Genomic DNA, 72,089 nt, shown 5'->3' on the forward strand with positions numbered 1-72,089 from the left:
TTACTGTTGTTCAGAGGAAGTTGAAAATTCCCACCTGAGTCACCATAACATGTCATTTTTGAATCAACTTTTCTGCTGAGAAAGAATAAACAGTACAGAGCTATGGATTTATAAGGATATTTTTTCCAAAAAAACAAAAATCCTAGAACTCCTTACAACACTGCAGGATAGATCAATATTATCCCCTTACAGTTCACAACAGGGATGATGGGAGGGCATGAAAGCATAGGACATTTCTGTTGGAGGCAAGAATTTGCACAGGTGGTTTCCCGAGTCCTAATCCCCCTCTTTAATACTTGTCCATTAATAAGGATGATCATTTTACTCCTGTTTCCGGCATGGGCTACCAGTTCCATCATAAGTTAAGGTCAAACTGTTGTTCTTGGTATTTTCTAACTCAAGAATCTCATTTCTTCCTATACCTCTGCTTGTTGGTATATAGCAGGGGTCTTCAAACTTGGCCCTTTTATGACTTGTGGACTTCAACTCCCAGAATTCCTCAGCCAGACACGCTGGCTGAGGAATTCTGGGAGTTGAAGTCCACAAGTCATAAAAGGGCCAAGTTTGAAGACCCCTGGTATATAGAGTACTTGCTCATTTACTTCCTTTCCGGTTTGCTGTGTTTCATGATTAAGATGCCTCTGTTTTCATCTTCTGGAAAACTGCTGCCAGATATAGGACCATTAACTTGCACAGATCTCTATTAAGGCAACTTAAAATTGAAACAGTTCTACCTGAAGAACTATCCCATTTATCTGAACATAAAGGTGTCAGAACACTGGGCTTCACTTTCACTAGATCTACACCCTACCCCATTTTATAAGGCCCCGCCCACAGCTTCTCAAAGGAAATGAACATTAGTCTTGTAAAAGCAAAGTCAAGGGGAGCGTGGAACCAAAACTTAAAACAAAGCCACTGGTAAATAAAAGGGAGCTAAGAACATGCAAAGGAAAATGCAATGGTTTGTACAAAACTTCTTGAACACAGATTATCTGGGACCAAAAAGCCCATTAAAGAGTCTTGTGAAAGCAAATAATGTCCCATAGCTATAGAAAGTTCAATCAGATAGAAAGGGAAGTCAGAAAACTGGGCTTGGTGAGGGTGGATATACTGTAGAATGGCAAAAACAAATGAGGCCCTAAAAAGGAGCACTCCTACTAAAAGGTGAAAATATGTTTAAAAGTTTTCTTCAGGTCCTCCTCATTACTGTGTCAGCTAAGTGGCTGTAACTAACTGACCCGGAAAGCTAGGTAGATTAAACCTGGTTAATATTTGCATGGAAGACCATCATAAAGGACAGGATTGTGCACTAGACTGGGAAATCTCCCAGAAGATAATGGCAAAGCATCTTTGTACTGGAGGGGTATTTTACCTTTATTTCATTGCTCTACGGAGGCAAAGCAACATCAGGCAAAGAACTTTGAGGTTATGTCCAAAAAGTGATGTATCAACTCCACTCCCACTTTCTAAAATGCAATTTTTTGCTTAGCAGAGCAAATTATTAATGTAATTAATTTGAGGGAATGTTCCTACATGACATATTACAATTTTCTTCTGGGGAATTTTTTCTCAGGCTTAGAGGTAAAATGAAGATCACTTAGGACAGACTTCATCCCAAGTGGTGTGCAGTATCTCAACTTGAGGTATGGGTAGGCTGGGAAATTCAGGTACTTAGCTCTTGAGCCAATCACTTTGTACATAAGGAAAAAAGGAAGAAATACTGTAAAAGCTGATACTTGCCTTCATGACCTCAGGGACAGCAACTATCAGAGCAAGGTCTTACCAAAATATTAAACCAGTACCTTAGCATCTGGTGCTATAATCCCTGGGCTTTTTAAAACAAAACCAAAATGTTTAAATATTTGCATCAATAAAACAGACACGTAAAACTAAATCTGAACTGGGAGAAAACGTCTCTTTTTTAAAAAAAAAGTAAAGAAAACCCATGAAGACAAGACATAGCAACACACAGTACAAAAAGAGTAATTACACCCCCCCCCAAAAAAAACCAAAAGGGAAAAAAAAGCTTTACCACAATTTTGGAACACTTTACCTGTAACAGAAAATGGGCTTAAAAAGAAACAGGACCAGATTTTCTACAAACCAGCAGATGGATACAAACATTTGTTTTTAGCAACTCAAGACAAGAAACCTTTGATACAAGTATTCATGAACAATAAAATTTCTTTAAAAAACAAAACAAAAAAGGTTTGTAGGTGGAGGAGGAATCACAGGAGTCAAGAATAAAAAAAACAAAGCAAGGAAACGAGGTACCAGAAGAACAAAGCTCCCATGATATCTAAACAATTAACTATTGTTCTTGGATAACTAATTCCAAGTAAAGAATCTCAATGGTTCCTGAAAGCTGATAATGGCTGCCTCCACCCTATCCCTGTCTTCTAGAAAGTGTATCCTGGAGTAGTTCCTTCATCAGCACTTTTAAGAAGCTGCCATTTTGACAAGTTATATTCACTTGTTTCTTTCTTTCCCCCCCCAATTCATGTACAACTGCTACCAAGACAGAGCAATCTTCTTATCATGGCTGGATGGTAAATGCAGAAATGTCAATAGGGTCGGAAGGACTGATTTTGTTTCAAGTCTTTCAACAAAAATTCCACTGATGCTTCCATTCATGGGATTCGTTTTGCCATGGCCAACTGATTTTCCCCATTCCCCGGTTCATTCCCCAGACAAAGGAGAATGCTCTCTTTGCTCCAAGTATATCAATTTCTTCTTCTGTGCTGTCAGATGAAGAAGCCTCTTGTCTTTTTTCACTTTAAATTCTATTTAAAATTGTGGAATCAGATTCCTGGCCAATCCTTAAGTTTTTGACTCAGCCAGTCAAAGGAAAACACACAGACAATACAGCAACAGAAGGCTGAACAGTCCCTCTTTACCCAAAATCTGTCCCTTCCCCATTTGCCCCAAAGTTGACTTGATGCTGTTTTTCTTTTGCTTAAAAGTCTGCATGTCCCAAAGCACTCTTCCTCCTAACCCAGCCACAACAAAGTAAAAAGCTCCACAGTTTGCATTGTCTATTTGGTGGTCAATTTTGGAGAAACAACTGTTTCTGTTGCTACTTCATTAAAAAGGGAGAGAGTGACAGGGTTGTGCAGTGGGGGAGCCATCCTTAAGATTGCTTCAGCCGTTTGCGTGGAGGTCCCAGAAAGGGGCACTGTGCAGAGGCCAGTGAACGATATGCCTCTGCCACCAAATGAGGGTGAGATACTACCATTGACTTCCAGCCTGAAGTCTCCATGACATCAGAAGCATGGCTGAAAACAATAATCAGGAATTCAGGGTTAACAGATTGAAAAAAAAGTTCATGAAAATCAACAGTGACATAGCACAGCAAAGGAAAGTCTCAAACTTTGATACTTATTTTTTATATCTCAATTAATATTACCTATTTGACAATGTCCATAGGGACAAGAAGCTGGATATTTTTCACTACGTATCTCTGGACATTATTCTTTTAATAAAGATGCCTCTATCCCCATAGGGAAGGTGGGGAAGCGAGTAGAAAATGCAAGTAGAAAAATAGGGACCACTACGGTGGGAAGGTAACAGCGTTCCGTGCGCCTTTGGCGTCTAGTCATGCCGGCCACATGACCACGGACATGTCCTCGGACAAGCGCTGGCTCTTCAGCTTTGAAATGGAGATGAGCACCGGCCCATAGAGTCGGAAACAACTAGCACGCATGTGTGCAGGGGAACCTTTACCTTTACCTTTTTTATCCCCATAGGACTATTTTGAGGCTTATTGATTGATTGATTTGATTGCTGCCCAACTCAGGTATTGTGACTCTGGGCTGCATACAATAAAACAAGGTAAACAAAAAAGGCAAATAATCCCAGTTAAAATTGGACAAAGGAGAATTAGCTACCATCCTCCTTGGCAAAAACAGTTGAATAATGTTGCCTTTCCAAAAAGGAGCTTCATCTATATGTGCAGTAGAGCTGTTGGCTGATAAATCCTGAGAGCTGCAGCTCTAACACAACTGTACAAAACTATCTTGGGGAATGCTGTGATAAGAATCTATCTATTCATCAGTAAAGCAAACAATGGAGCAGCTGCTGGCTATTTTCCATCTCTCCAGAGTTGATGGCAACATTTTAAGGTAGGAAGAAACATTTCTAAGGAGTTGGGACCTTTGAGAGAAGTTTAGCTATACTTAGACACAACCCTCTCACCCTGGTATCCTGCAGAGGATCTGAACTGCAAATTTTATTATCCCCAACCAACTTTGCTATTCTGGGAAGAATGATAAGAGGAGAATTCTAGGGTATCTGGAGGGTGCCAGACTTTGGAAAGACAGCAATAGGACTTAGATTTATATACTGCTTCATAGTGCTTTACAACCCTCTCTAAGCGGTTTACAGTCAGCATATTGCCCCCAACAATCTGAGTCCTCATTTTACCAACCTCAGAAGGATGGAAGGCTGAGTCAACCTTGAGCTAATCAGAATCGAACTCCTTAGATATCCTAGCTTACGTAAAATGGCAAAACTTAGCTTTGAAGATTGCCCTTGCTAGATTTAGTTAACTAGAGAGTCAAATAAAAAAGCCACTTACTAGTTTATGAAGTCAACTGCCTGAGATTTTAGCTGGTCAGCACTGTGTAGATCAGCCAATATTAGGATCTCTGCTGCATTCTCCACAGACAGATTGCTGCACAATGCATCCTCACACATCACTTTCAAGCGTTCCAAAGCATACTGAAAAATATACCCCCCAAAATTGGACTGTTTAAACATAGATGCCAAGTTCTTCATAACTTTCCAGCAACATGAAACAACATCAGAACAAAGCCCACAGAGCATAGTGAGCTGGATAGTCATGCTTAACAATATAACTAATGTAAATATCTAATGTAATTTAAATGGGTCTGCAGTAAACATCCATTTTGGATCTAATACAATCCCACATTATATAATGGGAATCTTTTTGAGCTAAACTTTCACAATCATGCATGGATGATGGGTACCTGTCAATGTTGCTCACAAAGAAAGGGAAACCCTATTGCTTAAAGAAATGTCAATAAATTAGAAACAGAAATAGTGCTACACTTCCTCCTTCACACTGCTGTTGCTTTTTAGCCAAAAATATTGAAATTAGGGCCAACCTTGGATCACAGAACTGAAATTAAAAGTATACTAATTAATTTGCAGAATTTATTTTCTTTGCTGAACTTTGAAGCTCTGAGCATAGGGAATATACAAGCACAATAAAACAGCTTGCATATAAACCTGGACCAAACTTAACCATATATGTTAGTTCTTCAGGCATCACAGCATCTCTTCCCAATCTTCCTCAAAAATATTGGAAAGACAAAAATAAACTCACTAATCACATCTTCACCCAAGAGCCCAATGGCAGTTCTCCACGGTTTCAGAGAGGCGTTGCACTTTGTTTTTTTTTTATTGAAAAGTTTTAAAATACATTTTATCTTTAACAATCCCCCCTCCCCCCCCTACCTATCCCTCCCTACCCCTCCCCCCCTTTTCCCCCCTCCCCCCCCCCGACTTCCCAGAGCTAAGTACAGGGTATAAAACGTTGCACTTTGTTTATAGTAAAATTATGTATTTTTCCCAAGAGACTGGAAGAAGACAGAACAAGCTGTTCCCTAACCTCTTGGGCAAGTATTAAGAGGTTTTATGTGCTGCCATAAAATGTTTTGGTTCTGTTTTTCTGTTTTTGATTGTTCACTGGATAAAAGCTACACAAATAATTCACATTTCTAAAAAACCCATCCTCCTCAGCCATGTCCCCACCCCCAACACTCTATCCCTGCTTCTAATTCCTACAGCAGGAGTGTCAAACTGCCGGCCCATGGGCCGGTTTCATCATACCAAAGTTGCGCCCACCCCATTGCCGGCAATGCAAAAAGAGTTGCGATACATCGTGACACGTCACGTGACATGGCAAGTTTGACACCCGTGCCCTACAGTCTGGCTACTTCCTGGTGTGTTGGGACAAAATTAAGTATAGACGCTGGAAATTCAGGGAGAATATTAGATTGGAGGCAGCTGGCCAGTGTGGAGCTTGATTGGAACGATTTTAAGTTACTTGCTGAAGTGTGTACAAAGAGAAACATAATGAACCTAAAAACTTGATTTCACTGATATCCATGTATTTTATCCTTAACATCAGAATATTATATACATATTATATACGCTCGTGACCTCCCGGTTAGACTACTGCAACGCTCTCTACATGGGGCTGCCCTTGAGGACCACTCGGAGGCTTCAGCTGGTGCAGAATGCAGCCACGCGAGTTGTGATGGGGGTTTCCCGATACTCCCATGTAACACCTCTACTCCGCGAGCTGCATTGGCTTCCAGTTGCCCTCCGGGTGAGATTCAAGGTGCTGGTGATGACCTATAAAGCCCTAAATGGCTTGGGTCCGGGATATTTGAGGGAACACCTGCTGCCGGCATCAAGTTCCCTTTGTCCTGTGTGCTCCCACAGGGAGGGCCTTCTCAGGGTGCCGCCGGTAAGACTGACGGCGGATAACACCCAGGGGGAGGGCCTTCTCTGTGGGTGTGCCTGCCCTTTGGAACCAGCTGCCCGTGGAGCTTAGGACTGCCCCCGACCTTTGCTCATTTCGCCGGGACCTGAAGACCTGGTTCTTTGAGCTTTCCGGCCCAGGCTGAGAGTTTTAATTGGGGTTTTATATTTCTACTTTAGGGACTGAATTTAATTATTTTTAATTGTTTTTTAATTTTTGTATTGATGTTTTAAACACCCTGTAAACCGCCCTGAGTCCTACGGGAAAAGGGCGGTATATAAATCTAATAAAATCTAAATCTAAAATCTAAATTATATGTGAATCAAAGGTAGGTGGTTGCAGACCAGCACAGATGGATTTGTGGGTTAGAATGTGGTGTGGTGGAAATTTTTCATGCTCTTTAGCCTGACTGCTCTTATTTGCCTATCCTGTCCTCTTTGGCAAGAGGCTTATAAAAAGGTTTGCTACAGTTCTATTCCAATAGAGCTCAGCTTCTAATATTGGGAAGCTGACCTGTTTATACACAAGTATTCCCAGTGTTGTATATGTCAATTTTATGCTGGTGCCAAATATTAATAATCAGATAGTTGTCCACTCCTGTCCCAACTCCAAGCCATAAGGTATGGATGGTGAATTTATGGTTATCGATGACATATTCCAGAACTACCTTCTGTCAAATACCCTATTGGGAAACATAAGATGCACTGGTGCTTATCACCCTGGATGGGCAGCACTTTTACCATCCTGAAAGGTGATAGAATTGCCAGATAAGATTGGCAAATGTTTCAGAATCTAATACAGAAGTGAACCCAAAGGTTGCCATTCCTTACTCTGCAGTACTCTTTACTTTTCCATGCTACAAATTCCACTAAATATTAGGAAGTAAACATATAGGTTCTAAAAAGCAAAAGCTTAAGACATACCTACTTATGAATGTGAGGAGGTAAAAAAAAACAGTTACGGGGGGGGGGGGGAATTATTTGATCCCTTGCTGATTTTGTTCATTTGCCCACTGACAAATGATCAGTCTATAATTTTAATGGTAGGTTTATTTTAACAGTAAGAGACAGAATAACAACAAAAAATCCAGAAAAACAGATTTCAAAAAAGTTATAAATTGATTTGCATTTTAATGAGCAAAATAAGTATTTGATCCCCTATTAATCAGCAAGATTTCTGGCTCCCAGGTGTCTTTTATACAGGTAATGAGCTGAGATTAGGAACAGTCTCTTAAAGGGAGTGCTCCTAATCTCAGCTTGTTACCTGTATAAAAGACACCTGTCCACAGAACCAATCAATCAATCAGATTCCAAACTCACCACCATGGCCAAGACCAAAGAGCTGTCCAAGGATGTCAGGGACAAGATTGTAGACCTACACAAGGCTGGAATGGGCTACAAGACTATCACCAAGCAGCTTGGTGAGAAGGTGACAACAGTTGGTGCGATTATTCACAAATGGAAGAAACACAAAATAATGTCAATCTTCCTCGGTCTGGGGCTCCATGTAAGATCTCGCCTCGTGGAGTTTCAATAAACATGAGAATGGTGAGGAATGAGCCCAGAACTTCACAGAAGGATCTTGTCAATGATCTCAAGACAGCTAAGACCACAGTCACCAAGAAAACAATTGGGAACACACTACGCTGTGAAGGACTGAAATCCTGCAGCGCCTGCAAGGTCCCCCTGGTCAAGGAAGCACATGTACAGGCCTGTCTGAAGTTTGCCAATGAACATCTGAATGATTCAGAGGAGAACTGGGAGGGACAAAATCCCTCCCGAAATGTGTGCAAACCTGGTGGCCAACTACAAGAAACGTCTGACCACTGTGATTGGCAACAAGGGTTTTGCCACCAACTACTAAGTCATGTTTTGCGAAGGGGTCAAATACTTATTTCACTCATTAAAATGCAAAATAATTTATAACTTTTTTGAAATGTGTTTTTTGTGTATTTTTTGTTATTCTGTCTCTTACTGTTAAAATAAACCTACCATTAAGATTATAGACTGTTAATTTCTTTGTCAGTGAGCAAATGTACAAAATCAGCAGGGGATCAAATACATTTTTCCCTCACTGTAAGATGGGTAATACAAAAATGCTCCAAATATGTTGGCATCAGTCTCTGTTCCAGCTTTCCCCAATTTTTGTTTTTCTACAAGGCTGTTTCCCTTGTACCTTGTCAGCAGCTGCAAGCAGATCATCAGCCATTTTGTCAAGGTTAGGTGCCTTCCCAGTGTAAATGAAGCACATCATTTCTTTAAAAACTTCAGGTTCCACATCATTGATTTCAACTCGATTCTGCACCAGAGGGGAGAGGAACATTATTCTTCTGAGGCAACAGAAAGCCTAAATTTGTCTTTTTGAAGGAATCCTCTCTGTAAGCAGGGGTGCAAACCTGCTTTTTATATATTAATATTGCTGCTCACCTAATTACTCTGCACATCTCAAACCTTTCAGGTTGAAGGCTACATCTGGCTTTTTAAGTGAATGGAAAAGATTGCCCTTCAAAAAGATAAGCTAAGGCTAAGGAAAAAGTTTAAATTTGATTTTTATTTACATTTTATTAAAAGTAAATTAATTACTGTTAGTTTCAGTGTAAACAAATGTAATAATTTTCACATTATATCACTTAAAAAATTATTTCGATTGCAAATTCTGGAATACTTCTGTGTGCCAGACCCAAGGCTTAAGGCCCTGTCTTTACAGGGCCTGCTGTAAAGTATATGCAAACATAGGTTAAGTGTCATGTATTCTTCTAGCACTGCAAGAAGACAAAGTACAACTTCCCCCTTTATCTGGTTTTTCTACCTGTAATAGAAGAAATCACTAGCAATGAATGTTTTAGAATTGTTTTAAGCAGAACAGCTTCTCCAATGTGTTATATTTTATTTTATACTTTATTACTATTTTAAAGAATTGCTTAATTTTTTCTTCCTTTTCTTAACAGTTCACACCATAAATTATAATATGCTTATCTCTAACATATCCTATATGCAAAGTAGGAATGGTGAAATACTTATTTGGACCCTGACTCTGTTCAGTTTCACCAAGGCTACCATCTCAGATTAGAATCCAGTGCTTCAGCTGACTGCTGGAAATAAGAAACTTAAAATCAATTGGCCAACTACACTGACATATTGTTTTGATGGACAATGATGGAACTCTACCAACCCACTATATAAAACCTAACTATCCAAGTTGCAATCTACACTCATATCTGTCAACCTTCAACCGAATTTGGCTGCAGCCACCTTTGCTTTGTTTTCAGTTGCCACAGTAATGGCAGGGGGGAGATGCATTCTTTTAGTTTAGACATAACAATAAATTGTTCTGTGGGAACCAAAGTCAAGTTACCTAACTTTTGGCGGGCTGAAGCTACCGTTAGAAAGCCCACCAAAGTAGTTAATTGGGGATTGTGATTTATGACACACTCCAGGGGTGGGGAGTTCAACTTGTTACTTTGTAACCTTGGGGGGGAACTTTCAGTCTTGGTTTCACCTTTGTTCGTGCCAATACTATGTAGCCATTAAATGTGTTCTTTGAGAAAAGCAATTTTCTTGGAGTTCTTATTTCTACTGGTCTCATCTATCGGAACCATGACATTAAACCAAGACTCTAAAATTCACTAACCCATGGGGTCCTGAGCCCCGGTCGCCTACCTAGATTCTGGGAGGATGGCAAAGACTCAGGGAAGAAGCGGAGATGGAAAAGAAAGGGGAATCAATCTCAGGCCTCGGAGCGGCGGCGGCGGATGGAGCGCAGGCTGCTGCCCAGGTGGAGAATGCAGTCCTTGCAGCTGGAGCGAGACCAAAGGCCTGAGAGTTCCCGTCGGAGAAGCTGACTCAGAGAGAAGAAGCGTTCATCCTCGGGGGGACCTGGCGGTCAGATGCTGCCCTACCGCTTAAGAGCACGGTGAAAGCTGCAAAGGTCGAGTTCCCACTGATCTTGTCGCAGGGTTTCCATTCACCTGTGATGATGAAGGCAAAACGACTGGCCGCTTGGGACAAGTCAGGGGAATGGAAATACCTGACTGCTATCCACAGCCACTCGGTCGAACGTCTGAGCGAGACGTTTGACAGGCTGGAGATGGGCGGAGGACAGGCCACGCGCCAGGTGATCTCAGGTGGGCGAGAAGACAGGTGGTCCCTTGAGCCTCCACCGCCCTGACGAAGTCCCAGTCCTGTAGTGGTGGCACGGGCCACCTCCCCGCTGCCAAAGCCGGACCTAATGTCGAGTCCAGTGCACTGGCGGAGCCCTGACCACTACCGACGTCATGCTAGACCGGATTGACCCCAGCAACAGCTCAGTCCTGAGTATTACTGCCAGTCGCGACCAACGCCAGCGTCACACTAGCCCAGACCGGTGTCAACGTTCTCCTAGCCCTGACTGCTACCAATGCCCAATAAGCCCTGACCGTTATCAGTGCTATGCCAGTCCCGAGTGCCGGTGGTGCCCGGCCAGCCCAGACTGCTACCAACGCGCAGCTGGTCCCGACCGCTACCGGCATCGTGCCAACCCTGACCGTCAATGCCCTGCCAACCCAGGACCCCCGCCAAAGGTCTTCCATCGAGGGAGATTTCAGCAACTCCAACCCCAGTTGCCTGGTTTGCTGCAGGCTCTCTGGGACCGACGACCTGCAGATCCACCCCACCCCCTCAAGCCCACTTTTGATGGTGATCCCGAGGTGACTATTTTCCTGAACCAGGTGTGGTCTCATGTAAATCATTACAGCCGTGCTTATTTAGACGATGCCGAAATGATTGATTCTGTAGCTGCAAATCTAGAAGGGGAAGCTGCGGAGTGGATAGCTGCCCTAAATGAGGACCAGGTGCCAGAGCTATGGGATTTCAATCTATTCACACGCAGGCTGAGAACCAGGTTTGAAGATGAATCCCAGGCTGTGCAAGCAGAAAAGGACATTCACGATGTGAAGCAGAGGGGTTGGCCTGCAAGAGAGTACGTAAGAGAATTTCGAAGGCTAGTGGGATGGATCAGGCAGTGGCCTGAACAGTCATTGATCCACTACTTCAAAGCAGAGCTGGACCACGATCTGTTCCAGATGTGCATCTGCAGGGGGAATCTCGATCAACTCCATGATTGGTACAGTTTGGCTACGAATTTGGATATTGAACTGACCCAGTACCACAAGCCTGCAACTTCAGGACCCCAACCAAGGCGAGATCTGGTGAGGCACCAACTGTCACAGCACCCCCGACCTGCTGCGGCAACTGGATCCATTAGGGCTCCCACTCGATCCCAGATCAAGTGCTTCAGGTGTGAGCAACTTGGGCATCGAGCAGTGGACTGTCTGGTCCCTTTCCCTCCCCCGAAAAGTGCGACCACAGCCCCCACAAAGCCAAAGAGACAACCTCGACCACCGCGAGAGAAGTCAACCAGGGGCAAGTTGTACAAGTCACCTCTCCTCCCCAGGAGAAACAAGAGGATTCAGCTGAGCGCCTGCCCGCACCTGATCCATACCACAGCGATGATGCAGGAGAAGATGACCCAATGGTGAGTCAGCCTATCCCACCTTTTGCCCTTTCTGCCAAACTATTGGTACCTAAATCAGGGGCTCAGATGGATTTGAACGTTTTAGTTGATTCGGGCTGCACCCGATGCTTGATCAACCTCCCCATGGTACTTAAGCTGCGCATTAGGGCAAGACTGCTGCCTCTACCCATGAGGTTCGAGCAGGCCGATGGATCTCTCATAGGAGGAGCCCCGGCCACTCATTTAACTGAGCTAGTGCGCCTAGAGATAGGGGAGCATTGGGAGCTAATCTGTTTTGTGGTGATCCCAAAAATGACAGAAGCAGTGATTCTGGGGCTAGCTTGGCTTGACAAATGGTGCCCTATGATCTGGTGGGAGAATGGAGTGAGGACTCTAAGACTAGCAACTGTACCTTCACTTCCTACTCTTATCAGTAGCCCATGTGAGAGCCAAGGGAAGCACCTGGAGACCTTGAAATCTGCTGTGAGTTCACCGCTGGGAGAGCCACTCATCCCAAGTGAATATAGAGACCTAGCAGAAGCATTCAGCAAGGCGGAATGCGATGTTCTGCCCCGCCCCCCGCCCCAGAACCACTGACTGCGCTGTTGAGATTTTAGCATGAGCCAAGTTACCCAAGCCAAAAATGTATTCAATGACACACACACACACACACACGTGAACTGAAGGAACCGAGGGCATACATTGATAAGAACTTAGCCAGAGGATTCATCCAGCCAGCAAAATTCTGAGTAGCCGCTCCTGTGCTTTTCAAGGAAAAAAAAGATGGGTTGATGAGGCTGTGCGCTGACAGTGTCAACGTGGAGATTATGTACCCCCTCCCTTTGATGAAATACATGTTAGCCCATTTGGCAAAAGGAAAAGTTTTTACCAAATTAGACCTAAGAGAGGCGTATTACTGAGTAAGGATCAAGGAAGCTAGACGAGTGGAAAACCACTTTTAACAGCCCCTTGGGGAGCTTCCAGTTTAATGTTATGCCTTTCTGCCTGCAGGGCCCCCCTGCTGTGTTATGCAACTGATAAATCAAGTACTGCATAATCACCTCTATAAGGGGGTTACAGTCTACCTTGACGACATCCTCATCTACACAGAGACCATGGCGGAACATGTCAAATTAGTACCTGAATTGCTCAGAAAACTGCTGAGTGCTAAACCTTATGCAAAGCTCTCAAAATGTGAGTTCCATCAAACATGCCTGGATTACCTAGGACAGGGGTAGGCAACCTTGGCTCTTTTATGACTCATGGACTTCAACTCCCAGAATTCCTGAGCCAGCATGGCTGGCTCAGGATTTCTGGGAGTTGAAGTCCATGAGTCATAAAAGAGCCAAGGTTGCCTACCCCTGACCTAGGATATAGGATTTCCAGTGAAGGCGTTGAAATGGATCCAGCTAAAGTGAAAGCTGTACTGGAATGGCAACCCGCACGGACCTGTAAGCAATTCCAGTTTTGGGGGATTTGCAAACTTCTACCGGCAATTCATCCCCTCCTTTGTTGAGATTGCTTTGCCAATTACTGAACTGTTAAAAATGGGGAAAAATGGAGGGAAGCTATGACCCTGCCAACCACTGCCTTGGTCCATAGAATGCCAAACTGCTTTTGAGAACTTAAAGAGACTGTTTGCAGCAGAACCCATTCTCAAACATCCCAATCCTGAGAAACAATTCATCATCCAAGCTGATGCCAGTGATGTGGCTGTGGGGGCTGTTCTTTTGCAAAGGAATGAGAAGGGGGATTTGCAGCCCTGCACCAACACCTCCAAAAAGTTAACAGACACTGAACAAAGTTGGGCAGACTAGGAGAAAGAGGCTTTCGTGGTCCGGTGGGCTCTGCTCACCTGGTGTCATTTCCTTGAAGGGGATGACTTGCCTTTTGAAGTATGGACTGATCACAAAAATCTAGAGGCACTGAAAAAACCCCATAAGTTATATGCTAAACAAGTCCAATGGGTGCAGTATTTTAACCATTTCAATTTCACACTAAAATACATCCCGGGAGGAAAAAAATTCCTAGATGACACCCTATCCAGGCTGCCCCAGTACAAAAGCCGTCAAGAGGAGATTGTGAACTCCATCATTCTGCAACCACATTCAATCTCTCAAGTAACTACAGGGGGGCAACCACGGACAAAACCACCCGAACCTGATAGCCCATTAACGAAAAGGCGGAAGGAGGAATTGAAAACTGATTCCTGGCTCCTGGAAAACCAAACCATACTGACTTGTCAGGACGGGTTGGCTTGGAAGTTGTCGAAACTGTACCTACCAGAAACCCTTAGAGTTCAGGCCCTCCAATGCAGCCATGATAGCAAACAAGCAGGTCACTTTGGATACCTGAAAACTTTACATTTAATTTGATGACAATTTTGGTGGCCAGGGCTAAAGAAGGATGTTGAGAATTATGTGAAAAGCTGTGCAACTTGTGCAACAATGAAAAAACATCCAGGTAAGCCCCCTGGATTATTGCATTAAGTCACAGATCCTTCCCAACCCTGGGAGGAGATTGCCATGGAGTTTATTGTGGAGTAGGGGGAATATGGTAATATGGACTGTGATTGACCTTTTTTTCAAAGCAAGCTCACTTCATTGCCTGCTCCGGCCTTCCCTCCACAAAGAAACTAGCAAGAATGTTTCTCAAACATATCTACCAACTCCGTGGAGCTCCAAAACGGATTATTTCGGATAGAGGAGTATAATTTACTGGGAGATTTTGGAGGGACTTTCTTAAACTAATTGGGTCCACGCAGAGACTATCGTCGGCTTTTCAGCCGTCTACAAATGGAGACGCTGAAAAAGCTAATGCAATGGTGGGGCAATACATTAAATGTTATGTTGATTACCAGCAAACAACATGGGCTGACCTCCTCCCCTTTGCTGAGGTGGCTTATAATAACACGGTGCATAGCAGCATTGGACTCACTCCTTTTAAAATAGCTACTGGTAGGGAAATCATTCCCATGCCTGAACTCCCTCAGGACCCTCCTGTTTCTCAAACTTTATATCAGTGGGTGACTTCTTGGAAAGCTGTTTGGGACAATGCAAAAGCGGCTATAATAAAAGCCTCAAAAATTTACAAAGAGCAGGCAGACAAGAGAAGGGCTCCCCGGAGGCCATTTCGTGTGGGTGAAAAGCTTTATCTCTCTACAAAGACTCAAGTTGCCTAGTAAAAAATTGGGACCAAAATTCCTTGGACCTTTTCCCATAGCGCAGATTATAAACCCTGTCACCATGGAGTTAAAGCTCCCTCTCCTTTTAGGGAAAGTTCACCCCGTGTTCCACTGCAGCCTATTGAATCCATACAGAAAGTCCTCATTGAGACCTCCTCCAAGACAGGCACCTGGTCCCCTTGTCATGGAGGGAGAGACTCATTATGAAGTAAAATGAATCCTTGATTCAAGGTTATACAAGGGAAAGTTACAGTATCTGGTGCAGTGGAAAGGATACCATCAGAGGCTACCTGGGTAAAAAGTACTGATGCAAAAGCTGATAGATTAGTATGTAAATTTTATGATAAACATCTGAATAAGCCTAGAGGTGATTCATGACTCTAACTCCTTTTCTGCCTACAGGATTTCTCTCTTCTCAAGGCGATCCAACTGTCAACCTTCAACCGAATTTGGCTGCAGCCATCTTTTCTTCATTTTCGGTTGCCACAGTAATGGGAGGGGAAAGATGTATTCTTTTAGTTTAGACATAACAATAAATTGTTCTGTGGGAACCAAGGTCAAATTGCCTATGTTTTTGTGGGCTGAAGCTACCATTAGAAAGTCCGCCAAAGTAGTTAACTGGGGATTGTGATTTATGACACACTGCAGGGATGGGGAGTTCAACTTGTTACTTTGTAACATTGGGGGGGGGGAACTTTCAGTCTCGGTTTCACCTTTGTTCGTGCCAATACTATGTAGCCATTAAATGTGTTCTTTGAGAAAAGCAATTGTCTTGGAGTTCTTATTTCTACTGGTCTCATCTATCGGAACCATGATAATATCTCTTCTCTGTTCCCAGAGCAAAATGCCTTGTCAACCTGGACACATTAACAACACTATATTTTTTTTCTGCATTGAGCCTCTCTTGTCTGAGTGAGACCTTTCTGGGTTGAGGTCAAAAGTCTACAATACTTTTTATGTACCTCTTTGGAATGATATAAAAAAGGATTTACAAAGATGGCACAAAAATGGAAGGATGCCTTGATTCCTACCATGGACGAATGATTACAAAAGCTGATGGGATTAGCAGAGATGGCCAAATTGATTGTGCTGATAAAAGAAAAGAACATAAGTACTTTTTTTTCCACTTGGAAACCGCTTCTGGACTTTGTGCAATTAGACTGATTTGCCAATACAGAAATGGCTAGTACATACTACTATAGAAATGTAAAAAGTTGAGATGTTAATGTCTGATTTTACTGCAATAGAGAGAGTTGGAAGTCAATGCCTTTTGTTTCTTCCCCTCCCCTTCTTCACACCTTTTTTGTTTTCCCTTTTTCTACTATTGTCCCCTACTATTTGCTTTTGTATTTTCACATTTTATGTTATAAATGAATAAAACTAATTTAAAAAGTCTACAGTACTTTTCAGCTATTAGCTAAGATTTGCCTCCTCCATATCTCCCTGTCTGGGCAGCTCTTCTTCATGGCTTACCTTTTTACTCTCTTCCATCTCATGTTCAAACATTGCACTGAAAACTGGAGAACGTGCTGCATAATAGCGTAAGGAAAAAGGGAAAAAAATACAATTTTAAAAATGTGAAAATACAGTCTTCCTTTCCAGAGAGGAACTGACATAATACCATCAGTGCTTACAAATTCAGGTAATGTATAAAAGAGACAAGTAAAAAATAAATTGAATGTTTGCAAGAGAATCAAATAAAAATTTCTACCCAAGGGAATAAGCATATGCTTTCCCAGTCATAAATGCATGGCACAATAGTAGAACAAACCCATCAGGACAAGATTCAGCAGTCTGTCTGCATTTAAAAGACAAAATACACGCTTTTGAAGACAGCAAAGTCCACATTTTGGACAGAGAGGAGGTTTGAAAGAGGAGTCAAAGAGGCAATCTATGTCAAAATTGAATGGTCCTCCCTCAACAGAGGGGGAGGGATACGACATCATCTATCTCCAGTCTACAACACAGTCCTTTCAGCAGTTCCAAGAAGGCTCCACACACATTTGCACTACTCAGGTGACCCTGAGGACACAGATAAACCTCCAAGTGCCCTCAATGACTCTCTAAAAGAATGCAAATGACCAGCTGTCTGCAAGGAATATAAATCCTTCCATTCCCCACCACCCAGTCAGAGCTGAAGAAGCTTCTTGGATGAGAAGTGAAACGTCTTCAAAGAAAAACAAGAAAGTCCAGTTGTTTCTTTAAAAAGCACCTTTGGGGTTTCCCAGGCATTATTAAGCCATGCTGCTTAATAATGGGCTCCAGCATGAGCCTGAAAGCTTGGAAGACTAAACCTCTGGTCCTGGTGACTGACCCAGATTGAATCCTGCATTTATAAGCCATTTATAAGCTGTTTCCCACCTATACAATTAAATAAGAGAAGCTCTGGAATGCAGCTAATTCAGTTTTCAGATTTCTTAAGAAGTCTTAAAGTTGCTAAGGTTGGAGACCCCTGTATGTACCAGACTGAGATGGATTATGCATTCTACATAAAATATGCAAACTGCAGCTCCTGATCTTGCAAAATCCATTCTGATTTTGCAGCAATAGGGACAAAACACCATACAGTACCTTGTAAACTTCTCCCAATAACTACAAATCTTTAAGCCTTTGTTTTCTGGAATTTCAGAAGAAGTTAAAATACATGTAGTCCTCAGGTTATGACCGTTTGTTCAGTGACCATTTAAAGTTACAGCAGCTCTGAACAAATGGCACTTATGGCTAGTTCTGAAAGTTACAACCATTGTAGCACCTCTGTGGTAATGTGATCAAAAAATGGGTGTTTGGCAGCCTGTCCACACTTATGACCACAGGGGTACTTCAACTCCCCCCACCCATCTCCCCCATCTGTGTTTTTTTGGCCCTCAGCACTCCATGCCCCCTGCAGCCCTACACTCTGCTGCCCCTAGCTGAACTTTGCCATCTACTTGATCCCACTGCTGTCCAAGCATGCCTGGCCTGGCGTTTCATGAGGCAACTACTGGCCACATATGGCTTTCCTCCTGTGGTCACACATGGTGGTTTCCTCGGAGACCTGAGCCAGAAGGCCTCACATGGCCAGCAGCTACCTCATGAAGGGCCAGGGCACACATGCCACATCAGCAGTGGGAGGAAAAACATGGAGATGGTCAGCCAGGCAGCAACATACAGGGTAGCAGGGGCCTTAGAGGACAGACCAGCAAGGGTGTTTGAGGCTGGAACATTTGGGCTTTCTGGGGCAGCTGTGGCTTAGCGTCACGCTTATGGGCCAGGCTGTGGTTTTCCTGTAGCTCAAGGACTTCTTGCAGCCCCAGAGCCATGGACTGCCAAAAAGCCCCTGAGCCACAGTGTGGTAAGCAGCTCCAGAGCCATGCGATTCTGGGGCTGTTGGCTGCTCCACTAGGCAGAGTGCAGGGCAGCCAAAAGGACAAAGGTGAGGGGAATAGGCAGTTGGGGGAGTTGAAGGGCAGTCCCTTACCTTGGAAGAACTGAGGCTTGTGGTTAAGAGAGACCAAGCAGGGAGTGGCTTGGATCAGGCTAGGTCCTCAGGTAACAATTGGTGCAATTCAATTAATGACAGCAACAAGGAATGCAGGGATTGCCATCACTAAGTGATGTGGTCATGTGATGGTGAGCTTTATGGCCGCATCACTAAGCTTTGCTAAGCAATGTAAATTCCAGTTCCAAATGCCATTGTAATTCAAATACTACCTGTATATCTTTGCTGCTATAAGAGAATGAATCTCTTGTCTTAAACCTGGAAAGTGGAATTTTGTAGCCAACAGCATATCTGGCCTTCTAATAAAACATACTATGCACAGCCCTATGGGAACATATACAAAAGAATCCTAGCAAAGCAAATATTATTGCATTTTTTTTTGCATCTTCCTCCACACACTCTTAATTACTGGTTTCCCATGTATGACTTTACTATTCTTGATCTTCCCAGGGGGAGGAAGAAAAGAAGGACAAGAGCCTCTTTCTTCAGAATCCATTTCCTAAAAGATGGATGACTTGCAAAAGGGTGTAAGGCACAGGTCCAAGCACTCAGCTTGCCACCGATCAGTCTGTCATACTATTATGCTGCATGTCTGTGTCATTTTTTTTCTTCCATTCAATCATGTCTGATTCTCAGAGATTGCCTAGAGAAGTCCCTGCAGTTTTCTTGGTAAAATATTTTAGAAGTGGTTTGCCATAGCCTCCTTCCTAGAGCTGAGAGAAAGTGACTAGCCCAAGGTCCCCCAGCTGGCTTTGTGTTCAAGACGTGAGTAGAACTCACAGTCTCCTGGTTTCTAGTCTGATGCCTTAACCACTACACCAAACAGTGTCAATACCAACCTGCTAATATGGCTTTGTGAGCTTGGAACTCCTGGCCTGCTACACACAGGCAGCAGTCTGTGAAGCGAGAGTTTTCCCAAAGGCCTCCCAACTCATCAGCCAAGCGGCATTCAGGTACCTTCACCATGTTCATGGAATTCTGGCCGGAGATATTGACAGAGTCCTGTACCACACTCACCTGCAAGGAAGCACAGAAGGCCATGCTCTTATATAAAAGTAGTAATAGTAGCAACAGAGAATCTAGAAGGGACTGGGACTGCCTCACTGGGACTGCCTCAGCCCCTGGACTCTTCGCTCGTTTGGGGGGAACAGTGCCATCCCCGTTGGACAATCCTGGTTCCAACTCCTTCTCCTCCTCTGAACCGGGATCCAACAAAGCCATGACAGGTAAGTGAGAAGGGTGTGGGGTCTGGTGGGGTGGGAAGTAGGCCTAAGGCCTGTAGGAACCCTGTCAGGGAGAGAAAGGCCTGTGGGGACCCAGAGGGCAGGAAGCAGAGCACAGGGTGACTCAGGTATGCGGGAGGCCTTGGGAGGCCCAGGGCAGGTGGGCCTGAGCCTGTGCTAGGCCTCCCAGGGCCTCCCCCACCCCTGAGGCACCCCATGATCTGCTTAACAACCTGCATATTTGTTTAACTGCTGTATCAGGGAGAGCAGGTGGTGGGGTTCGTTAAGAGAGGCGATCTCACTTAACAGCCATCACCACTTGCAAATGTAATGGGCAGGTTCCATTACAGTCATATCTTGAGGATTACTTGTGTATACTCAAAACTCTATCATCAAAATCCATGGAATTTAAAAGCCTGTGATTTTAGCTGGATTAAATCAGTAGTCTCTGGAGTCATAGGAAGCAGTCCCTCCTACTTATTAAACAAAACAATTTGTGGAGTACAAAAACTCTGACTCCTTCCTCCTTATCCCTCTGCATGCTCATGGGACCCAGTGTTCTGTACCAGCCTGCTACCGGCCTTGCAGAAAGGCAACCCCTGTACAAACGGCAGAGGCTGGAGAGCGTCTGAGGCTGGAAGGCGTCTGCCAAGATTTATTACACAAACAACAGAACAAGAAACAAAACACCGGAACTTTGATCCTCAAACGGAGCGGTTGCTTTCAGCAACCAGCCCTTCCCCAAACACTCCCTTTATTAGAGTTCAGGGCGTGGCCTCCCTGTGCCTCCTTCCGAGGAGTCCCACAGCCTTTCTCTGCTTGTTCCTGCTTGACTGCCTCCTGCATCGGGCGTCCTTGAACAGGGCCAGCTGTGGGTCATCATCATCCGCACTGTCGGGCTCGCGCAGCTGAGAAGAGGGCCCTGGCTGGGGGCTCTGCGAAGCCTCCAAGCCATCATCAGCAAGTTCGTCTTCAACACCCTCCTCCTCCCCCTCGTCTGAGTCATCCGAGACATCCGAGCCGGCTGCCGGACCCACAGGCTGGCCCTGAATCACAACACCCAGAGAGTAAAACAGAAACTTCAAACAAATGCAGTCAAATAGCCTTCTACAATCAGGCATGAGGATGAATCAATGGACAACCTACCATATGTCAACCACAGAAGAATTTAATTAAGGTGACCAAACCTTTTCCCACCAGCAAGAAATAGTTTAAAGGAAGCAGGGGCATCTCTTATGTCACCAAGTATGATTAAGTTTTCATAGCAAGTCAGCACAGCAACAACCAAATCAAAAATATGAGGGGTCCTTGGTGCTCTCTGAGCTTGCTTGTTTTCTTGCAGACCTTTCATTACCCAAACCAGGTATCATCAGTGCTAGTAAGGAGTGCAGTTTGCTGTCAGTTTATATTCTAGTCTAGTGGTTTGCCTGTCAGTGTTGGTGGGGGTGGTCTTAAACATTCTTTGATTGGGCTGTTGGCTTCTTTGACAGTTTCTTGATTGGGGTATTGTTTACTTGATTATTGGTCTGATGTTAACTTTGGAGTTAATCTATGCTGATCTGGATGCTGATTGTTGGTGGAGAGGTGCTTGGGTCTTTTTGTTCCTTTTTGGGCTGGTTGTCTCTTTTGCATAGTCTATAGATGTTGTTAATGTCTATCTGTCTATTGATGGCTGATTTGTCAGAGTGGCAGGTTTCTAGAAATTCCCTGGCGTTTTTGGATTTGGCTTGGTCTAGGATGGCCACATTTTCCCAATTGAAACTATGGTTAAATCTGTCTATATGTTGTGAAATTAAAGAATTTTCATCATGTCTTCTGACTGCTGGTTGGTGTTTGTGGATGCATTCTGCCAGTCTTCTGCCTGTTTGTCCTACATAGTAGTTGTTGCAGTCCTTACATTGTATGTTGTAGGAAAAAAATCCTGTTTTTCCTTCTGGGGTTGTTGGGTCATTTGGTCTGCTTAGAATGTTTTGAAGGACTTTAGTTGGCTTGTGGGCTATGCTGATTCCACATGGTTGTAGTAGTCTGTTGGTGGTTTCTGAGATATTTTTGATGTATGGCAGTGTAATTCTTTTTAGGGTTTGTGTTGGTTGTGCTATATTGGGTTGAGTGGTCAGGGACTAAGTTGTGTGGATATCCATTTTGTTGGAATATGTTGTATAGATACTCTATTTCCCTTTTCTGCTGTTGTGAGTTGCTGCAGTGTGTTTGGGCTCATCTAAATAAAGTCCTTACACAGCTTCTCTTGTGGGAGGTTGGGTTGTTGGTTTGGTAGTGGAGCACCTGGTTAGTATGGGTGGTTTTTCTGTAGACTTGCATTTCTAGTTTGCCATTGTAGTCTCTGCTGATCAGCCTGGCACTGTCAAATCAGCCATCAATAGACACATAGACATTAACAACATCTATGTTGTTGTTGTTAGCTGCGAAGTCGTGTCCGACCCATCGCGACCCTATGGACAACGTTCCTCCAGGCCTCCCTGTCCTCTACCATCTTCTGGAGTCCATTTAAGCTCACGCCTACTGCTTCAGTGACTCCATCCAGCCACCTCATTCTCTGTCGTCCCCTTCTTCTATTGCCCTCAATCTTTCCCAGCATTAGGCTCTTCTCCAGTGAGTCCTTCCTTCTCATTAGGTGGCCAAAGTATTTGAGTTTTAGCTTCAGGATCTGGCCTTCTAAAGAGCAGTCAGGTTTGATCTCCTCTAGGACTGACCGGTTGGATCGCCTCGCAGTCCAAGGGACTCGCAGGCGTCTTCTCCAGCACCATAGTTCAAAGGCCTCAATTCTTTGGCGCTCAGCCTTTCTTATGGTCCAACTTTCAATGCCATACATTGCAACTGGGAAGACCATAGCCTTGACTATACGCACTTTTGTTGACAGGGTGATATTTCTGCTTTTTAGTGTGCTGTCTAGATTTGCCATGGCTTTACTCCCCAGGAGCAAGCGTCTTTTAATTTCTTGGCTACAGTCCCCATCTGCAGTGATCTTGGAGCCCAGGAAAATAAAATCTGTCACTACCTCCATTTCTTCCCCATCTATTTGCCAGGAATTGAGAGGGCCGGATGCCATGATCTTGGTTTTCTTAATGTTAAGTTTCAACCCAACTTTTGCACTCTCCTTCTTCACCCGCAACAAGAGGCTCTTTAGTTCTTCTTCACTTTCTGCCACTAGAGTGGTATCATCTGCATATCTTAGGTTGTTGATATTTCTTCCGGCAATCTTAATTCCAACTTTTGATTCATCTAGCCCTGCCTTTCTCATGATGTGCTCTGCATATAAGTTAAATAGGCAGGGCGACAGTATACAGCCTTGCCGGACTCCTTTCCCAATTTTGAACCAATCAGTGGTTCTGTGTCCAGTTCTCACTGTTGCTTCTTGGCCCGCATATAGGTTTCTCAAGAGACAAATAAGATGGTCTGGTACTCCCATCTCTTTAAGAACTTGCCACAGTTTGTTATGATCCACACAATCAAAGGCTTTAGCATAGTCAATGAAGCAGAAGTAGATGTTTTTCTGGAACTCCCTAGCTTTCTCCATGATCCAGCGTATGTTGGCAATTTGATCTCTAGTTCCTCTGCCTCTTCGAAATCCTGCCTGTACTTCTGGTAGTTCTCGATCCACATACTGCTGAAGTCTAGCTTGTAGGATTTTAAGCATGACTTTACTAGCATGAGAAATGAGTGCAATGGTGCGATAGTTTGAACATTCTTTGGCACTGCCTTTCTTTGGAATTGGAATGTAAACTGATCTTTTCCAATCCTGTGGCCACTGTTGAGTTTTCCAAATTTGCTGGCAAATTGAGTGTAGCACTTTTACTGCATCGTCTTTTAAGATTTTGAATAGCTCAGCTGGAATACTGTCACCTCCACTAGCTTTGTTGTTGCTTAGCTTTTCTAAGGCCCACTTCACTTCACATTCTAGGATGTCTGGCTCGAGGTCAGTGACCACCTCATCGTGGTGATTAGGGAGGTTAAGCTCATTCTTGTATAGTTTCTCTGTGTAATTTTGCCACCTCTTCTTAATCTCTTCTGCCTCTGTTAGGTCCCTGCCATTTTGGTCCTTTATCATGCCCATTTTTGCATTAAACGTTCCCTTCATCTTTCCAATTTTCTTGAAAAGATCTCTGGTCCTCCCTATTTTATTGTTTTCTTCTATTTCTTTGCACTGTTCATTTAAGAAGGCATTCTTATCTCTTCTAGCTATTCTCTGGAATTCTGCATTCAATTGGGCGTATCTTTCTTTTTCTCCCTTGCCTTTCGCTTCCCTCCTTTCTTCAGCTATTTGCAAAGCTTCCTCAGACAGCCATTTTGCTTTCTTGCATTTCTTTTTCTTTGGGATGGTTTTGGTTGCTACCTCTTGTACAATGTTGCGAACCTCTGTCCATAGTTCTTCAGGCACTCTGTCTATCAGATCTAATTCCTTAAATCTATTTGTCACTTCTACTGTATATTCAACAGGGATATAATTTAATTCATACCTGAGTGGCCTAGCACTTTCCCCTATTTTCTTCAGTTTAAGCCTAAACTTTGCAATGAGAAGCTCATGGTCTGAGCCACAGTCAGCTCCTGGTCTTGTTTTTACTGACTGTATAGAGCTTCTCCATCTTTGGCTGCATCTAACAACATCTATAGACTATGCAAAAGGGATGATCACCCAGCCCACAAAGGAACAAAAAGACCCAAGCACCTCTCCACCAGCAATCAGCACCCAGATCAGCATAGATTAACTCCAAGGTTAACATCAGACCAACAATTAAGTAAACTATACCACAATCAAGAAACTGCCAAAGAAGGCTTCTGGTTTTCGATTGCAGTGCTGGCAGACGGGTGGGGAGATGCTCCCCCCCACTGCCTGGTTTTCTCCCACCAGGGGACCCTGAAAAGGGTCGAAAGTCGCCCTGGAGGGGCAACGAGCATAAAGAAGACCCCTGAGTAATCACGGAAGGGCGGCATCCCTCCCATTTGATCCCAGGCAGCTCTTCAAACTGACAGGGAAAAGATCAGCCATTTATGGCCCATCATTAATCTGCAGACAGCCGAGGCCAAACTTACTAACAAGCACTTGAAAGCAATGTGAAGAAATTGGGTGAGATTTTATCTTCTCTGCATCCCAAGTATTTTTCCTGTTAAAAGCTTCATGAAAATTTATTCCCTGCCGAGGAGAGAGGGAAGGGAATTTTTTCTTTCCCCACCCTCTAAAATGGCAGCGTATGATTACTTAGAGGAAACAAAGCTTTGAAAAAATCAACTTAATACAACTGGACATTTATTTTCTGTCTGGAACTTGGCGACCCAAAAAATTCCTATTCTTATTGGAATCTGTCACTTTGTTTAATTTGCAAAAAAGAATTTAAAGTGGGTAAGATTTTAGTTTGGGATTTGAAAAAGCCTCTAAATGCTATCGGGGATATTTTTTGGCGAGCTTGGCACAATACTTTTATTACTTTATTACTTTGACGAAGAGATTTGTTTACACAAACCTAGCTTTGAGAGAACAGCTGGGCAGTGAGACTGACTTTTAGGAATGGTGTAGCTGAACATTTACTTTCTTAATAGCTAGCTTCCACCAGAAAGATCATTTTGAACTACATCAGAAACGGAGGACGACTTCCAGATTCGGGATATGTTTAAACCTATACTTGAAGCTATTCTTCTAAATATTGACAAACCTAAAGCTAATTTGAAAGATAAAGGTGCCAGCTTACCTCCAGAAGGCGAAATCCTGACTGCAGCTAGAAAACTGCTAACCCAAAAAACAACAGAAGTGGAAAAACTGAACACCAATGCAGAGGGCTCTACAGAACAACAAACACAGTCTACTGAAAATCCAGATAATGACACAATAATTTCAAAACTGGAAATAACCTTCGACGAAAACAAGAAGAAGAAACCTGAGAAAGAAAAAGACCAGATCAAATTTAAGACAACTATACCAGAACAAACATGGGGATCTGGGAGATCAAGGCGAATTAATGATTATAAATGGGCCAGACTTCTTAGAAAATTAGCAACTAGATGGTCTCCTTTAATCCACATAATATACATGTCAGGGAAATAAATTAATACTTCCCTAACAGAGGGCAATGAACCGTGGTTCATTCGACGCATGGTAAACATCAGGTAAAAATAAACAAATACCAAGGCATATTCTACTGTATATAAAACTTTAATTGGAAAGCAAAAGAAAACTCCTAAACTGACTACATCCTCTCATCAGACAGAATACACAAAGAGAAGAAAAAAAAGTAAAGTGAGAAAACTTTTGTAGACATGCACACTTAACAGCAGTGCTAGGCATGAAACCATAACATGGCTGGACATGTGACAATCACCTTGGTTACATAGATAAGATTACTATGCAGCTGGCAGAGAAACAAAGTGAGACGTGCGGAGCTGACAAACCCTAAAAAAAACGCAGTGACATCCCTTTCTTTTGTCAGTAACGCACATCTCAGATAAGACACATCTTGTTGCACAGATACTCGTGCTAAGCTGTAGGAAGTGGTTTGTTCAGCATATCAGCAATCTGATCATGTGTAGGCACATACTGCAATTTAACAAAACCTTGTTTGACTACTTGTCTTATGTTTTGATACCGGATGTCAATGTGTCTAGACCTTGAACCTGTAAAGCGATTCTCAGATATATAAACCACGGATTCGTTGTCTTCCATCACAGTGATCGGTCGAACCAGATGTGTCCATATATCTGTGACTAAAGCATCAAACCACGTTAGAGAATTACATGCATCTGAAACACAAGCATATTCAGCTTCAGTAGAACAAGAAACAAAATTCTGTTTATGCACATGCCAGTAAACAGGACATCCATTTAAAAACATCATACTATATAACCTGAAGTACTTTTACGTGATTTCTTCTCACTCGCCCAATCAGAATCTGCACAAAAACATAACTCTGCATAGTCAGTATGTGTGGGTTCTAACAATAACTTCATGTATCTCAATAATTTTTTAACACATGTCCAATGAAACTGTTTTGCCTTGCCTACGTGTCGTGATAGGAGATTAACATAGGAGCATTTGGAAACTATTGTGACAGAGATTTTGGCTGGAGTGCTTGAGGTGAACCCACAAGAGATGTTGAGGGATATAGATGACGTATTTCGGGTTTACACTAGTTATGCACGTCGAAACAAACTCCCGAGAGAGATACATGTCCGACTGAATAAAACATCAGTGCGGGAGCAGGTCCTAAGGAAAGCAAGAGAGAAGACTATATCCTTTAAAGGAAGATCAGTAATTATTCTTAAGCAGCTACCAAGAAGAGTGAGAGATCAGAGGAAAAAATATGATTTCCTAACAAGTCAGTTTAGGAAATTTGACATTCGCTACCGATGGCTGATTCCAGAAGGATTGGCTTTTATGTGGCAGGACAAGAGATATCGTATTGATAACTTACAGGATGCCCATGTATTTTTTGAATCCCAGTTCAATCAGGAGAGTGAGGAGGAGTTAGAAGGCAAAAGCCAGGAAGAAGTTCAATTGGATTCCAAGGGGAGAAGCGGAGGATTAAAAGAAAAGAAAAGTATAGATAAGGAAGATGCTGGGGAATTGGGAGGCTCGGGCCCTCAAATGGAGACACGGTTAGCAAAAAAAATAAAGAATACAGCGAAGCAGTGACATTCAGGAAGAGGTTCGCCTTTTCTCTGTTAATATTAACGGTCTTAATGCTCCTACTAAGAGGAAAAAAACTTGGTCCAAACTTTGTAAATTAAAATATGATATAATTTGTATCCAGGAAGTCCATATCATTAAAAGTCAACAGAATGTACTAGAGTGTCCAAAATTGGGGGAAGTTTTTGTGTCCCTGGCAGAACAAAAGAAAAGGGGAGTAGTGATTTACGTCCGGCGAAATATTGAGGCCCACTGGGTGTATTCAGATACAGAAGGTAGAGTAGTGATGGTAGAACTTCGATTGGCTCAGAAGATCTTATTGGTAAATGTGTATGCACCAAATTGTAATCAGTGTGCCTTTTTTCAAGGTTTATATAAAGTAATAGCAGGGTTAGAATACGAGCATATATGCATCGTAGGAGACTTCAATGCAATAGTAGATGTTGATAAAGACTATACCCCAGGGCAACGTTTACTTAAAGGGGTAAAAAGAACATTGCCTAAGGTGTGGGATCAAGTGAGGGAGGAATTAGGCATATGTGATATATGGCGAGATTTCCACAGGGAAGAGAGGCAATATACTTATTTCTCTCCCAGGCATCATACATGGACCCGAATTGATATGATATGGGCATCCCATGAATTGAAAGAGATGGTTAGGGAAATAGAGATTACGACTAATGACTGGGCAGATCACAGCCCGTTAGTTTTGGTTTGGAAAGGAGAAAAGAAGAGGTATAGATGGACAATGAGAACAGCTCTTTTAAAAGAAGAACAATTCAAAAACTTGTTGAACCAGGAAATGGGATACTTTTTTGAGGAGAACAGAAGGGAAGATACACCAATTCAAATTATATGGGACACTGCGAAAGCAGTGATTTGAGGGATAGCAATTAAGTATTCGGCATATAAGTGGAAGAAAGAGAGGGTTAAGAGATTGGAGTTGATGGGAGTGTTGACAGAGACCGAGGAGGCTCTTCAGAAAGACCCATCCTCAGTAATAGAGAGGGAGAGAAAAGATATTACGCGACACGAGATTTCCCTCCTGGATCAACATGAATTAGCAGAGAAAATTCAAAGGAATAAACAATTTTTTTTGAACACGCCAACAAGGCTGGAAAATGGTTGTCCTATAGGCTTAGGAAGCGAGCAATTGCGAGAAAAATAGAATGGTTACAGGATGGGATGGGAAATATGGTGGGATCAAATGATCAAAAGAAAAAGGTGATTCAGGAATTTTTTACTGCATTGTATAAGACAGACCCAATTTTAGAAGAAAGGATTGCAAGTTACTTAGAAAGGGTGGATTTACAGGAGGTTCCTGAGAATGTAAAACAAATTTTGAATTCAGAGATCTCAGAAGGGGAAATAAAGGAGGCAATTAGGAAACAATCGAATGGGAAAACCCCGGGAACGGATGGACTCCCGGCGGAATTATATAAAGAAATGTTGGAAATGTTTAGTGGCTATTTAAAAGATTTATTTAATGAGGTTTTGAGTGAAGGGAAAATACCCCAGTCATGGACAGAGGCTTATATATCTTTGATCCCAAAGGAAGATTCAGATCGTACCTTGGTTAAAAATTATAGACCCATTTCGCTATTTAATGCAGATTATAAAAATTTTTCCTCAATTCTGGCGGGCAGGCTTAAAGTTTTCTTAAGAGAATTTATACATCCAGATCAGAATGGTTTTCTTCCAAATCGGCAAATAAGAGATAATTTGAGAATAGTGATGAATACGTTGGAATATTATGAGATGCACCCTAGCAAACAGTTGGCAATGATGTTTCTTGACGCTCAGAAAGCATTTGACATGGTTAGTTGGGAATTTTTAATATGTCAGATGATTAAAATGGGATTTGGACCAAATTTTGTAAGAGCTATACAAACAATTTACACTACGCAATCTGCCCGAGTATTATTCAATGGTGAAATGACTGGGAAAATTGATATACAAAAAGGTACGAGACAGGGATGCCCCCTTTCACCTCTACTGTTTATTTTGACTTTAGAACCACTATTGATTATAATTAGGCAAAATAATAATATTAAAGGATTAAAAATAAATGATCAGCAATATAAGCTTCAAGCTTTTGCTGATGACTTAGTTTTTATTTTGGAAGACCCATTGGAATCAGGCCCTAAATTATTGGAGGAAATTAGTGTCTTTGGAGAAGTAGCAGGTTTAAAGATTAATCGAGATAAAACTAAATTTTTGGTAAAGAATATTGGAACTGAATCCAAGGTACAATTACAAGAGGTGATGGGGATCCAAATAGTTAAAAAAGTTAAATATTTAGGTATTTGGCTATCTTCAAGGTGTCCATCTATAAAGGAATTAAATTATCAAAAATTGATGACTGAGATGGAGAAGAATTTAGACAGCTGGAAAAATATTCAACTCTCAATCCTAGGACGAATTGCAGTGATTAAGACCCATATTTTGCCAAAGTGGTTATACCTATTTCAAACTGCTCCTAGATAAGAAATTTTTTTAAAAACTAGAACAGATAGTTGGTAGATTCATATGGAATAATCGAAAGCCGCGTATTAAAAGAAGAACGCTGCAGGAGCACAAAACAAGGGGAGGACTGGGGCTCCCACATTGGGAGCTGTATTACCATGCCTCTGCCTTGGCTTGGATTAGGGACTGGGTTGTGTTATCTAGAAGGAGGGTGTTAACTATTGAAGGATATAACTTAACGCAGGGATGGCATGCCTATCTCTGGCCAAGGAAGGATAGTCAATATAAAGTTTTCTCTAATCATTATATTAGGGATGTATTGATAAACTCTTGTCGTATGGTGAGAGGGTGGATCTATACAAAAATACCTGGCTGGTTTACTCCTTTGGAAGCTGTAACTTATTCAACGTTACACAATCCAGACAGAAACTATAGGTATAAAGATCTCATAGATCTGAGAGGCAATCTTAAATCCAGGGAGGAGTTACATTCTGGGGGTATAGAGTTGGATTGGTGGTCGTATTCTCAAATGAGCTCAAGGTTTAATAGGGATAAGCAGGAATTTGGAATCAATATAATCCCACAAGAATTAGACAAGATTTTATGGGGAAGTGATGCTAAATTTTTATCTAAGACCTATAATCTACTTTTGTTCCATGGGATGGAAGGGGGAACAATAAATGACGTAATGATTGCCTGGGGGAGAAATATTAGAATTAGAGTGGGAACAAATTTGGAAGAAAAATATAAAATTAACGTTAGCAACGGCATTTAAAGAAAATATGTACAAAATGTTGTATAGATGGTACTTAGCTCCCGCACGAATTTCAAAAATGTTTCCCAATGCAAATGACAAATGTTGGAAATGTGATTCTGCCAGGGGCACTTTCTACCTGTTCTGAACCAGCCAACTACCGGCCTTGTAATAAGGCAAACCCCTATTCAAACAGTAGAGACTGGAGAGCGTCCAAGGCTGAAAAGCGTCTGCCAAGATTTATTAGTCAATTAACAGAACAAGAAACAAAAACACTGGAACTTGAATCCTCAAGCAGAAGGGTTGCTTTCAGCAACCAGCCCTTCCCCAAACACTCCTTTTATTTAGAGTTCAGGGCGTGGCCTCCCTCTGCCTCCTCCCGAGGAGACCCGCAGCCTTTCTCTGCTTGGTCCTGCTCGACTGCCTCCTGCGTCGGGCGTCCTTGAACAGGGCCAGCTGTGGGTCATCATCCTCCGCACTATCGGGCTCACGCAGCTGAGAAGAGGGCCCCGGCTGGGAGCTCTTCCAAGCCTGCAAGCCATCATCAGCCGGTTTGTCTCCCACACACTCCTCCTCCCCCTCATCTGAGTCATCCGATACATCTGAGCCGGCTGCCGGGCCCACAGGCTGGCCCTGAGTCACAACACTACCATCAATGGTGGACTTGTCCAAAGGTTAGGCGTTACTGGACCAATATAAAAAATTGGTTATTTCAAATAACAGGATATGATCTTCAATTGGACCCAGCTATTTTCCTCTTGGGGATGAAGCCACAAGAAGTACCAAAAAATGTTTGGTATCTAGTAATACATATTACAACAGCGGCGCGTATGATTTATGCGCAATATTGGAAGACGATGGAAATCTCAACGGACTATCAAGTAATAGAGAAAGTATTACTATGCGCAGAGTCAGATCGAATGACATATATTCTCAAAGGGAAAAGTGAATCACTTTTCAATAAAAGTTGGGACTCCTGGTATTCATGGTTACAAAATAGAATATTTAATCTCAACGGGGGAAATACCAGATGATTGTGTATTATTATTTGAGGTATAGAATCTGGAGATATATACAATTATAGATTTCTAATATTTGGTAATTAAAGGTTACTTAGCCTGGGATGCACGAGAAAAAGAAATTAGGGGTAGTATTACACTCCCCGGTCCTGTCTAATGTTGTTGTTTTTGTTTTTTTGGTGTCTAGGATGTTTTGGTGTTTTTCTATTTGATGCACTTTTCAGTATGTTGTAATAATGTTCTTGTTTTTATTTATTTAAAATTTGTTTAATAAAATTTAAATAAAATAAAATAAAAGATAGGAGATTAACACTAAGTGCAATGTCGGGTCTAGTCCAACTACTAATATACAGCAGCGACCCAATGACTGAGCGATAAAGTGTTTGGTCTTCGAAACTCAGGACTTGGTTCATGTGTCAAGTTGTGAAAATCGGTTTGCATGGGTATACTCACTGGTTTAGTATCCTTCATGTTGCAGTGATGCAATAGTTGTTCAATCTTATCTTCTTGTGTAAGACTAAACCCCTTCTGAGTTTGGACAACTTGAACACCTAAATAAGTGTTAATATATCCTAAAGATTTCAATGTGAAAAACTGTTGTAAAGCTTTAGCAAAATTCTCATTCATCTGCTTAGTTGGACCAATATAAACAATATCATCAACATAAACAAGAATTATCTCATACCTATTATCAGATCTTTTAGTAAACACGCATTCATCTGTTTCAGACTTAATAAAGCCCATTGAATTTAGTTTGTCAGAAAGACATAAGTACCACATTAAACCAGACTGTTTCAGACCATAAAGACTTTTGTGTAGAAACCAGGTATCCCCTTCTTGCTGTCGGAAACCTGGAGGACCTTTCACATAAATTTCTTCATCAAGATCAGCGTGTAGATAAGCCGTTTCAACATCAAACTGGAAAGCCTCTAAACCAAGGATAGTCGCAGTGGCTAAGGCGATTTTCACACTCTCAGTCCGCACTGTGAGTGAGTATTTGTATAGTCCTCAGGATAACATTGAGCGAAACCCTGGGCTACAAGTCTGGCCTTATATAACGACTCACCATTTGGCTTCTTTTTAATTCTGTAGACCCATCGAGTGCCAATAACTTTCTTGTTTGCTGGAGGGCTTGCAGTTGAAGTTTCTTTAGACTGTCCATTTCAGCCTGCATTGCCTCATACCATTTATCTTGCTCTGATTCAGGAAGATGTTTGATTTGTGTGAACTTATCAGGAGGAAGTGTAACATTACAAATCAAAGGTAAAGGTGCTTTTGTTACTTGCCATGAATACCGTTTTGGGGGGATCCCCTTTGTGGTCCTCTTGGAACATCTCGGAACAACTGTCCATTCTTCTTCCGTTTCATCCTCGTGTTCATCATCGTCGCCAGCGACAGCATCGGCGGCTTGCGAAGACAGAACAGTAGGTTGAGAAGAACTCGTGGAAGGAACATTCGCCTGTGCATCTTGATCATCAGGCTGCGTGGCATTAGCAGCATCATCTCTAGGAAAATAAACTCCAGGATCGTTAGAATGAATCCTGGATCAGTCAGCATCTTCCTCAAAAGTAGCGGATTGGGAAATCACAATCACATGGGAAGAGTCGATGTATTTGCTCCATTTTGAATTATCATCAATACCCATAAATCTCATTCTTTTTGCTGCAGGACCCCCTTTCCTTCTTTGCGCTAGAGGAATATTCACCATAGCGTATGAACCAAAAATATGGAGATGCGAGAGGTCAGGCTTGTGTCCATATAACATGAAATAAGGGGTCTGATTTATTACACTACTCTAAGTACGATTGATGATATGATTAGCATATTTAATAGCCTCACCCCAGTATGGGAGACTGAGGTTAGCATCTTCAAGAAGGCAACGCATCATTGTTTGCAGAACCCCGTTTCTGCATTCTGCCACTCCATTTTCGGCCGGAGTGTAAGGAGCTGAGGTCTGGTGTAGTATGCCATTTCTACGCATCCAGTCCTGAAAACGCTGAGACATGAATTCAGCACCGCGATCACTCTGAATTCTGGCGATGCTGACTTCATGTTGGGTATAGACAAGAGCGGCAAAGTCTTTAAAGATCTGAAAGGTCTCAGATTTTTCTCTCATAGGAAATACATATCCATATCTAGAGTAATTATCAACAATTGTCAAAAAATATCTTTTACCACCAATTGTTGGTGTAAAAGGACCCACTATGTCAGTGTGTACAAAATCAAAAATGCGTGTTGACAGGCGTGTAGCGCATTTTGGAATTGCTGCTGCTTTGGATTTGGATTTTTTGCAGACAGCACAATCCAAGAACACCTTACACCCCTTTAGATCCAAACCTCTTGCGAACTCTGGCATCTTCTTCAGAACATGGAAACTGGCATGACCCAATCTTCTATGCCGCTTATGTATAGACCTGTAATGCAAAGGATTACCAGTTAGTGAATTCTCAACATTAGCATGTTTATTAGGAACCTCAGGCTTGCCGTGAGCAACCTGTGTCTTATTTGTCTTCTTGTTGGCTTTAGGAGCCTTTGACATAGCAACAGGATCTCTCTCTGGGACATCTCTCACTGGGCCTGCGCTTTCCCTTTTTGGAGCTTGTATACTTGCCTGCTCTTGCTGCTTAGACTTTGGCTTTAAGTAATAAACACCACCAATCAACATGGTTTCAGCAACAATATCTCCGTCTTTAAATACATAACTTGCTTTTTCAAGATGATGTACCTGGAATTTTGATGCCCTAGACAAGTGACTCTGGCTAAGCAAATTGCTATTACCTGATGGTACATAATAAACACCAGGAATGCATGCATCGAGCTCTTCAATGTAAACAGTTCCTTTTCCCATGACCTGAACAGGATGATTAGAAAAAGAGTAAAGCTCACGAAGTTCAGGTTCAGGCTCGTGCATCTCTGTATAAAGTTCTTTTCTGTAGGTAACATGCAAAGCTGCTCCACTGTCCAAAGTCCCAAAAGGTTGTCTGTTGTACTCTGGTTGAGGTTGTGGATCGTTGGTTAAAGCCAATGTAGCAAGCGGAGCTTGCGGATCACACCTGGGACCACGGCCACGACCTTGTCATCTGCCTCTACCTCTGCCTCCTCTGGAATCTGTTCCTCTGGGCTGGTACGTGGCGGGCGCTGGAAATCGTTGGGGACAATCCCGGGTGGCATGTCCCACACGATTGCAGATGTAACATCTTGGCATCCTTGGAACATAGGCTCTTCCACGGAAGGGACGCCTTGCTGGAGCTCTTGATGCAGGTGGTCCTGTTAAATGTGGCGCGGCTTGCATAAGTGCCTCTTCTTCGGTTAAAATTCTGCATACATGATCCACTGTGCGTTGAGCAATGGACACTTGATTAATCTTGGTAATAGCATCTTTCCAGTCATAGTTCAATGAGTTAATAATAATGCTGATCATTTGAAAGTCATCAATAGGATAGCCTTTTTCACCCACTTCTTTTCTTATTCCTTTCATTTTAGTTAAGTGTTCTCCAATATGTTCACCAGGTTTTAATCTAGAGCCATGGAACTCGGACAAAAACAAACATGTAGACTCAATTGACATAGGCCGATAACATGCTTCTAATTGAGTCCAAATTTGTTGGGCAGTTTCATCTTGTGAAAACGTGAGCTGCAATTCAGTGTCCATTGACATCAACAATGTTGTGCATGCTTTATTATTTAAGTCCCATATGTCAGGAGTCCATGGCTGGTCAGGAGGATTAAAGACCATGCGATGGGTACCTTCTCTGCAGAGCAAAAGTCCAACTTCACTGACCCATGCCCTGTAATTTTGTCCTGACCGCTTCAATTTTGAATCACCAGCCAGTGGTACAATAGGAGATGCCTGTTGAGGAACATAAATTTGAGGTGCTGGCTGTGCAGGTTGTGCAATTTGGACTTGGCCTGCAGGAGGCGCCTGTGCCTGTGCCTGGACTTGCGGCAGTTGAATTGGAGCTGCCATGGGTACTGGTGCTGGGTGTGGTTGTACTGGAGCTGCAATTCCACCCTGGCCAGCAGGAGGCGCTGGCACTTGAGCTGCTACATTAAGTTGGCCTGCAGTCAGGCATCATTGTAGCTCGGTGTGTCATTTGAGACGGCACATAATCATGGGACTGTGACATAGGAAGTTCCTGTACCCATTCGTCTGACACAACACTCAATTCTGGGAGTGGCTTTGGCTTTGAAGAAGAAGGTAATATGGCTAACTCCTATAGGAGTGTCTTTGGCTTTGAAGAAGGCAATATGGCTGACTCTGGAATGCGAATACCAGCAGAACCTCTCCCCTGCTGCTTAATCATGGATGCATATGCCTTTGCCTGCTGCAGCTCTTTGTCAAAAGCTTCAATTTGTTGAAAATAACTTTGCAACGCCTTCTCATGCACAGTTTGTTCAGGCCCAGGAGGATAATGAATCACTCCCTTTCCTAATGAACCTTTTGGTCTAGCACCGAGCCCCTCAAAAATAGCCTGGGCCCCATGAGTATAAATTATTTCTGGAGGGCTTATAATATCAGAAAATGGTGAGACTGACCTTGACTCAGAGGCTGCATCTTCTTCTCCAAGATGTGTAGCAGATGCGAGCAGAGTCTGTAAACTTGAAGGGAGATATCTCTGTGAAACGACTGTCTCCTCTTCAGCAGACTGATAACGGGCCTTCTTCTTCTTTTTCTTTGGCATATTGCAGCAATTTAATCACAGCGTTCCTCAGTCGCCGGACTAACGGGCTGGCTAATTGCCTATACGCTTATCAGGGGCAATAAATCTTGAAAATAAAAACAAACCATCCTCTGCTACCAATGTCAGGGAAATAAATTAATACTTCCCTATCAGAGGGCGATGAACCGTGGTTCATTCGACGCATGGTAAACATCAGGTAAAAATAAACAAATACCGAGGCATATAAAAATATAATAAATAAATAAATAAATAAATATTCTACTGTATATAAAACTTTAATTGGAAAGCAAAAGAAAACTCCTAAACTGACTACATCCTCTCATCAGACAGAATACACAAAGAGAAGAAAAAAAGTAAAGTGAGAAAACTTTTGTAGACATGCGCACTTAACAGCAGTGCTAGGCATGAAACCATAACATGGCTGGACATGTGACAATCACCTTGGTTACATTGATAAGATTACTATGCAGCTGGCAGAGAAACAAAGTGAGACATGCGGAGCTGACAAACACTAAAAAAACCGCAGTGACAATACACAAGAATGAAGAGAGACCTATCTGATGAATTAAAAGCATTGATATGCAAACCTGGCTGGCAAAAGAAGAAAGCTAGAATTACGTTGAAAAACTGGGACCCCCTGTTTTATTAGAGAGGATCCTAAACTGTCAGTTAGTGGGCTAAAGGGAGATTTTGAAATAAAAGGAAATTTGAGTACTAGATTTAAAATAGTCAGAAAATAGTAAAAAATGGGATTAATTGGTTGAATATTGAAGGTTCAGATTAACAAGGAAAATTTAAATTAACTATAAGAAAATAGGTTTGAATTATTGATTAGCCCAGTGTATATAGATGATGGATCTGAACTAATAAGATACTCTATTATTAAGGCGGTGATCTATTAGGATGGGAAGTAGAAAATGTTTATGGAATAGAATAAGAACATATTTAAGTTTTAATAGGTGTATTTTAGATATTATAATTTTTATGAAATGAGATAAAGGAGATTTGGGTTACCCGAAAGTTAAATACTATGGATATTAAAGGTTAAATTGGAATACTGTAACTAAAAATTAAAATTGGTAAAATTTTATAACAGGACATTGTCTATTGAGATCTATTAAGATATGTATAAGCAAAAACAAAAAAATGTATTTATAAATGAGATACTGAAATTTTTACTGAATTTTGATATAATTAGAAATTTATTAGCATAAATTGTTGTTGTTGTTAGCTGCGAAGTCGTGTCCGACCCATCGCGACCCTATGGACAACGTTCCTCCAGGCCTTCCTGTCCTCTACCATCTTCTGGAGTCCATTTAAGCTCACGCCTACTGCTTCAGTGACTCCATCCAGCCACCTCATTCTCTGTCGTCCCCTTCTTCTATTGCCCTCAATCTTTCCCAGCATTAGGCTCTTCTCCAGTGAGTCCTTCCTTCTCATCAGGTGGCCAAAGTATTTGAGTTTCAATTTCAGGATCTGGCCTTCTAAAGAGCAGTCAGGATTGATCTCCTCTAGGACTGACCGGTTTGATCGCCTTGCAGTCCAAGGGACTCGCAGGAGTCTTCTCCAGCACCATAGTTCAAAGGCCTCAATTCTTTGGCGCTCAGCCTTTCTTATGGTCCAACTTTCACTGCCATACATTGCAACTGGGAAGACCATAGCCTTGACTATACGCACTTTTGTTGACAGGGTGATGTCTCTGCTTTTTAGTGTGCTGTCTAGATTTGCCATGGCTTTACTCCCCAGGAGCAAGCGTCTTTTAATTTCTTGGCTACAGTCCCCATCTGCAGTGATCTTGGAGCCCAGGAAAATAAAATCTGTCACTACCTCCATTTCTTCCCCATCTATTTGCCAGGAATTGAGAGGGCCGGATGCCATGATCTTGGTTTTCTTAATGTTAAGTTTCAACCCAAGTTTTGCACTCTCCTTCTTCACCCGCAACAAGAGGCTCTTTAGTTCTTCTTCACTTTCTGCCATTAGAGTGGTATCATCTGCGTATCTTAGGTTGTTGATATTTCTTCCGGCAATCTTAATTCCAACTTTTGATTCATCTAACCCTGCCTTTCTCATGATGTGCTCTGCATATAAGTTAAATAGGCAGGGCGACAGTATACAGCCTTGCCGGACTCCTTTCCCAATTTTGAACCAATCAGTGGTTCCGTGTCCAGTTCTCACTGTTGCTTCTTGGCCCGCATATAGGTTTCTCAAGAGACAAATAAGATGGTCTGGTACTCCCATCTCTTTAAGAACTTGCCACAGTTTGTTATGATCCACACAATCAAAGGCTTTAGCATAGTCAATGAAGCAGAAGTAGATGTTTTTCTGGAACTCCCTAGCTTTCTCCATGATCCAGCGTATGTTGGCAATTTGATCTCTAGTTCCTCTGCCTCTTCGAAATCCGGCCTGTACTTCTGGTAGTTCTCGATCCACATACTGCTGAAGTCTAGCTTGTAGGATTTTAAGCATGACTTTACTAGCATGAGAAATGAGTGCAATGGTGCGATAGTTTGAACATTCTTTGGCACTGCCTTTCTTTGGAATTGGAATGTAAACTGATCTTTTCCAATCCTGTGGAAACTGTTGAGTTTTCCAAATTTGCTGGCAAATTGAATGTAGCACTTTTACTGCATTGTCTTTTAAGATTTTGAATAGCTCAGCTGGAATACTGTCACCTCCACTAGCTTTGTTGTTGCTCAGCTTTTCTAAGGCCCACTTCACTTCACATTCTAGGATGTCTGGCTCGAGGTCAGTGACCACCTCATTGTGATTATCAGGGACATTAAGCTCATTCTTGTATAGTTCTTCTGTGTAATTTTGCCACCTCTTCTTAATCTCTTCTGCCTCTGTTAGATCCCTGCCATTTTGGTCCTTTATCATGCCCATTTTTGCATTAAACGTTCCCTTCATCTCTCCAATTTTTTTGAAAAGATCTCTGGTCCTCCCTATTCTATTGTTTTCTTCTATTTCTTTGCACTGTTCATTTAAGAAGGCATTCTTATCTCTTCTAGCTATTCTCTGGAATTCTGCATTCAATTGGGCGTATCTTTCTTTTTCTCCCTTGCCTTTCGCTTCCCTCCTTTTCTCAGCTATTTGCAAAGCTTCCTCAGACAGCCATTTTGCTTTCTTGCATTTCTTTTTCTTTGGGATGGTTTTGGTTGCTACCTGTTGTACAATGTCGCGAACCTCTGTCCATAGTTCTTCAGGCACTCTTTCTATCAGATCTAATTCCTTAAATCTATTTGTCACCTCTACTGTATATTCAACAGGGATATGATTTAATTCATACCTCAGTGGCCTAGTGCTTTTCCCTACTTTCTTCAGTTTAAGCCTAAACTTTGCAAGGAGAAGCTCATGGTCTGAGCCACAGTCAGCTCCTGGTCTTGTTTTTATTGACTGTATAGAGCTTCTCCATCTTTGGCTGCAGAGCATATAGTCAATCTGATTTCTGTGTTGACCGTCTGGTGATGTCCATGTGTAGAGCCGTCTCTTGGGTTGTTGGAAAAGAGTGTTTGCTATGACCATTGTATTCTCTTGACAGAATTCTATCAGCCTGTGCCCTGCTTCATTTTGCATTCCAAGGCCAAACTTGCCTGTTATTCCGGTTATCTTTTGGCTTCCTACTTTAGCATTCCAATCCCCCATGATGATAAGAATATCATTTTTTGGTGTTAGTTCTATAAGGTGCTGTAGAGCTTCATAGAACTGGTCAATTTCATCCTCTTCAGCACTGGTGGTTGGGGCATAGACTTGGACTACTGTGATATTGAATGGTTTGCCTTGGATTCGAACTGAGATCATTCTGTCATTTTGAGGATTGTATCCCAGTATTGCTTTTCCTACTCTTTTATTGACTATGAAGGCTACTCCATTTCTTCTGAGGGATTCTTGCCCGCAGTAGTATACCTGATGGTCATCTGAATTAAATTCACCCATTCCTGTCCATTTTAGTTCGCTGATACCTAAGATGTCGATGTTCAGTCTTGTCATCTCTTGTTTGACCACGTCCAGCTTTCCTTGATTCATGGATCTTACATTCCAGGTTCCTATGGAGAAAAAATCTTTACAGCATCGGACTTTCCTTTCACCACCAGACACATCCACAGCTGAGCGTCCTTTCGGCTTTGACCCAGTCGCTTCATTCTTTCTGGCGCTACTAGTACTAGCCCTCTGCTCTTCCCCAGTAGAATATTGGTCGCCTTCCGATCTGAGGGGCTCATCTTCCAGCGTCATATCGTTTTGCCTTTTGGTACTGTCCATAGGGTTTTCATGGCAAAGATACTGGAGTGGGTTGCCATTTCCTTCTCCAGTGGATCACGTTTTGTCAGAACTCTCGGCTATGACCTGTCCGTCTTGGGTGGCCCTGCACGGCATAGCTCATAGCTTCATTGAATTACGCAAGCCCCTTCGCCACGACAAGGCAGTAATCCATGAAGGGGATTAGCATAAATATGAAATAGCAAATGTCAAAGGAAACTGAGAAGAAATATTTGATGGTGTAACCTGAGATACTCCCTAATTATTGTATTACTGACCTATTGATGAACCCAATTACCACATTGCCTTCTAAAATGTTATTCTTAACCCTATAAAATCTAATAAAATCTTTAAAAAAAAGAAACTACCAAAGAAGCCAACAGTAAGAAGCCCAACAAAAGAACCTCTAAGACCACCCCCACCAACACTGACAGGCAAGCCACTAGAATATAAACTGACAGCAAACTGCACTCCTTACTAGCACTGATGATGTTACCTGGTTTGGGTAATGAAATGTCTGCAAAAGAAAACAACCAAGCTCAAAGAGCACCAAAGACCCCTCATGTCAAGCCTGAGCTACAAATATTCTCCTTTAACAAAACAAAAATATATTTCCCCTAAAGTGAAAAAGTTGGGGGTACCTACAATTTGAGAGAATTAGCTGAGCATATGGTATTAACACTGAAGTATGGAACCCAAAACATCCTTAGCAGCAACAATGACATTTTTCCTGTCTGTGAGTCAAATCTGGTTTTCTAAACTCACAGACTTGTCACAAAAAGCTTAAAACAAGGGTTTTGTTTTGTTGCCTCTGAACACTACCTGGAAGCTGTAGCTGATACAAAACACAGCAACACTCCTGCTAGTGGGTGAGAGCCACCAGTGCCATATGATAGCACTTTTCTAGGGATGACATGGCTACCAACAGGCTTCAAAATGCTGACTGTAACCTGTAAACCCCATAATGGCTTGGACCCTAGGTATTTCAAGAACCAACTCCTCCAGAAAGAAGTGATCCATCCAGTACATTCAGCCACAACGGAGATATTCAAAAGTTCCATCCCCAAAGCCCAACTGTACGATGAACAAATTGGATTCATAGCAGGAGTTGAGACAAAAAAAACTATTTATGAAAACCTTCCCAAAGGAAACCATGATGTTCCACCACATCTTTCCTTACCTCACAGAAGAGAGTGAGCTTGTCATCTGGAAGGAGCCCATTCGCCTCATCCAGAAGAAAATCTCTTCTAATAAACTTCTTGAATCCCCAGTCTTTGCCTTGCACAAACCGATAGGCTCTCTGGCTCTCTGGAAACATACAAAGAGGTTGGCATTTAAAAAAATATAGAACAAAGAAAAACAGAAGACTTTATTTTCTGCTCTATTTGCATATACAGCAAGGGGTAAAATATAAGTGCCCAGCTACTAGCTATGCATACCCATTGCTTTTGTTTCTTCTCCTTTTGCATTCAGAATGGAGAACTTGAATTTGGCTCGGACTTCACTCTTTGGACAGCTGACCAGTAACAGATAAAGTGAAAGATAATCTTTACTTTCTTCATCCAGGCCCTTTGGGTTCACACGCAAACACCTGCAAAAGCAGAAAGACTATGTTCATTTTCTCTATATAAATCATTCAACTATACCCAACTATACTCAGTGAAACAACTTTCTATACACAGATTGTTTTCTTTTGAAAAATCATACCCTGGTTGATAGTTGTACTACACTAGTTATGTTTTAGTCCGCATTTACTATAGACTATTAAACAATGACATTTTGATTTCTTGCAGCTGATCACAGGAAGTTGGTGAGCCACACTTACAAATGGATAACTAAGATTCAACAGATGAATGTAGCACTTTTTCCTTAACTTTATGGAACCGGTCTTTTACTATGACATTTTACAGGTGACAGTTCTGAAACAGAACATTAGCAACTTCACCAATGGCTCTAAATGAATATGAGGCTAAGGTATAACTGCAAACCCAGCTCTGAGAACCACATATCAATGAATGTACCTTCTGCTGTTCCTTATCTGGCATTTTGGTGGTCCTTACCATTTTAATTTATCATTAGCTCCTGATGAAAATGTTGAACTTTTGATGACCTCGCCCATTTCCTCCCGACAAAAGCTGAAGTTATTGATGGTCCACATGTAGGAAAATTTGACCACTTTAATCTTTAAAAAGAATGGTGAAGAGGGAAAATATTGGCTAGCAATTTACATACATTGTTATAAAGAACAAGATCACCCAAAAAACACCCCAGCCCAAATCCCCACTGATTTTAGAAAATGAAGGAAAAGTACATTTAGACCTCCATTCTCTTGAAATATCATAAATACCTCTCCAAGAAACTGTGATCCATTCTTATCAAAGGGTTTCTACAGCACTGCTACCCTTGTCCCTCTCCATAAGAAGTCAGGAGGAAAATTATTTGACCTATAATTAATTTGTAGGGCTATTAAGCTGGTGTGTGTGGCCCATACCAATTTATGTAGAAGAGGCAGTATGTCTGCTTTCAGAAAAGATTTGCTGCTGCTGAATTCTTTCATAGTAGTCCTTATTTAATGATCACTCATTCAGTGACTGTTCCAAGATTATGATGGCGCTGAATGAAGGGAAGTTATGACCACTCCTTGTAGTTGTGGCCATCACAGCATGCCTGCATTCACAATTGTGTTTCAAATACTTGGCAACAGGCTTGCAATTTACAACAGTCACAGCATCCCACAGTCACATGATCACCATTTGCAACCTTCACTGACAGCTTCCAACAAGCCATGAGAAGGTCACAGTGATCACATGACTATCGGACACTGCCGTCATTCAGGTTTCATGTAACAACAGCAATTGGGACTGCAATATTAAGTCGGTGTGGTCATATGTCATTATGCTTTATAACTGCATCACTTAAGAGTTCCCAGTCCCAATTACCATCATTAAGTGAGGACTACCTGTACTTGCAATCATGAGCAGAATCTAGTGTCCTTCATGTACCTTATATTCCAGAATGGAAGCACAAATGCTCAGGAAAAGCTTCCACCCTGCCTGTCCCTCCAGTCTTTTGTTTAACACTGTGGCAAGCTTAAGAGCACTTTTTCTGATTACAATGTATTATTAATACATGCACAAAGAATTGCAGCATAACAAGTGCTAACATGATAACTGGTATGTATGTATCTTTTAATGGCTAGGGATAGTAAATACAGGGAAATGTCAATACAGGTAGTCCTTGACTTTCAACAATTGAGCTCAAAATTTCTGTTGCTAAGTGAAACAGTTGTTAAGTGAGTTTTGACCCATTTTACAACCTTTTTTGCCATAGTTAAATGAATCACTGCAGCTGTTAAGTTAGTAACACAGTTAAGTGAATCTGGCTTCCCCATTGAATTTGCTGGTCAGAAGGTCACAAAAGGTGACTTCCAGTTCGCCATCGCGGCCGCTGCGACTGCTGGAAGGCGAACTCCATCTTCCGCGTTCAGTTTCAGTCCGCTGGAGAACACTGGAAAGGGTCAAAAGTCTCCCTGTAGGGGCGACGAGCAAGGAGGGGACACCCGCTTCATTGCAGGAGGGCAGCAGCCCTCCTGCTCGATCCGGGGCAGCCCTCCAAACTGGCAGAGGAAAGACCGGCCATAGTATTATGGCCCGTCACTAGGCTGCAAACAGCCGAAGTCAAACTTACCACCAAGCACTTTGAAAGCAATGCGGATGAAACTGGGTGAGATCTGATCTTCCCTTTACCCTAAGTACTTTATTTTCCTGTAAAAGCTGCCTGAATTCTCTTTCCCCCTGTGAGGAGAGAGGGAAGGGAATTTCTATCTCACCCTCTAAGAATAGCAGTGACTGACTACCCAGGGGAATTAAAGCATTAAAAGAACAAATTTAATTTAATTGCATTTATATCTTCCTGAAACTTGGGGACCAAAATTTTTCCTATTTTTATTGCAGACTTTTGCTTTTATCTACAAAAAAGAAATAAAATTGGAAAATGGATTATAAAAATTTTGGACTTAAAAAACCTTAAACGGCATCAATGACATCTTGTGGCGAAGTTTGTTATTACAACTTGTTATTTCCTAACAGAGAGTTGGCTCAAAGCCCAGACCTTAGATAAGACTCTTCTGATCTTGGCACCACCTGTGAGAGACATAGCTGTAAGAGAACAGCTGGGCGGCATAACTGGCCTACTTGAACTGTGAATGTAAACCCTTACTGACTTTCAGAGTTATATGTGGGGAATTGCCTTCCTATCTCTTTATTTGAGGAATATTGGTTACTATATGAGATGATGAAATACCTTGGACTATAAAATCTAGCTTGACAAACGACTTCTACTATAAAGACTATTTATAAACATGTGAAAGAGATGGATGAAGACCAGGAAAAGATCCTTTCCATGCTGAAAGCAATACATGAAACCATTATTTCAGCTTGTGATAAAATAAGATGCAACATAAAAGAACAAGACACCAGCTTAGATATACAAACCCAAACTTTGACTACAACCGAAGAACTAACAACACAGAAGATAACAGAAGAAGTGGAACAATCAAATATTAAGACAGAGGACTCAATTGACCAACAAATACGGTTAATGGAAAATCCAGAAAAGGGAGTGACAACATTGAAAATGGAAAAGACTTTCTATATAAATCAGAAGGAATTTGAGAAAGAAGAACAGATTGAATGGAAGATAAACATATCAGGGCAATTATGGGGAATTGAAATAATAGAGAGACAACTTTATGAATACAAATGTGTCCTTCCAAAAAATGGCAATTAAATGGTCTCCTTTATTTCAAATAACATATATAATAATAGAGGGAGACCTATTTGATGATCTAAAAGCACTGATATGGGATCCTAGTTCGCAAAGGAAGAAAGCCAGAATAAGGCTGAAGAAAATTGGGGTTTTAATTTATTAGAGGGGAATTTCATATTATTAATTAGAGGGTTAAAGGGAGAAGTTGAGATAAAGGGAATTCTGGTCATTAGATTTAAAATATTTGGAAATTAGTTGAAAATAAGGATTTTATCTGTTTAATATTTAAAAATTAGACCTAAAAGAAAAAAAGTAATTATTACAAATATGTTTGATTTATTAACCCAGGTAATATATATAATGGTTTTGATTTATTAAAGGGGATATTGTATTATTAAGTAGATGATTTAATATGGTGGGAAATAGATAACCTTTAGGAAATAGAACAAGATTATATTCAAATAGATAAAATGTGTATTTTGGATATTAAATTCTCTTATGAATTGAGATAAGGGAAATCTTGGTTACCTAAAACCTGAAAATTATAAATATCAAAGATTAAATTGGAATATTGATGGGAAACTAAAAATTGGGGGAAAAACAGGATATGGATTGTTTATGAAGATTGAATGTAAAAAATAAAGATACGTATAAGCTAAAATTTATTGATAAATGTAATAATGATGTTTTTACTTAGTTGATATAATAAGAACTGTATTAGCTTAGATATGAGACAGTATCTGGGAAAGGGAAAAAGAGAGGAAATATTTGATGTTGTAACTTGAGATTTGTACTAAAGATTTTGTTATCGAAGTATTGATTAACCCAGCCACCACGTTGCTTTTTAAATACTTAAATGTAAAACTGGAAAATTAATAAAATATTTAAAAAAGGTCACAAAAGGTGATCACACAACCCTGGGATGCTGCAGCTGTCATGTGAAAAGCAGTCATGTCACTTTTTTCAGTGCCATTTTCACTCTGAATGGCCACTAAACAAACTGTTGTACGTCAAGGACTACCTGTATTAAGAGGAAATATAAAATGCAAACCTATCAGATCGAATACTTCGTGTTTCAATGGGAAAGTATATTCATGTAATTTATCTGTTCTAGTTATGAGGTCCTCAAAAGCCGCTATCCAAGACAGAGATGTGCACAAAATATTATTAATCTGATCCCCATTTGATTTTGTTGGGTTGATGTGTTAGCTATGCTAACGCTAATATTGTTGGAAAAGCAACAACAAAAACTTGCTCTCAACAAGGTTACCATCTATCCCTAAGCCTATCAAGAGCAACATATGAATTTGGGAATTCACCAGTTTCCCACATAATATTTATTACTATTACAATTGACATGATTATCAAGTTCAGTTATTTTGAAAGTATGTCACTGTGCAAAACACTTGTTTGAGTCCAATTCAAAGGGAGGATAATAAATGCCAGCTGATATAGTAATTAGTTAATATTCCAAACTGCAGGCCTTACTTGAGTGTAACACCAGCTCTCTGCAACAGGTCCACTTGACATCTCTGCTGGAGGAGGAGGACTTGGTACCCTTGACATCGCCAGTTTGGAGGTCAGACAGGATTTCACAGGTTAAAGAAGTATGTGTATGTAATCTTCACCAATTGCACAGGACTTGGGGGGAGGGGAGAAAGAGTTAAAATATGCAGCAATTCTGTTCGTTTGCACAGCAAATTACCGAAGTTAGTTTATAGCATGGGTGTCAAACTTGCTGTGTCACAAAGTATCGTGACTTTTTTCACATTGCCAGAGCTGGGGTGGGCACAGCATCTGTATGATGCAACCAGCCCGTGGGCCGGCAGTTTGACACCCCTGGTTTATAGAGTTTCGATTGTGTAATACCTCCTTCTTGCTGTGTTTTTGTATGAAATGTACACTTCATTCTATATGTGTTATGATTATTGCTCTTAATGAAATACTATCAAAATCCGGTTGGCTGTTCCCCAGGCCTGGGAAAGTTAAGAAAGAACACAGTTTTCCTCCAAATAATACCCTTTGAACTGGGGGCCAGGAGGTCAACTTCTAATCACAAAATTGAGACAGAGACTATTTAAAGGAAAAGTTGCCATCACCTGAGACAGATGGCTCTAGAAAAATGAATGTGTTGTTCATGGATGGAACGCTTCCTCCATCCTTGGCTACCACCCATATTTTTCTCAATTCCTCACTCTTACTCAGGTAGGATCAGTGATAGCGACTTTTCTCCCCTTCCATTATCAAAGAGCCTTGGTGGAGCAGTGGGCTAATGCCTCCTTAAGTAACACCAGCTGCCTGCAATTAGTGCAGGTTCGCATCCCACCAGGCTCAAGGTTGACTCAGCCTTCCATCCTTCCGAGGTAGGTAAAATGAGGACCCAGATTGTTGGGGGCAATTAAGCTGACTTTGTAATAATGCCGCTTGGGGTGTGTGTGAAAGCCCTAATAAGCAGGCATATACATAGAATGAAGGCTACTGCTAAGCTTGTAAGCCGCCCTGAGTCTTCGGAGAAGGGTGGGATATAAATGGAATTTAAAAAAAAATTCCCTACTAGTCCTTTATGAAATTCCCAACTTTTATACCCTGTCAAAAAAATCCCCTTAGCACGCACTTTGGCTAAACTATTCATGCAGCACCTCTATCGGCTGCATGGTGCTCCAGAAAGAATAATCTCAAATCGAAGAGTTGAATTTACTTCACAGCTTGGGCGGGAGTTCCTAAAACTTTTGGGGACCACTCACGGGCTCAGCTCCTTGCATTATCCAGCTACTAACGGGGTGTGTGAACAGGCCAATGGCGTCCTGGAGCAGTACCTCAGATGCTATATTACCAACAGGACAATTGGACAGACCTCCTTCCTTTCACGGAGTTCGCCTACAATAACTCAGTGCACAATAGCACCAGGTTCACTCCATTTAAAGTGGCCACAGGACAAGACTTTGTGTCTATCCCTGAACTACAGTACCTCAGACCACCCCATTAATGGCATCGCTGAAAGATTGGGTTACCCAGTTACAAAGCACCTGGCCAGTGGTGAGAAAAGCTTTGAATGAAGCTAGGGAAACATACAAAAAACAGGCTGCTAAACAGCGCATCAAGCCAAAGGACTTTAAAGTTGGAGACAAGGTCTATCTCTCTACCAAATTCCTACAATCTAGACAACCATCAAAAAAATTGGGGCTGAAATACGTTGGACCTTTCCCCATCAAAAGGAGTAACCCAGTAACTGTAGAACTTGAGGTGCCAAAAAAGCTCAGACGTGTACACCCGGTATTTCATTGTAGCCCGCTGAAACCATAAATCACATCTTCCTTGCGTCCCGAATCACAACCAGCTCCTGACCCCATTATGATCAAGGGAAAGCATCACTTTGAAGTCAAAGACATTTTGGACTCTCGCATACATTGGGGAAAAACCCAGTATTTGGTAGCTTGGAAAAACTTTCCCACCTCAGAAACTGAATGGGTCGACTCCCAACATATTAAAGCCCCCAAACTGCTTTAAAAATTCTATGACTGATACCCACATAAGCTGCATTGAACTGTTTGCTAATTGAGAAATTTTGTGTATCTCTCCCTCCTCTCTTTTTTCCTTTGCAGGACTAATGTCTTTGTCAAGGGGAGGCAGAATGTCAGCTCTGCCTGACTTGGGGCCTGACAGGCATCCTGCCATCAAAAGAAGGGGCAGAAGGATGAAAGGGGGAAGGACAGGGCAATAAAGCTTTGTGTCTAAGTGATAGTAAATCAGGAGGGTGGAATGACAGGTGAGAAGGACCAGGGCAGCTGGATCCTGTTTGTACCAGCATCCCACGGCCAGGCACCCTAAGAAATATGCGGATTACCTCCAAACATCTCAGAGTTCTCAAAACATCTTGGTGAGCTCCGGTTGGCTGGAAACGGACTAGTCACGGGGGGAGGGATAGGCTGGGGACAAATCTACACCTTATTTTTTTATCTGGTGAGCACGGTAAATTTCAGAGCTGGCTTGTCTTTACTACAACCAACATCCTTAGTAAAAGAACCTTTGCTTTAACCAAATGGAGTCGAAGGCTTTTCTTTCCTAAGAGATTGGATTGGGGCAGGTCTGACAAAAAAGCTCTCTATCCTATTCTGCAATCATTCTTCGACACTTTCCAACCCTGCAAGATACATTTCTATATTTTATTAGTTTTTTACAATAACAATCTTTAGTACTGTTCTGTACCAGCCTGCTACCGGCCCTGCAGAAAACGCAGGGACAACCCCTTTACAAGAAGGCAAGAGGCTGGAACTAAGCCTGCCAAATTTATTAACATAAAACAGAGCAAACAGAGCAAAGAGAGCAAACACGAACCATGAAACAGGAGCTATTCAAACGGTTGCCTTCAGCAAACCAGCCCTCCCACGCATTCCCCTTTTAAACAGTTCAGGGCATGGCTTCTCTCTGCCTCCTTCCGAGGTGCCCCATTGCCTTCCTCTGTTTACTCCTGATTGACTGCCTCCTGCATCGGGCGTCCTTGAACAGGGCCAGCTGTGGGTCATCTTCATCCACGCTGTCAGGCTCACACAGCTGGGTCTGCGTCGTAACCAGATGGGAGGAGCCTGGCTGAGGGCTCTGCGGAGCCTCATCAGCAAGCTCGCCAACACCCTCAGCAAGCTCTCCAACACCCCCCTCCTCCTCCTCTGAATCGTCCGACCCAACTGCCGAACCCACAGGCTGACCCTGAATCACAACACTATCCCGCACCGCAGGGCTTTTCCCCCGGGTCTGCCGATCCGGATGCGGTCGGGATGGAAATTGTTCATGAAAAGCGGTCACCAAAGCAGGGGCATGAACGGCGGTCGCGTCCTCCCAGGTGAACTCCTCTGGTCCGTAGCCTTTCCATTCAATCAGGTACTGGAAACGACCTTTCAGCCAACGGAAGTCCCTGATGCTGGCGACCTCGTACTCGGGGGTGCTGTCTCCATCACGAGGTCCTGATGGGGGAGGTTCCGCTCGGTGGAGTAGACAGGCCAGTTGCTCGGGGACCAACAGAGACCGATGAAAAACTGGGTGCACGCTCAGGGAACGTGGCAGAGTTAAGCGATAGGCAACCGGATTGATGACAGCCTCGACTGGGAACGGTCCTAAATATCGGTGATCTAACTTTCTCACCGGCCGTGTTGACGGTAGGTTCCTGGTGGACAACGAGACCCGATCTCCCACCGATAGTGGAGGCGTATCCCGCCTTGACCGATCAGCAAACCTTTTGTAATCGGCCTTGGCCTTCTCTATCTGACGTCGCACCAATCGATGGATCGCCTGTAACTCTGCCATGAAGTCGTTTGCTGCCGGCTCTGGTGAGTCCACAGGAGAAAGGGGGAAAAACCGGGGGTGATATCCCACATTGGCCAAGAACGATGTCATCTGTGTGGAGGTGTGCTGCGAATTGTTAAATGCAAACTCAGCTACGGCCAGATAGTCCACCCAATTGTTTTGCTGCAGATTGACGTAGCAGAGCAGATATTGTTCCAGAATACCGATGACCTTCTCGGTTCCCCCGTCAGTTTGAGGATGATGCGCGGACGAGAGGCAAATCTTGATATCCAACGCATGCATCAACTCCTGCCAGAAGCGGGCTGTAAACTGGGCCCCCCTATCAGAGACGACTCTATCAGGGAGGCCGTGCAGCCAAAACACCTGCTGAATGAACATACGACTAGTGGCGCGGGCTGACGGTAAGCCACGACAGGGGATGAAGTGCGCCATCTTGGTCAGCATGTCCACCACCACATACACTGTCGTAAAACCAGAGGATGGGGGTAAATCCGTCAAGAAGTCCATGGACACAGCCCCCCAGGGTCTTTTGGGTGTCGGCAAGTGCTGCAGTAATCCAGGCGGGGCCCCTGTCGCTGACTTGGCCTGCCTGCATGGGATGCAGGAGGTGACATAGAACTAGACGTTGTGTCGGACTCGGGGCCACCAGAAGGTACGGGAGACCAGGTTCAGGGTCTTGAACAGGCCAAAATGCCCCGCCGCCGGGTTATCGTGACACTGGCTGAGGATGAGTCCCCTGAGTGTCCCTCCCGGAACGTAGAGCCGGTCACGATAATACAAGAGTCCATCTGTGACCGTCCAAGGAGAATCTACCACCACCTCCTCCTTCCGCTGAGCCACCCACACCTCCTGCTGCTGTGCCTCCCGGATCCGAGCCCGTATATCAACTGGCTCCCGCACCGCAGCAAAAGACTCGACGGGGATCACTGTCCTCAGCAGAAGCTTGTCTTCCACTCGGGAATATTCGGGCTTCCTGGACAGAGCATCCGCTCTTTGATTGTGCCCGCTAGGTATGTACCGAACTCGGAAGTCGAACCTCGCAAAGAAAAGAGACCACCGGATCTGGCATTGGTTCAAATTCCGAGCGGTCTGCAGGCTTTCCAAATTCTTATGGTCCGTCCGGACCTCGATTTGATGCCGCGCTCCCTCCAGATCATGCCTCCAGGCCTCGAATGCCACTTTGATGGCCAGCAGCTCCTTCTCCCAAATTGTATAATTGCACTCCGAAGGGTTCAGTTTTCGTGAATGGTACGCACAAGGGAAGAGGGTACTGCGGGGCGTCGCCTGGAGTAACACCGCCCCAATGGCAATGTCGGAGGCGTCTGCCTCCACGACAAATGGCCGTTGCGGGTCAGGATGCTTCAACATGGGCTCCTTCATGAAGGCTTCCTTCAAAGTCTGGAAAGCCCGTTGTTCTGGAACGTTCCACTGAAACCGAGTCTTCTTCTGCAGGAGCCGGGTGAGGGGGGCTGTCAAGGAAGCAAACCCAGGGATGAAAGCTCAGTAATAGTTGGCGAACCCAAGAAGTCGCTGAACATCCTTCACGCGACGCGGGGGTTGCCAACTCTGCAAAGACTCAACCTTACTCGGCTCCACGGCAATGCCCTCAGGAGAAATGCGGTGACCCAGGAAATCGATGGTCACCCAGTAGAACTGGAACTTCTCCAACTTGGCAAACAGCCGATGTTCTCGGAGTCGCTGCAGGACCTGATGGAGATGTTGATGGTGCACTTCACGTGACGGGGAGTAGATCAGGATGTCGTCCAAGTAGATCACGACAAACTGATCCAACAAATCCCGGAAAATATCGTTCATGAAATGCTGAAACACGGCGGGGGCGTTGGTCAAACCAAACGGCATCACCGTGTACTCAAAATGTCCATAACAAGTACCAAACGCCGTCTTCCACTCATCACCCGGCCGAACCCTGACGAGGTTGTAAGCTCCACGCAGGTCCAGTTTCGTGAAGATCTTAGCCTCCCAGAGTCGGTCCAAGAGTTCGGGGATGAGGGGCAGCGGGTAACGATTGTGCACCGTGATGGCGTTGAGTTTCCTATAATCGCAGCAAAGCTGCAATTCGCCAGACTTCTTTTTAACGAAGAGCACGGGTGCAGACACTGGCGAGGACGAGGGCCGGATGAAACCGCGAGCCAAATTCTTCCCCAGAAAGTCCCGCAATGCAGCCAACTCAGGGTCCGACATGGAGTACAAACGCCCCACTGGGAGAGGCGCATCAGGGACTAAGTCAATGGGGCAGTCATAGGGCCTGTGCCGGGGTAATTGATCCGCTTCTGTCTCGCTGAACACATCAGAAAAGTTGGACAGTTTGGGAGGCAAGGAAATCCCTGGGGAACCCTCCACCTGGCCGGCACAGGTATGGCGGGAGTGGTCCACGCACTGCAAGCTTGGGAAGGTGACCAAGTTCTGTGAACAATAGATCTGTGGGTCATGCGCCCGAAGCCACGCCAGTCCCAAGACCACGGGGAAATGCAGATCTGAGGTGATATAGAACTGGATGGCCTCCACATGGGAACTGATGGCCATACATAATGGTTGCGTGGCGGCCGTAATTGGCCCAGACAGGAGCACTCGACCATCAATAGTCTCCACTAACATGGGCGGTTCCACCGGGCACTGGGGAACAGCCCATTTGGCCACAAATGCTGAGTCCATAAAATTTGTGGTGGCCCCAGAGTCAATTAAGGCATGGACTGGAATCCCCTCTGGCTTGCCAGGATCAGACGTGCCTCCAACATCAGATGCCATGGAGGTCCACAGGCAGCATCGGAAAGACGTCGCTCAGTGTTGTTGTGGGACGCCCGATCTATCACACCATCTAGATCGGGCTCGGGGCGTTTCCCGACAGAAAAGTAGGGGACTTTCTCGGGGCAGACTCGGTCACTGATGCCCGCTGTCGCTTCTTTGGGCAAAAAGCAGCCAAATGCCCAGGGTCCCCGCAGTAAAAACACAACCCCCCCGATCGTCGTCTGTTCATTTCAGTCACCGATAGACGAGACCTGGCAGCACCCAGCTCCATTGGCTCCTCCCTTTGAACTGGGGTCTCATGCACAACAGGGGCTGCAGGGGTCTGTGGGGTGGCATGGCGACTCCTTCGCTGCTGCAACCGAGCATCGATCCGCAGGCAGAGATGGATCAGCCCATTCAGGTCTGAGGGAATATCCACACGGGCCAGCTCATCCAACATCTCCTCCGACAATCCATCCTGGAAGGCATCCACAAGCGCAGCCTCATTCCAGGCGGAATCCTGGCTAAGCAGCCAAAAATTGCTGATATAGCCCTGTAGGGAGCGTTGACCCTGCCTCAGAGCTTTCAGGCGTCGAGTAGCAGTCTGCGTCTTTATAGGGTCCTCATACATCAGACGCATATGATCACAAAACCCCACAAAGTTGTCCAACAATGGGCTAGGTTGAGCCAGCAGAGGCATGCCCCAACGAGCTGCATCACCCGAAAGAAGGCTTAACACAAACCCCACCTTATCCTGGTCAGTGGGGAAATCAGCTGCTCTCATGCTGATAAAGAGCTGGCATTGTCCCAGGAAAGCAGGAAACAGTTCTGGATTGCCAGTAAATTTATCCGGCATCGCAACTTGGCATTTTCTCCTGGGTGGGGGTGATGGTGGGGGTGCAGCATGGACCTGAGCTTGCAATTGAGCCACCTGAGCTGCCAACAAAGTGAGTTGCTGGGCGAGCTGGGCATTCTCAGCACATAGCTGCTCCATAATAATAGTAAGGGGTGGGAGGCTGAAGTCAAACTGTTCTGTACCAGCCTGCTACCGGCCCTGCAGAAAAGGCAGGGACGACCTCTTTACAAGAAGGCAAGAGGCTGCGGCCCAAAATTTAAGAGAGAACTTTTATAAAATGTTTTATAGGTGGCACTTAGATCCTAAAAAATTAGCCAGTATGTATCCGAACTGCCAGCCCAAATGTTGGAGGTGTGGTTGTGAAGACGCAACGTATTTTCATATATGGTGGACGTGTAAAAAGGTTAAAGCTTTTTGGATTAAAATTTGGTGGAATATGCAAAAAATATTCAAGAAAAGGATAAAGTTTTGTCCGCAATTTTTTTTACTGGGCATTATTACAAATACTACTGTTGTGGACACTAAGTTGATGTTGAATTTAATTATGGCAGCGAGACTTTTAGTAGCGCAATATTGGAAGAAGGAAGAACTGCCGACTATAGAAGAATGGACTTTAAAAGTTTCTAATTTGGCGGAAATGGCAAAGATCTCAGCGTACTTGAAAGACCAGTCGCAACAGAGATATATTGTGGAGTGGAGAAGATGGATTGATTACATCCAGAATAAATATGGGACTAAAAAGTTTCACCTAGCATTTGAATAAGTATTGATGTGATATATAAATTACTTGTAGTTATTTTAATAAGAGTTAAAGTGCGATAGAACTTAATATTTTATTGTTGTTTGCATATGGTAGACTATGATTGTTTGTATTTTTATACCCTGTATTTAGCTCTGGGAAGTCGGGGAGGGGGGAGGGGGAGGGGAGGGAAGAGTTGGGGAGGTTTGGGGAGAGGGGAGGTGGTAGTTATGCGACCCCCGAGCTTGGGAGGGGTTTTGTCTTTTAAAAAATGTACTGTAAAACTTTTCAAAAACAAAAAAAGAAGGCAAGAGGCTGGAACTAAGCCTGCCAAATTTATTAACATAAAACAGAGCAAACAGAGCAAAGAGAGCAAACACGAACCATGAAACAGGAGCTATTCAAACGGTTGCCTTCAGCAAACCAGCCCTCCCACGCATTCCCCTTTTAAACAGTTCAGGGCATGGCTTCTCTCTGCCTCCTTCCGAGGTGCCCCATTGCCTTCCTCTGTTTACTCCTGATTGACTGCCTCCTGCGTCGGGCGTCCTTGAACAGGGCCAGCTGTGGGTCATCTTCATCCACGCTGTCAGGCTCACACAGCTGGGTCTGCGTCGTAACCAGGTGGGAGGGGCCTGGCTGAGGGCTCTCATCAGCAAGCTCTCCAACACCCTCAGCAACATCTCCAACACCCCCCTCCTCCTCCTCTGAATTGTCCGACCCAACTGCCGAACCCACAGGCTGACCCTGAATCACAACAAGTATTTAGTAAGCAACACATTGACTGGGTTTACATATTTAACATTAATAGTAGTACAGTTTCCATTCCTACCCTTTATTCCGTTTTTTTAACCATTTATAAAAATTTTCCCATGTTTGGAAATATTCCGAGTCTTGTTTCCCTTTCATTTTCAATGTAAGCATATCCATTTCTGCACAGTCCAAGATTTTCTTAATTACATCTTCTTCAGATGGTATTTCTTCATTTTTCCAATATTGAGCAAATGTAATTCTTGCTGCTGTTAATACATGTAATATTAAGTGTAAACATTCTTATCATAATTTTCTGAAATTATACCTAAAAGAAATAGTTCTGGTTTATAGTTTACATCAGGGGTGTCAAAGTCAATTTCATTGAGGGCCGCATCAGCATTGTGGTTGCCATTTGGGGGCCGGGTGGGTGTGGCCAGCATGAGCGTGGCTTACTGAGTGGGGCATGGCCAGCTTGACATCACCTGTGCAGGCCTGGGGTAGATCCAAGGGTCTCCAGCGGAAGGTGGGGTGGGACCAGGGTGAGCACCGAGGCATGGTCCATTGGAGGAGCTCACTGAGCCTCAGGCTGTGCACGGGGCCCCTGGACGGTGGCACAGACTGTCTGGAGCCCCGGGCAGCGGAGGTGAAGAGCCCAGCTCGGCCCTTGAGCTCCCATTGCACCAGGACCCCACAGCCCTGCCTAGCCTAGTCGCACTTCCCCAAGGGGGCACCCACCTGCGCTTAACTCCTCCTCAAGGCTGCTGTGCTCCCTCTCCTTGGGCAGGTTGCTCATGGTGGGTAGAGGAGGACAAAGTGCATGGGTCAAAGGGAGGCCCACTCCCTCTCCATGCAAGGAGACCTGGCTTTGTAACCAAAGCATCCTCAGCAATAGGATGGGAGACCACCAGGGGATGGTGAAAGGGCAACAGGGCTGCTGGTGGCCAAGTGCTAAAGCAGGAATTCCCTCAGACCCTCCCTCCCTCTTATTCCAATCTCCTTCCTTCTTTCCTTTCCCTTCCTTCCTTCTTTCCTCCCTCCCCTCATTCCCTGCCTCCCTCCTTTTCATTCCCATCTCCTTCCTTCCCTTTCTTTCTTCCTGTTTCCCTCCCCTTCCTTCCTTCCCTCCCTCCTTCTCTGTGCCCAGGAAGGGATGAGAAGAGGGGGAGAGGTTGGCAGCACTTCTCTCAAAGAAAGAGTTGGAAGAGACCTTTGAGGTCTTTAGTCCAAGCCCCTGCTCATTACCATTCCAGACAATGGAATAACTAATCTCTACTTAAAAGCCTCCAGTGATGAAGCATCCACAACTTCTGAAGGCAAGCCTTTTCACTGCTTAGTTGTTTTCACAAGTCCTTAGTTCTAGGCTGCTTTTCTTCTTGATTAGTTTCAATTTATTATTGCTTTCTGATGCTTTGGAAAATACGTTGACCCCTTCTTCTCTGTGGCAGCCCATCAAATATTGGAACACCGCTATCATGTCACCACCCCTAGTCCTTTACACTCAGCTAGACATACCCAATTCCCACAAACATTTGTCATATGTTTTAGCCTCCAGCTCCCTAATCATCTTTGTTTACCATCCATTTAGACCAGATGGTTCCCCTGGTTTGATTTATAGAACAGTGGCCACAAGCAGAGCCTTCTCAGAGACAGCACCCCAATTATAGAACTTTCTCCCAATGAAAATATGAACAGTACATCCCTCACCTGTTTAGAGGCAACTCCAAACACACTGTTCAGCTAAGCATATGTAGAATAACAACACATTTTATGGTCAAACAGTACTAAGTACATTACTACTAATATTTTTCTTTCTTAAAATACACACTTTTAATATTGTTTTAAGCAGTGCTAGTGATGCTTTGCAATAGTTGTCTTTGAGAGTTTTCTTTTAAACCACCCTGGATTTCTCAGAAACTTTAATTTTAAATTACCGTATATACTTGAGTATAAGCCGAATTTTTCAGCCCACTTTTTGGGCTGAAAAATTCCACTTCGGCTTATACTCCAGTCAACAAAAAAAACTTACCGAGGACTTGTGCGCGGCCGAGGCTTTGGTGCTTCCGGGATCGCCCGCACCTCTCCCAAGCCACCGCCGTCCGAGACCTGCCGAAGTTTGGGGAGGTTTGGGGAGGTGCGCGCGCACCTCCCCAAACTCCGCGCCTTGCCTGCCTGCTTCTTTCCGCAGCGGAAAGAAGCAGGCAGGCAGGGCGCGGAGGAACGGAGACTTGCCGACGTTTGGGGAGGTTTGGGCGCCTCCCCAAACCTCGGCAGGTCTCCGTTCCTCCGCGCAGACCTGCCGACGTTTGGGGAGGTTTGGGCGCCTCCCCAAACCTCCCCAAACCTCGGCAGGTCTCCGTTCCTCCTGCCGACCTTTGGGGAGGTTTGGGCGCCTCCCCAAACCTCGGCAGGTCTCCGTTCCTCCTGCCGACCTTTGGGGAGGTTTGGGCGCCTCCCCAAACCTCCCCAGGTCTCCGTTCCTCCTGCCGACCTTTGGGGAGGTTTGGGCGCCTCCCCAAACCTCGGCAGGTCTCCGTTCCTCCTGCCGACCTTTGGGGAGGTTTGGGCGCCTCCCCAAACCTCGGCAGGTCTCCGTTCCTCCTGCCGACCTTTGGGGAGGTTTGGGCGCCTCCCCAAACCTCCCCAAACCTCGGCAGGTCTCCGTTCCTGTTTGGGGAGGTTTGGGCGCCTCCCCAAACCTCCCCAAACCTCGGCAGGTCTCCGTTCCTCCGCGCAGACCTGCCGACCTTTGGGGAGGTTTGGGCGCCTCCCCAAACGTCCCCAAACCTCGGCAGGTCTCCGTTCCTGTTTGGGGAGGTTTGGGCGCCTCCCCAAACCTCCCCAAACCTCGGCAGGTCTCCGTTCCTCCGCGCAGACCTGCCGACCTTTGGGGAGGTTTGGGCGCCTCCCCAAACGTCCCCAAACCTCGGCAGGTCTCCGTTCCTGTTTGGGGAGGTTTGGGCGCCTCCCCAAACCTCCCCAAACCTCGGCAGGTCTCCGTTCCTCCGCGCAGACCTGCCGACCTTTGGGGAGGTTTGGGCGCCTCCCCAAACGTCCCCAAACCTCGGCAGGTCTCCGTTCCTGTTTGGGGAGGTTTGGGCGCCTCCCCAAACCTCCCCAAACCTCGGCAGGTCTCCGTTCCTCCGCGCAGACCTGCCGACCTTTGGGGAGGTTTGGGCGCCTCCCCAAACCTCGGCAGGTCTCCGTTCCTGTTTGGGGAGGTTTGGGCGCCTCCCCAAACCTCGGCAGGTCTCCGTTCCTCCGCGCAGACCTGCCGACCTTTGGGGAGGTTTGGGCGCCTCCCCAAACGTCCCCAAACCTCGGCAGGTCTCCGTTCCTGTTTGGGGAGGTTTGGGCGCCTCCCCAAACCTCCCCAAACCTCGGCAGGTCTCCGTTCCTCCGCGCAGACCTGCCGACCTTTGGGGAGGTTTGGGCGCCTCCCCAAACCTCCCCAAACCTCGGCAGGTCTCCGTTCTTCCTGCCGACCTTTGGGGAGGTTTGGGCGCCTCCCCAAACCTCCCCAAACGTCGGCAGGTCTGCGCGGAGGAACGGAGACCTGCCGAGGTTTGGGGAGGTTTGGGGAGGCGCCCAAACCTCCCCAAACAGGAACGGAGACCTGCCGAGGTTTGGGGACGTTTGGGGAGGCGCCCAAACCTCCCCAAAGGTCGGCAGGTCTGCGCGGAGGAACGGAGACCTGCCGAGGTTTGGGGAGGTTTGGGGAGGCGCCCAAACCTCCCCAAACAGGAACGGAGACCTGCCGAGGTTTGGGGACGTTTGGGGAGGCGCCCAAACCTCCCCAAACAGGAACGGAGACCTGCCGAGGTTTGGGGACGTTTGGGGAGGCGCCCAAACCTCCCCAAAGGTCGGCAGGTCTGCGCGGAGGAACGGAGACCTGCCGAGGTTTGGGGAGGTTTGGGGAGGCGCCCAAACCTCCCCAAACAGGAACGGAGACCTGCCGAGGTTTGGGGACGTTTGGGGAGGCGCCCAAACCTCCCCAAAGGTCGGCAGGTCTGCGCGGAGGAACGGAGACCTGCCGAGGTTTGGGGAGGCGCCCAAACCTCCCCAAACAGGAACGGAGACCTGCCGAGGTTTGGGGAGGTTTGGGGAGGCGCCCAAACCTCCCCAAAGGTCGGCAGGTCTGCGCGGAGGAACGGAGACCTGCCGAGGTTTGGGGAGGTTTGGGGAGGCGCCCAAACCTCCCCAAACAGGAACGGAGACCTGCCGAGGTTTGGGGACGTTTGGGGAGGCGCCCAAACCTCCCCAAAGGTCGGCAGGTCTGCGCGGAGGAACGGAGACCTGCCGAGGTTTGGGGAGGTTTGGGGAGGCGCCCAAACCTCCCCAAACAGGAACGGAGACCTGCCGAGGTTTGGGGACGTTTGGGGAGGCGCCCAAACCTCCCCAAAGGTCGGCAGGTCTGCGCGGAGGAACGGAGACCTGCCGAGGTTTGGGGAGGTTTGGGGAGGCGCCCAAACCTCCCCAAACAGGAACGGAGACCTGCCGAGGTTTGGGGACGTTTGGGGAGGCGCCCAAACCTCCCCAAAGGTCGGCAGGTCTGCGCGGAGGAACGGAGACCTGCCGAGGTTTGGGGAGGTTTGGGGAGGCGCCCAAACCTCCCCAAAGGTCGGCAGGAGGAACGGAGACCTGCCGAGGCTTGGGGAGGTTTGGGGAGGCGCCCAAACCTCCCCAAAGGTCGGCAGGAGGAACGGAGACCTGCCGAGGTTTGGGGAGGTGCCCAAACCTCCCCAAAGGTCGGCAGGAGGAACGGAGACCTGCCGAGGTTTGGGGAGGCGCCCAAACCTCCCCAAAGGTCGGCAGGAGGAACGGAGACCTGCCGAGGTTTGGGGAGGTTTGGGGAGGCGCCCAAACCTCCCCAAAGGTCGGCAGGAGGAACGGAGACCTGCCGAGGTTTGGGGAGGTTTGGGGAGGCGCCCAAACCTCCCCAAAGGTCGGCAGGTCTGCGCGGAGGAACGGAGACCTGCCGAGGTTTGGGGAGGTGCCCAAACCTCCCCAAAGGTCGGCAGGAGGAACGGAGACCTGCCGAGGTTTGGGGAGGCGCCCAAACCTCCCCAAAGGTCGGCAGGAGGAACGGAGACCTGCCGAGGTTTGGGGAGGCGCCCAAACCTCCCCAAAGGTCGGCAGGAGGAACGGAGACCTGCCGAGGTTTGGGGAGGCGCCCAAACCTCCCCAAAGGTCGGCAGGTCTGCGCGGAGGAACGGAGACCTGCAGAGGTTTGGGGAGGCGCCCAAACCTCCCCAAAGGTCGGCAGGAGGAACGGAGACCTGCCGAGGTTTGGGGAGGCGCCCAAACCTCCCCAAAGGTCGGCAGGAGGAACGGAGACCTGCCGAGGTTTGGGGAGGTTTGGGGAGGCGCCCAAACCTCCCCAAAGGTCGGCAGGAGGAACGGAGACCTGCCGAGGTTTGGGGAGGTTTGGGGAGGCGCCCAAACCTTCCCAAAGGTCGGCAGGAGGAACGGAGACCTGCCGACGTTTGGGGAGGTTTGGGGAGGCGCCCAAACCTCCCCAAAGGTCGGCAGGAGGAACGGAGACCTGCCGACGAGCCGCGGCCACACAGGGTATTCCTGTGTATTCAGGCTTGCAGAACGGCGGATCGGCTTATACTCGAGTCAATAACTTTTTCCAGTTTTTGGGGGTGAAATTGGGGGTCTCGGCTTATACTCGAGTCGGCTTATACTCAAGTATATACGGTAGATGTAGATTTAATAAATTAGGCAGAAGAAACAAATGTTTACATACATCTAAATCCCACAGACCTACTGCTTCCTAGGCACATACTACAGAGAAAATAAGGCATTGCATTTCTAGCCAGCATAGCCACAGGATGATGGGAACTGTGGTCCTTGATACCCAAAAGATATTAGTTTGGGCAAGGCTGGATTAAATTATAAAAGAGAAGATGAGGGGAAGTAGAAACACTTTCCAGTCTCTGACAAAATAATTTGGGGGGCGGGGGGAGTTGACCCGGCCTTTTAATTTCAGCTCACACCAATTCCTTTTAACTTCCCATTCAATCCAAAGAGTTCTATTATTGCCTGGATTTTAGGGAAGGAAGGAGGCAGGAATACACCACAAAGCCAATCTGTGAGTTTGCTCTCTCCACTGTCTGCACACCACCTTCCCCACGCAGCATGTGTATGTATGTGTGTGTGTGTGTGTGTGTGTGAGAGAGAGATCCCCTCTTTTTGTAAGTTTGCTTACTCTGCAACACTCCCCTTCTCCACACTTTCGCTTCACTGCTGGCTCTCTCTCTCTCTCTCTCTCTCTCTCACACACACACACACACACACACAGAGAGAGAGAGAGAGAGAGAGAGAGAGAGAGAGAGAGAGAGAGAGAGAGAGAGAGAGAGAGAGAGAGAGAGAGAGAGAGAAACCCTTCCTGAATGGAGCAGGAGGAGATTTAAAAGAGAGAAGGGGGGGAAGAAAGGTGGAAGGTCCCCTTTTTTGTAACACGGCTTTCTCCTCCTCCTCCTCCTCCTCCCCCCTCCTGGCTCTCTGCTGTCGCTGTCTCTTTCTCTCTCTCTCACACACACACACAAACATACACACACACACACACAGAGAGAGAGAGAGAAAGCAACCCTTCCTGCTTTCTCCTTCTTCTCACCCTTTCTCTCCAGCCACCAGAGAGTTCCAGGCTGCGGCTCTGCATGACTGTTGCATTTCCCTCTCTGGCCCTACCACGTGGTTGAGAGGTTGACTGGGAGCTGGCAGCCGCACGCTCACATCTCCGCGCCTTTCATCCCACAGGCTGGGTGTGCCCTGGGGTGCTAGGCAAGTGAGGAAAGACATGGCAAAGCAGACCCGAAGGAGGAAAACCCCTGCAAAACGGGGCCAGGCATGGGGAGGCTGGCCTGGCAAATCAGAGCGACTTGAGAAGCCCGGCAAAGTGGAGCGTGGCTGGGTGTGACAGGGTTAAGCTGGAAGGGGCGGGGCAGGCTGAGGCAAATGAGCTGTAGCTGCTGCTGCACACCACCAGCCCCTGACCGCTCACCATTTCTGTGTACATGTTTCAGGGCGCCCAGTTGGGTTGTGGTGGGCCAGGGCTGGGGCAGCGGGGGCCGGTTCCTTGCCATTTCTGGGACAGCCCCTGGGGGCCAAATCTGGGCCCTTCCCGGGCCGGATCCGGCCCGCGGGCCTTGTGTTTGACATGTCTGGTCTACATGTGCTCCTATCATCTTCTCTAGCTACCTATGTATTTTTGACCAAAGGTTCTTTGCTTTAGGGCAGACATGTCAAACACAAGGCCCGGGGGCCGGATCCGGCCCGCGAAGTGGTTTCATGTGGCCCGCGAAGCCATCCTGGAAACAGTGAGGGAACGGCCCCCACTGCCTTGGCCCTGGCCCAGAGACCCTCCTTCTGCCAGAGACCCTCAGATCTGTCCCACTCCTGCCCAGGCCCCCATAGGCACCCTTGATGCGAACAATATAGAGCTGGCCATGCCCACCCAGTAGGCCATACAGTCTAGCCATGCCCATCCAGTAGGCCACGCCCACCCTGGCCATACCCACCTGGCCCCTTGAGGGCAACCGCAATGCTGATGTGGCCCTCAATGAAATTGAGTTTGACACCCCTGCTTTAGGGCATGTCCACCAAAGATGGTATTATGTGCCTGGATTTTATCTACATTTCCAACAATTGCTAGACATATTTTTAAACATTTTTGCTACTCTTGCAGGTGGTAAGTGCCATCTATAGAACATTTTATATACCGTAATTTTCTTTATAAGTAGCTGCCCTTATTTTATAGTTTCTTTCCTGTAAGTTTTGCCATTTTTCTAACTCTACATTGGGCCCAAAGTTTTTTGCCCAAGTTATCATTGTTTCTTTAACTTGTTCATCTTCCATCTTTAAATTTAACAGAAAACTGTACAATTTCTTAATCAATTTGTCATCTGATTACAATAGTATCTGGTCAAATGCTGTCTGATCTTTGTAAAAAACATCTTTCTCGTACGTATCTCATTTGCATTTGCAAATGTGGCCACGATAGCTCTATGCCTTGTTCTTCCAATTCTTGTTTAGCTTGTAGTTTCCCATCAGTATTCAAAATATCTTTATAAGTCATGAGTTTCTCATAATTAATTAAATTTGGGTGTACAAATGCCTCCATTGTCGAAATCCATCCTGGTATTTTCATGTAAATTCTCGATTTTATATTTTCCCATGTCAAAAGCAATGCATTTCTTACATAGTGGTTTTGAAAGTATTTATGAATTTTGTTCTTCCCATACCATAGAAATAAATGCATGCCATCCAAGTTGTTCTAGGTATAATAGTCTTTTGTTTCTAAGGGTTATCCATTCTTTTAACCATGTTAGTATAGCTGCTTGATAGTACAAAACCCAATCTGGTAGCCCAAAGCCTCCATTTTCTTTCGCTTGTTGTAACATTTTCAATCTAATTCTAGCTTTTTTCCCTTGCTAAATAAATTTCAATATCAATGCATTTAATTCATCAAAAAAAATTCTCAATTTTTATCGGTATTGTTTGAAATAAGAAAAGTAGTTTTGGTAGAATGTTCATTTTCACAGTGGCTATTCTTCCCAAAATTGATAGTTGTAGATTTTTCCATTTTTCCAGGTCTAGTTTTATTTGTTTTAGTAATTTTATGTAGTTGTCTTCTTTTATTGTTGCGCACCTTGCTGTTAGATATATCCCCAAGTATTTAACTTTCTTAACTACTTGAAGGTCTGTTTTTTTCTGACAATTGGTTTTTTTGTTTATCTGTAAGATTTTTAACCATAACTTTAGTCTTTTCTCTATTTATTTTCAGTCCTGCTACTTCTCCAAATTCTTCGATCTTTGCTAATAATTTAGGACTTGTCTCCAAGGGATCCTCTAATATAAATACCAAATCATCTGCAAATGCTTATAGTTTGTACTTTTCATCTTTTATCTCCATTCCTTTAATTTCTGGGTCCTGTCTAACGTTTCTGTTCAGCACTTCCAGGATTAAAATAAATAATAGTGGGGATAGTGGACACCCTTGTCTTGTACCTTTTTAAATATTTATTTATTTAATTTATTTATTTAATTAGTTTTCTATACCGCCCTATTCCCGAAGGACTCAGGGCGGTTTACAGGGCAATATTTAAAAGACAATATAAATTAAGATAAAAATAGAATTAAAAAGAATTAAATTAATAATAGCCCAACAATAAAACAATGTTAAAATTTAAAACTAAACCCCCCCGTCAGTCCAGGCCGGATAAATCGAAAAGCCAGGTTTTCAGGTCCCGGTGAAACTCTCTGTGAAATCTCCACTCACAATTATTTTAGCTGTTTGTCTATGATAAATTGTTTGGATGATATTCATAAAGTTTTCTCCAAAATCCATATAGTTTAGTTGTTGAACCATAAATTCCCAATTGACATTATCAAAAGCTTTCTGTGCATCTAGAAAGATTAATGCCATTTGTTTCCCTGGATGCATTTCATAATATTCCAGTGTGTTTAAAATCATTCTTAAATTATTCTTTATTTGTCTCTTTGGTAAGAATCCATTTTGATCTGAATATATGAATTCAATCAAAAATCTCTTTAATGTTTTTGCTATTATTGAAGCAAAGATTTTATAATTTATTTTATTTATTTATTTTAATTCCATTTATATCCCGCCCTTCTCCGAAGACTCAGGGCGGCTTACAAGCTTAGCAGTAGCCTTCATTCTATGTATATGCCTGCTTATTAGGGCTTTCACACACACACACCCAAGCGGCATTATTACAAAGTCAGCTTAATTGCCCCCAACAATCCATGTTTAGTACAGATATTGGTCTGTAATTCTTTATCTGGGTCAAGTCTGAGTCTTCTTTGGGTATTAGCATATTAGCTTCTATCCATGTAGTTCATAGTTTGGTCTTTAATAATACTTCATTACACACTTCTTGCATTGGTAAGATTAGTGTCTCTTGTAAATATTTGTAAAATTCTGCCGGTAGCCCATTTGGGCCTGGTGTCTTGTCATTTTTGTCTTTTTATAGCTTCTGTCAACTCCATCACTGTTATTTTTTCCATTTAGCATATTCTTGAAGTTCTCTGAGATTTTTGGTAGCTTAGCATTTTCTATATATTGCCTTATTTTTTCCTGAGGAATTTCTTCTATATTATAGAGTGTTTCATAAAATTCTTTATTTTTTATTGCATCGTTTTGACATTGTAAATCACCTCTCACATCTTGTAACTTATGTATCAATTTCTTCTTTCTTTTTTTAGTTTATAAGCCAATAATCTCAGTTTATTGGCATTTTCCAAAAAAATGATTTGCTCTTTTAATTTGTTGGGCCATTTCTTCAGCTTCTATTAAATTTAATTTGTGTTTTATTATCTCCATTTGTTTTTTAAGAGTTTTCTTTGTGGACTTCTTTGTAATTCTAATTTTGTTAGTTCTTCTTTTAGCTTAGTTTGTTGTTTTTTTTGTCTTTCATCTTTTTCGCCATATAAATTATAGTTAATCCTCAAAAATATGCTTTGGCTGTGTCCCAGACATTTTGGAGTGATGTATCTTCTTTCTTGTTTTCTTTGAAAAAGAATTTGAAGAAAATTTTCATTTCCTTTACAGTTTTTTATATAAATTCTTTCTTTTTCAACAAAGATTGGCTTAATGTCCATCTTATTTTTTTCTTTGTTCCTCTCCATGTCATCTTTATTGGATTATGGTCCGCCCATATGTTAGTTTCTATGTTAATCTCTTGTATGTCCCTTCTTAATTCAGGAGATATCCATATCATGTCAATTCTGGACCATGATTTTTGGCTATTTGAATAAAATGTATATTGAGATTTCTTAGGATTTATTTCTCTCCATATGTCCTGTATACAAATCTCTTCTGCCATTTTAAAAAAGGCCTTAGGCAAAATGTTCCTTCCTTTTTTCCCTATTTTACTACTTCTATAATCTAACTTTCCATCTACAATTGCATTAAAATCTCCTACTAAACAAATATTTTGGTACTCCATTTCTACTATTTTCTTACGTAGTCTTTGATAAAATTATTCGTTTATTATTTGGTGCATAAATTGCTACCATCAATGTCTGCTTTTTTTTAATCATTATTTCTACCATTAATATTCTTCCTTCTTCATCCAAGTAGATTTGTTTGGAGTTGTTTCTTTGATATATAGAGCTAGTCCTCTTTTCTTTTGTTGTGCTAGTGAGAAATAAAGTTTCCCAATTTTCGGGCATTCCAGAAATTTATAATGTTTACTTATTTAGATTTATTTATTTATTTAGATTTATATACCGCCCTTTCCCGAAGGACTCAGGGCGGTTTACAGGGCATTTAAAAAACAGTCAATACAAACGTTAAAACAAATTAAAAGAGATTAAATAGAACCCTGAGAAAATTAAAACCCAGTTAATATTAAAATTAAAAATATTCTCAGCCTGGGCCAGAGAGCTCAAAGAGCCAGGTCTTCAGGTCCCGGCGGAATGAACGGAGGTTGGGGGCAGTCCTAAGCTCCGCAGGCAGCTGGTTCCACAGGGCAGGCGCACCCACTGAGAAGGCCCTACCCCTGGGTGTTACCCGCCGGCAGTCTTTAACCGGCGGCACCCTGAGGAGACCCTCCCTGTGGGAGCGCACTGGACGAAGGGAACCTGATGCTGGCAGCAGGTGTTCCCTCAAATATCCCAGACCCTCGCCATTTAGGGCTTTATAGGTCATCACCAGCACCTTGAATCTCACCCAAAGGGCAACTGGAAGCCAATGCAGCTCACGGAGTAGAGGTGTTACATGGGAGTATCGGGAGACCCCCATCACGATGTTGTCAATATGACAATGACAATGTTGTCAATATGATGGAGAGACTATATCCATTTTTAATGTTTGTAATCATGTAGAGTTTTTTTTCCTTTTTAAGGGGGAGTTCAGTCCATTCATATTCATTGAGAGCATCCCATTCTCTTTTTCCATCTTCTTCAGTTATATTTATATTTTATTCTCCTAGTTGTTCTAGTCTGTCTCTATTCTTTCCCTTTAGCCCCTTCTTTTTGAATTGTAATTTCTCTTTCTTCATCTTCTCTTTGTTTGGCCGCCCCTTCTAGTGCTGTCTCTTCCTGTTTTCTAAATTCCCCTTCTGGTTGAAGTTCTGGGTTTCCTTCTTTGAGAAAAGCTCTATATCTGTCATAAATTCTCTTGCTTTAAAGATGGAATCCAATCTGTATCTTTTTGTGTCCCAATTGATTAGTATTTCTTCTGGCATCAGCCATCTAAAAGTCACTCCTTTCTTAGTTTTTTGGTCAAAAATTGATGTTCTCTTTGTGAATCCCTTATCCTCCTAGGTACCTGCTTCAAAATCACAATTTTTTCCCTTATATTGCAATGGGTTATCTCTCACTCTTCTCAATGTCTCATCTCTTATTGATCTTTTGACAAATCTGACATGAATCTCTCTGGGGACTTTATTTCTTCTTGTGTAACTTGAGTTAACTCTAAATATTTGGTCTATCTCTCCCTCCATTTCCTGCTTCCCCACTTCCAGCACTCCTGCCAACAGTTCTATCATCAAATCAGCAAGATCTTCTTCCTTGTCTTCCACTATGTTCTGAAATCTTAAAAAAATGTCTTTTCCATTTCTAAAACCGCTACTGAATCCTATAATTCTCTATTTGCCTGCATCAATCTTTGGTTTTCATCTTTTATTTCTTCCATCTTTTGATTGCTTTCTACTGATTTGTCTTCAATTGTCTGGATCCTTTGCTCATTCTTTGAAATCTTCTGTTGAAAGTTTTCCAGCTGGGATTTCAAATCATGGATTTCTTCCTTCATTTTATCAGTTATCTTTTGTTTCTTCATGATTTCTCTTTGTGTCTTCTTTATATGAAGTAATTGCCTCCTGAATTAATTGCAATGTGGTTTGCATTTCCTTCTGAAAAGTGTTAGCTTTTTCTTGCTGTAACATTGCATCAATTGATCTCTGATACACAGGACTGGGGGTAGTACAAGATGGATCTGAGGATGGTTTTTTTGCTAGCTTTAGCTAAGTTAGAAACACTCATTTTTGTTCCCACCGTCCAAAGCTTTCTCAGTTCTAATATATACCCATTTCATCAACTTTGTGCAAAACCTCCAATCTTACAATCAATATTACCATATAACCTTTAAGTTTGTCTCCAATAAGTCTTGTAGTCTTTGTCTGTAGCCTCTTATAATCCAATAGACTCCCACACACAGGGGGAAGCAGGAAGAAGAAAATCTTCTAGTCCACTTCTGTCTTTCAGTCCCAGCTTCAAACAATTGTCCAAAGGTCCAAAGCTGTCACTCTGCCCAGATTTGTAATCCAAAAGGTCCTGAATATAGGGTTAATAATCCATAAGAGCTCCCCCAAATGTGGTCGCCAAGAGTCAAATTTCCACTGTCTCTGAATAGTTTTTGAATGTAGAAATCTATTATCCAGTACACTCCCCACCACAAAGGGAGGCAATAGCAGAAAAGAATTTATAATCCACTTTTGAGTTTGTCTTTCACCAACTCCACAGAGTTGCTCAAAAGTCCAAGAATCCAAAACAGCTGAGGTTTGTACTCCTCAAGGTCTTGCTATTCCAAATTAGTACTCCACAAGGCCTCTTCCAAAGAAAATAGCCAAGAATCCAATTTCCTCCCTCTCTAGGTAATTCTTGACACTGCAGCACAAGTAGTATTTGTAATCCAGGAAAGCCAGATGGCTTTAAAATAGTTTATAGTTATAATCCTTCATGCAGAAAAAACAGCCCAAAGAGTTTTTTCTCTGTTTTCCAGCTGCAATCTGCAAGGCTGAGAAGTTCAGACACATCAAAGAGTCTAGTATGCTATCTCTGTCTGGGCTTCAAACCAAGGTCATTTCTTCCAGGCCAAATAAAAAACAAAATCTTGGTGCTGTTCCTTTTTTCCACCACTAGATGGCATGAAAGGTCTATCTTCAGCCAGGACTTATTTCTTGAAAGCTCTGTTTGATACTTTTTCCAAAAAAAGGAAAAAGAAAATAATAAAGTTTTCAAAGTCTTTTAGATCACCCAAATTTTTCAATCTTACAACTTTAAATTGTTCCCAAGTTAGTTTTGTGATCTATCTTCTTTTCTCCCAAAGGTTTTGAGCCGCCACTATTCTTTTAGTGGGAGGGGTGCCAGAGAGGAAATCCCCCCCACCTTCTTGCTTCTGGGAGCCTTGCTTTTGGGATTTTTTTTTAAAAAGAAAGGTTTTTACAATTATAGAGCAGGAAGGTTGATCTCACCCAGTTCCAGACATGATGCTTTTTCTGCTTGGTCGTGCTTTTTTCCCCCTGGCTGTCAGTAGCTTCCGACTGGCTGCTTGCTTGTAGCCAGTCTTTCGCCTGTTGGTTCAGAGGGCTTCCTCAGATCAAGCAGTTCAGCCACCTCCTCCCTGTGATCGACAAGGGTCCCCTCCTTTTTTTATAATATTTTATTCGTTTTCCAGTTTTACATTTAAGTATTTAAAAAGCAACGTGGTGGCGGGGTTAAACAATAATTCAATAACAAAATCTTTAGTACAAATCTCAGGTTACATCATCAAATATTTCTTCTCTTTTTCCCTTAACATTTACTATCTCATATTCAAGCTAGTACATTTCTAATTATATCAACTCAATGAAAACATCATTATTACATTTATCAATACATTTTAGCTTGTAAATATTTTAATTAATCTTCGTAAAACAATCCATGTCCTGTTGTTAATTTTTACTTAATTTTTAATTTCTCATCAATATTCCAATCAACCTTTAATATTCATAATTTTCAAACTTTGGGTAACCAAGGTTTCCCTTATCTCACTTCATAAGAAACTGTACACATTTTACCTTTTTAAATGTAATCTTGTTCTATTTCCTAAAAAATTTCTATTTCCCACCATATTAAATCTTCTACTTAATAATAAAATATCTCCTTTTAATAGATCAAAACCATTATATATATTGCCTGGGTCAGTCAATAAATCAAACATATTCCTGATAGTTAATTTTCATTTCACTTTTAAATCTAATTTTTAAATATTAAACAAATCAAATCCTTATTTTCCACTAATTTCCAACTATTTTGAACCTAATAACCCAAATTCCCCTCGTCTCAACATCTCCTTTTAACTCTCTAATTGACAATATAAAGTCCCCTCTAATAAATCAAAACCCCAATTTTCAACCTTATTCTACCTTTCTTCCTTTGCCAACTAGGCTTCCATATCAACGCTTTTAGGTCATCAAATAAGTCTCCCTCCATTTTTATATGTTATTTGAATCAAAGAAGACCATTTAATTGCCAGTTTTCTGGAAGGACTGGCCCATTTGTATTCGTTAAATTGTTGCCCTGTGATTCCAGTTCCCCATATTTGCTCTGGTATATTTGTCTTCAATTCAATCTGTTCTTCTTCTTTCTGAAATTTCTTCTGGTTTGTATAGAAAGTCATTTCCATTTTCAATATTGTCACTTCCTTGTCTGGATTATCCATCAGCTGTACTTATTGGTCATTTGAGTCCTCTGTCTTAATATTTAGCTGTTCCACTTCTTCTGCTGTCTTCTGCATTGTTGATTCTTTAGTTGCAATCAAAATTTGGCTTTGTGCATCTAAGCTGGCGTCTTGGTCTTTTATTTTAGGTCTCAAATTTTGTCACAAGCTGCAAGGATGGTTTCATGTATTGGTTTTAGCATGGAGAGGATTTTTTGCTGCTCTTCATCCATCTCTTTTGCATATTTGTAAACAGTCTTTCTAGTAGAAGTTGTTTGTTAAACAAGAATCAGTAAGGGTTTACATTCACAGTTTAGGTAGGCTAGTTTCACTGCCCAGCTGTTCTCTTACAGTTGGATAGTGACAAGGTCAAGACAGTCTTATCTAGGTCTCGGCTGTGAGCCAAGTCTCTTTTTAGGAAATAACAAATTGCCATACCAAGCTTCACCACAAGATGTCACTGGTACCATTTAAGGTTTTTTTTAAATCCCAAATTTTTCTGGGTTCTTTTCCAATTTTATTTCTTTTTTGCAGATAATAACAAGAATTTCCAGTAAGAATAGGACACTTTAGGGTCCCCACGTTTCAAAGGCATATAAATCCAATTCGATTAAAATTGTTCTTTTTGATGTTTAATTCCCCTGGGTAGTCAGACGCCGCTATTCTTGGAGGGTGGGGGAGAAATTCCCTTCCCTCTCTCCTCACAGGGGGATAGTACTTCAAGGAGCTTTTACAGGAAAGTACTTAGGATAGATAGAAGATAAAATCTCATCCAGCTTCATCCGCGTTACT

At 43.5% G+C, this 72,089-nt stretch overlaps 1 protein-coding gene across 1 annotated transcript; it reads right to left on the reverse strand.

The window, feature by feature from the left end:
* Window positions 1-3,000: 3,000 nt before the first annotated feature.
* Window positions 3,001-47,068, reverse strand: LOC308676747 (speckle-type POZ protein). Its single transcript, XM_081342767.1, has 9 exons — window positions 46,950-47,068; window positions 42,755-42,876; window positions 42,134-42,285; window positions 41,875-42,002; window positions 19,503-19,680; window positions 16,659-16,714; window positions 8,687-8,809; window positions 4,577-4,719; window positions 3,001-3,275 (listed from the first exon to the last, which is right to left on the reverse strand). Exons 1-9 carry the CDS (start codon window positions 47,025-47,027, stop codon window positions 3,131-3,133), a joined length of 1,125 nt encoding a protein of 374 aa, XP_081198893.1. The 5' UTR covers window positions 47,028-47,068; the 3' UTR covers window positions 3,001-3,130.
* Window positions 47,069-72,089: the final 25,021 nt, after the last annotated feature.

This window comes from Vipera berus, assembly GCF_964194415.1.
Source record: "Vipera berus genome assembly, chromosome: W".
NCBI classification, from domain to species: domain Eukaryota; kingdom Metazoa; phylum Chordata; class Lepidosauria; order Squamata; family Viperidae; genus Vipera; species Vipera berus.

What these genes read in the sequence shown, in the direction of transcription:
- LOC308676747 (XM_081342767.1), bottom strand. Translation starts at nt 47,027, where the DNA reads ATGTCAAGGGTACCAAGTCCTCCTCCTCCAGCAGAGATGTCAAGTGGA. An exon ending in AGAGCTGGTGTTACACTCAA is followed by an intron (nt 42,877 to 46,949) that starts GTAAGGCCTGCA and finishes TTCTTTTTAAAG; the next exon opens with ATTAAAGTGGTCAAATTTTC. An exon ending in GCAGTTGACTTCATAAACTA is followed by an intron (nt 3,276 to 4,576) that starts GTAAGTGGCTTT and finishes TATTGTTTTCAG; the next exon opens with CCATGCTTCTGATGTCATGG.